The sequence below is a fragment of the Antechinus flavipes genome, chromosome 6 (genome assembly GCF_016432865.1).
Source record: "Antechinus flavipes isolate AdamAnt ecotype Samford, QLD, Australia chromosome 6, AdamAnt_v2, whole genome shotgun sequence".
NCBI classification, from domain to species: Eukaryota; Metazoa; Chordata; class Mammalia; order Dasyuromorphia; family Dasyuridae; genus Antechinus; species Antechinus flavipes.
Window position 1 is genome coordinate 245492581 of NC_067403.1, and position 72089 is coordinate 245564669.

General features: G+C 32.4%; 6 protein-coding genes across 6 annotated transcripts in view; all 6 read left to right on the forward strand.

The window, feature by feature from the left end:
* Window positions 1–8702: 8702 nt before the first annotated feature.
* On the forward strand, window positions 8703–9716 carry LOC127540528 (olfactory receptor 8J1-like). The gene has a single exon (XM_051965251.1). The coding sequence runs from the start codon at window positions 8769–8771 to the stop codon at window positions 9714–9716; it is 948 nt and encodes a 315-aa protein (XP_051821211.1). The 5' UTR covers window positions 8703–8768.
* An 11180-nt stretch (window positions 9717–20896) lies between these two features.
* Window positions 20897–21844, forward strand: LOC127540580 (olfactory receptor 8J1-like). Its single transcript, XM_051965355.1, has one exon. The coding sequence runs from the start codon at window positions 20897–20899 to the stop codon at window positions 21842–21844; it is 948 nt and encodes a 315-aa protein (XP_051821315.1).
* A 9064-nt stretch (window positions 21845–30908) lies between these two features.
* Window positions 30909–31856, forward strand: LOC127540412 (olfactory receptor 8J1-like). Its single transcript, XM_051965106.1, has one exon. It carries the CDS (start codon window positions 30909–30911, stop codon window positions 31854–31856), a length of 948 nt encoding a protein of 315 aa, XP_051821066.1.
* A 12160-nt stretch (window positions 31857–44016) lies between these two features.
* Window positions 44017–45438, forward strand: LOC127541578 (olfactory receptor 8K5-like). Its single transcript, XM_051966802.1, has 2 exons — window positions 44017–44950; window positions 45410–45438. Exons 1-2 carry the CDS (start codon window positions 44017–44019, stop codon window positions 45436–45438), a joined length of 963 nt encoding a protein of 320 aa, XP_051822762.1.
* Window positions 45439–56837: 11399 nt separating this feature from the next.
* On the forward strand, window positions 56838–57797 carry LOC127540247 (olfactory receptor 8K3-like). Its single transcript, XM_051964853.1, has one exon. The coding sequence runs from the start codon at window positions 56838–56840 to the stop codon at window positions 57795–57797; it is 960 nt and encodes a 319-aa protein (XP_051820813.1).
* Window positions 57798–71591: 13794 nt separating this feature from the next.
* LOC127540413 (olfactory receptor 8K3-like) overlaps window positions 71592–72089 on the forward strand; it is a 959-nt gene continuing 461 nt past the window's right edge. The window contains 2 exon segments of the mRNA XM_051965107.1: window positions 71592–71721; window positions 71724–72089. The exon segment at window positions 71724–72089 is cut by the window's right edge and continues 461 nt beyond it. Coding sequence (XP_051821067.1) covers window positions 71592–71721; window positions 71724–72089 — 496 coding nt within the window.

Here is a 72089-nt window from a genome sequence, read left to right on the forward strand (position 1 = left end):
CAAAATTATACAAAAAAATAAGAGCCATGCCCCAATTGATAAATGATCAAAAGATATGATCTGTAACCAAAGGGATGTAAATTTATGCATATTATCTGGCCTAATAACACCACCAAGAATGAATAAAAAGAAATTTTGGGGGTCCGGAATGAGGGGGAAATTACATGATCTATATGAACAAAAAGTATTCATGGTAGTTCTCTTCTCAGGACACCACCAAGAATGAACCAAAAGAAATTTGTGGGTGGGGAATGGAGGGAAAAGAAAATGACCTATATGAACAAAAAATATTGATGGTAGTTCTCTTCTCAGGACAAAAAAAAATACTAATTGAGAAGATGCCCATTAATTGGGGAATGGCTCAATAAAACGTGGTATGTGTTTGTGATGAAATATTGTTCTCTGAGACATGGTGAGCAGGATGCTCTCAGAAAACAATTGGCAAACCCCTCCATGAACCAAGTGAAATATACTGTATACAAAATAATAGCAATGTTCTGGGATGACCAATTGTAAATGACTTTATAGTTTTCAAGAGTACACATTCACAACTTCTCTGAAGGACTCATCATGAAAAATCCTATCCATATCTAGAGAAGGAACTGGCTATATTTGAATATTTATTGAAGCATTCTCTCTGCCTCTATTTCTGCCTCTGTCTCTCTGTTTCTCTCTCACTTTTTAACTTAATTATTCTTGAAAGTATTTATTTTTTATTAGAGTGGGAGATGTATGTTTTCTTTCACAAGTTGACTTTTATGGAAATGTTTTGCACAATTGTAGAAAAAAATTAATGTAACAGGGAAAATAATAAATAAATTATATGTTATATATAATATAATTAAATTAAATATAAATATTAAATAAACTATGCATGACATAAAATAAATCCTTGAAATTAAAAAAAATAATAATGATGAATTGGTTGATTGATTAAAAAAGGAATTTAACAGCTCCTTCTGACTAATCCTACAGCTCTACTACTACTGACTAATCCTACTATTATTTATTTCTATTATTGTTACATAAGAAATACTGAGCAGACTGATTTCAGAAAAAGCCTGGAAAGATTTACATGAACTTATGCTGAGTAAAGTGAGCAGAAATAAGAGACCATCATATATAGCAACAAGTTTATGTTATGATCAACTGGCTCTTTTCAGTAGTGAGGTGAAGAATCAAGACAATTCTGACTTGTGATGGAAAGTCCCAACTGCATTTACAGAGACAACTAGGGAGACTGAGTATGGATCAAAGCATAGCATTTTCACCTGTGCTGTTGTTTGTTCATTTGTTTTCTTTCTCATGCTTTTTTTTTTTTTTTTCCCTTTTTGATCTGATTTTTCTTGTGTAGCACGACCAATATGAAAATATATTTCGAAGAAGTAAACATTTATAACCTATATTGAATTGCTAAATCTCTTGGTGAGGGAAAGGGAAAGAAAATTTTGGAGTACAAGGTTTTTGCAAGGGAGAATGTTGAAAACTGTCTTTGCATGTATATGAAAAAAAGTAAAATGCTATTAAGAAAAAAAGAAAAGAAAGCCACTGCTCCTGAGTGAATGTCAGAACTCTCTAGGGCCCTAAGGATTCATCTAGTATGAACTCAGAAACAAATGACATCAAATGAGACATCCAAATTTTGGACCAGGTCTGAGTAGGCTTACCAAGTTGTTGTTATTGTTGTGTTTTTGTTTTTGTTTTTGTCCCCCCCCCCCCTTCCAATCTCCTTTTGTTATGTGCCCAACCACCATAGAGTGGTGTTGAAATTTTTTCCCTCTACATTTTTGTCAATCCCCATGCTGGCCTCCTCCCGCCAACTTCTGAGACCCTTTCATATATATTTGACTTACTGACAAACTGGTATAAAAGCCCCAAACCAGTACCAGGCAAGACCAGCAGTGACAGAAACAAAGGAATCCTTGAAAAAATCTTAGAGGAAAAAGAGGTACTGCTGGACTATGTCTAGCTCTTCAATTGAAGAAAACATGAATAAGTGCAGAAAATTTCAACATATGGACTGAATGTGAAAACAAAGAAGCCTGAATGGTGTCTCCACCTAAGATGCAGAGAATTTTTTATTTGCATAATATCTTCCTCCACCCAGCTACCATACCAGCATCTGATTACCATTTAGGTATAAACATTTTATCTAATCTTAAATATATTTGTTATATCAATACTCATAGTCTAAGATTCTTAATGTTTTCATGTGTCATAAAATCTTTTGGCAATTTAGTGAAGCTAATGCATTTTTTATAAACTAAAAATGTTTAACATATAAATGTAAGATGACATAGGAAATAGTATTCACAGATTAGAAATAGAAATAGTTTAAATGATTCCAAGTTAAGACCACTGGCCTAGATTTTGATTAAATTCAACCATTCACAAATTTATATATAAACTATAGTCATAATTGAGGTTAAGTTGAACTCTTTTAATCACAATTTGTAGTTTTAAAAAGGAAAGGTTCTACACAATCCTCTTGCAACTAGCCATTAATGAGATCTGTTCATCAGAATACAATATTCAATGACTGTTTGATAACTGGAATGATAAGTAGCCCCAAAGAAAGACTGGCAGTGACAAGAACAAAGAATTCACTGAAAAGATCCTAGATTAAAAGGAGATATTCCTGCCCCAAAGCTGGTTCCTGAAGAGGAGAGATTATAACTCTGTTAGGTAATTGAAAGTTATGTAGTGAGTGGGTCAATAAGACATTTGAATTAAAATACCTGTTTAAGTGATAACTGCTTCTATCTTGCCACTTGCTACTAAACAAACATCTGATGACTGTTTAGTTCAAGTTCAAGTTAACCTCCAACCTAGTGGCCAGATCTAATGAGAATATTATAAGATTTCTGAGATATAGCTCAGTCCAGGGAAACCTATCAATGGACACAATTGAAAAGACCAGAATGGTGATTACCATGCTGAAACTAAACACTGCCCCAAGCCATGATCGTGCTTTCTGTCTTTATCACCTCTGTTGCCTAATTCAATTTTAACTGTTGCTTGCATGTATGTTTGCCTGCTTAAGAGGAATAAACACATGCCTAAAACCTAACTCTTTCTTATGGACATACAACTGAATATGAAAATATTAGATAAATTATTGATTCACAAATATTAATTTACTAAATGATAGTAAAGTTCAGATAGCAAGCAGAAGGGAGCAATCAAGGAAGGAAGGGGAAGAGAGAGCAACAATAAGAGTAAATAAGAAATATTTAGCATGAGACCAATTAGAGTGGGATATAGGAAAGCTAAGACTGAGTCATTGCATCAGATTTTTCTATGTGTTAAAAATAATTCCTGGCAATAGTCCACAAGGAAAAAGTGTTGTACATATAACAACACCAATTCCCAAACTCTTTTAAAGATATTCCTTTGGGGAGCAGGATGATGTGAAAAGAGGCCTTACAGTTGAGTCCCTGGTATTCCTTTGTTTCCCTTGGGAAGATGTCATACATTTGAGATTTTTTGTTTCTGAATTACATAAGGTAGGAGACATGTATTTCATTATTAAAAGAGGTCTTCGGAGGCTTCAGGAAATGAGCAAAAACCCTAGCAAGATCCATGGGGCTAGGCCATATGAGTTCTGAGCAGAGATTTTCTCCTCAGCAGGTATATGTACTATCCCACTGTACTTGTTTCTGATTTGTTATTATTATTATTAGTAGTAGTAATAGTAGTAATAGCATTTATTATTTAGCATGTTCATTATTATTAGTTGAAAAATGTAATCAAAATCAAAATAATTTTCAATGTGCTAAAAAGGCTACTATTATGCTGCATAGACAGCCATTTAAAGTTTAGAATGTTAGTTCTGTGTACATTTTGTTTGGATAAATCCTAGAATTGAGCACAGTTGAAATTCTTCTTCATAAAATGTTATGATCTTAAAATAGAAAAAAAAAAATAGCTGTGGAGCCTTTACTATTTTTATCTGGAGCATTTTTTTCCAGTGCTGTACCAGATTTCTTTCAATGATTCTACAACTCTTATTCATACTCTGAGAGTGTTGTCTGGGATACTGGGATGTTAATCAGTTCAGGATGAATCACATGGCTAATCCAAGACAGGGACCACAACATAAACATTTTTTTAGGTCTTGAGTAGCAGTTCCCACAGCAGATTCATGCATGGAAAAAGCAGGTCTTACTTTGTTCTGTGAGAATGGTTTCCAAGTTAATTGTCTCAAATCTTAAGGGTCATTGAGGCTTGTGATAATTCAGTGGGTACAGAACCAGAGTTACTATGGCAGTAACAGGAGTAAAGTTGGTTACAAGAAACAGGAATTGTGAGCATGACAAAAAAAAAAAAAAAATATGATGAATCACTTTAGGCTTATTCATCCCTCAGCAAAGTCTGGTTAAAGGACTACATCTTGACAGAAGAGGAACTCATCCAGAGCCCAAATGATTGTTGTTATGCCAAGCTGAAGTTCCAGCCTGCTTGTTGGTCTTTCATGTAGAAACAGGGTGTCGCCAAATAATTTGTGACAATATTAAACAGGAAGATGAAAACTGAATATTGTTAAATGCAAAACAGTTGACATCACAGTAGGACTTCTTAAACTTCTACTTGTGAATACTAATCACCTGAGAAAATTTTTAATGACCCCAAGTAAATAAATATGTGAAATAGGTATCCAAATCAAACAATTTCAGATAATAAATAATAATTTGACAAGCTTCAAGTTGAGTTATGAGTTGCCATATTGGCCCACAGTTTAAGAAGGTGGGCGCTAGAGGATTGAGTATTTGGAAACAAATAACAAACAACTCATTTAACAATTCCTAGGTGAAAAGAGTCATGAAGTTTTTGCTAGTTCAATATAAATTATCTGAGTTGGAGAAATAGTTGAATTAAAGTCTTCCTTCTATTCAAGAGAATATGCTATTAATGGATGGTTTTGTAGATATTATATGAAGATTAAAGGTGTTTGAAGGTAGAATTTTATGAGCTTATTCTGAATGTTCTGATGATTAAAGATTTGAATTATCTGGGATGCGTGGGTAAAAACAGTTCGTTCCACAGATGATGACAGATAATGTTATAAAGGAATCTGTGATAATTCTCCTAATACCTACTTAACTCTTTCCTGTTACAATAATTTATTGCATTCCATAATATAATTATTTCTTATCTCAAACTACAGTAAAGTGGCCTGTTAAGACAAGAAAAAATAGACCATCTAAAATGATATACCTTCTATTTAGAGATTTGGGGTCAAGACAGAGGATGAACATTTCCACTTTTCTGAGAATAAACACAATGAATATGTAGTAAGAGTCGAAATCTTCATAAGGAAATAGAATTTTACAACTAGGAAGGTCATTGTAGTGACACTGGGGAATAATATCAGAAGTACTGAGTAAAGTTAGTTATCTACTATATCACTAGAAAGGAGGGATTAAAGACGAATTTCAGCTTTGATATGACTTGATCAGGACCTTTTCTTGGGTCTCAATATCTTCTTGGATTTCTGCTGATCTATCTCTTTGTACTTTTGATTAGCCTTTGATTAAAGTTGAACTCATTGGGACTTGGCAGAATAAATCTAATCCCTCAACACAGGACACTGGTGGGACTGTTGAGACTTTGATCTTTTTTTTTGTTTGTTTGTTTTTTTGTTTTTTTTTTTTGTTTGTTTGTTTTGTTTTTGTTTTTGTTTTTGTTTATTTTTTCAGTGAGTATATTGTGTCAGAGAGAAACTTGAAAACATATTTTTTCCAAATGTCCTTTGAATGTCAGTCTCTTTGGATTTATCAATGCAAGGTGGATACTTAAAGAAACAAACACACACCCTATGATGTATTTTATTTGATCATATTCACCATCATTTTAGTTTCAATATTGCCTAAACTTTGAACAAAATTTAAGTCACAATCATGCCTTTATAATATCTTCTGGAATCCAGGTTTAAACTGTGGACTCAAAATACTGCAGCTTATCACAAATGAGATAATTTAGCTTCTTTTTTCTATCAGTCAATAATTTACAGAAGCTCAGAAAATACTTTCTTCTTAGAATCAATTGAATGGATTCCAAGTTGTAAATTCATCTCACCTTGGACTCTACTTGAAAAACTCTCAGATTCCACAAATAAGTCATTTTAGTTTAGAAATTTAATTTTTAGCATAATTTACCTTAATTTTACCAAGATTTCCACTTCTACTTCTCTCTCTATATATTTTTTCTTAGAATTAGTGTTCCTTCTTGTACTTTGCATGGAGCTAGAATCAGTATTGCGCAAGGATATGAATTGGCTTTCAAAAGAAAGAAATATATAAATAGATTTTAAATTTAACCTGCATTATTGTTATTTTCTATATGTACAAGCATTTCTACTCATATGAAAAAAAAATGTTCTATATCATTATTGACTATAGAAATGTAAATTGAGATACCTCTGAGATACCACTATACACCTCTTAGATTAGCTAATATGGCAGTAAAAGATAATGATAAATGTTGGAGGGGAAGTAGGGAAATTGGGACACAAATAAATTACTGATGGAGTTGTGAAGTGATCCAACTATTTTGAAGAACAATTTGAAACTATGCTCAAATGGCTATCAAACTATGCATTCCCTTTGATCTAGCAGTCTCTTCACTGGGTCTGTATCCCAAATACATCAAAAAAAGAAAAAAAGAAAATGAAAAAGACCCACATGTACAAAAATGTTTGTAGCATCCCTTTTTGTAGTGGCAAGGAACTGGAAACTGAGTGATTGTCTATCAGTTGGGAAATGAATGCTGAAGACTTTATGATATGTGACCATTCTATAAGTAATTATCAACAGGCTGATTTTAGAAAGGCCTGGCAAGATTTACATAAATTGATGGTTAGTGTAGTGAATAGAACTAAGAGAACACTGTACCCAGAAAAAACAACATTATGTCATTATCAACTATGATGCCCTTAGATCTTTTCAATCATAAGATGATTATTGTCAATATGCCATATGCATCCAGAAAGAGGATTATGGGGATTGAATGTAGCTCACAGTTTAGTATTTTTATTGTTGTTTGCTTGCTTTTTTCCCCTCTCTCTCCCTCTCACTCTCTCTTCTTTTACTGTTTTGAACTGATTTTTTTTTCTTGTGTAGCATGTTAAAGGAACAAATATGTTTAGAAGAATTGCTCAGGCTTAACCTATATTTATATATAGGCTTAACCTATATTTATATATTTAACCTATACTTTAGGGAAGGAGAATTAAAAGAAAGGAAGGAGAAAAATTGGAATAAAATGTTTTGCAATTGCAAATGTTGAAAACTATATTTACATGTATTTTAAAAATAGATTTTAATTTTTTAATTGTACCCAGGCATTAAACAAACTTGGAGTTTGATCAGGACAGAGAGAGTGGCTCTTCTTATAATTAAATCTTAAAATTATGTTCAATTAATCCAGTCTAATAATTTATTTATTTTATAAGTATTCATATGACTACAATGGAATTGATATCAAGTATGAATTTATTAAAATCCTCAGATGATATTCCCCATGACAATTGTCTTAAGAAATCGCAAGACTAATATTTAATTTTTTGATTGATTTTCTCAGAAGAGAGATGTTTGTTCAAGAAAAAAATGGTTAAGAGACTTCTGTGTGTCAAGATCTTTTCTAATTGCTGGGTACATTAAAAAAATAAAATTAAAATGCTCAGTTAATGAGGAAACATGAAAACCATTGTGTATAAGCAAAATATGACAATGAATTATAGATAAATAGGGGAGATGGGGTTCTGAAATCAAGGGGAATTGGGAATGGCTTTCTAAAAAAATAACTTGAATTTAAGTAAAGTGACTAATAACTATTTTATCATTTTCTATAAACCTAGCCTATTTCTAATATATTTGAGAAATACAAAGGTAAATTAAATTTTCATCGTATGCAATTATTCATTTTCTTAACTTAATGGTCAGATACTTAGGTGTGGAAGACTCCTGACATTACTCTCATTTGTCTAGCTAGCTATGGGTAGAAAATTTGTATTCAATTTGTATTTTGAATTTAATATTTATTGTTAACATTTCCCTCCATTTTAAAATCTAGACATTCAACAACATAATAAATTTTTAAAATTTCCTTAATTTCTCTTTTTTGCTAATTCCAAGATATGAATTTTCACTAAAAAAATTTGCCAATCAGTTCTTTTGAACCGATTTCAAAACCTCAGGAAACAGATAAAATATCTTTCCAATTTTAAGACAGCCTTTTCCAAACAATTAAAAATAACAATATTTAATCCGGAAATATAACAGTTTACTTAAGTTGCACTTTCATGGAAATCATTCTTTGCATTCTAAACTATTTTCTCATTTAATTTCATAGCAGATAAAAGTGATCAAACATGTTTCAGGAAATCTCTCCCATGTGAGCACATTCATTCTCATTGGAGTCTCTAAGCATCCAGAGCTTCAACTTCCTCTCTTCTTCATCTTCAATTTCATAAGTCTATATAATTTACAAAATCATAAATCTTATACTTGCTAATTTCCAAAATGTACATTCTCACACTCAAAATTTAACAGTCAACTCTTTGAACACATCTCAATAATCTAGAAATCAGAAAAAAAAAAAATCTGTCTAAATCTTATGCAGGATTTTCAAAAGAGTTAAAAAGAAAAAAAAAAGCTTAATCTTAGGATATAGTGATTTATTACAGTGGTTGCAACTTCTGGCAAATCAGCTTTGGCCTTCTAAACTCTTTTCCTTTTTATTCCCATAGCAGATGAAATCAATCAAAAATGTTTCAAGGAAATCTCTCTCATGTGACCACATTCATTCTCATTGGAGTCTCAGAAAATCCAGAGCTTCAACTTCCCCTCTTCTTCATCTTCTTTGCAATCTATGGAGTGACCGTGACTGGAAATGTGGGAATCATCACACTCACTAGTATAGATTCTCAACTTCAAACTCCCATGTACTTTTTCCTCAGACACTTGGCAATCATCAATCTTGGCAATTCTACTGTCATTGCTCCCCAGATGCTGGTTAATTTCTTGCTGGAGAAGAAAACCATTTCCTACTATGGATGTGTAATCCAACATGCAGGCTTCTTAGTTTTCATAGTTGCTGAGGTTTTCATGTTGGCTGCTATGGCCTATGACCGCTATGTGGCTATTTGTAATCCCCTGTTATATATGGTTGTGGTATCACGGAAGGTTTGCATCCTACTTGTCATCCTCATATATATTTATGGCTTCTTAACATCAGTGACAGTTACCTCTTGTGTTTTCTCAATGTCCTACTGTTCTTCCAATGTCATTAATCATTTTTACTGTGACAATATCCCTTTGTTAGCGTTATCTTGCTCTTCTACTCATATACCAGTGACTATAGTCTATATCACTGCAGCTATCAATCTCTTCGTTTCCTTGACAATTATCCTGATATCCTACTTCCAGATCATCTTGGCCATCCTGAGGATACGTTCAGCAGAAGGAAGAAAGAAAGCCTTTTCCACTTGTGCTTCCCATATGACAGCTGTCACTATTTTCTATGGGACACTTCTTTTTATGTATGTGCAGCCCCAGTCAAACCATTCCTTAGATACTGACAAAATGGCTTCAGTGTTTTATACACTAGTAATCCCTATGTTAAATCCTTTGATATATAGTCTGAGGAACAAGGATGTGAAGGAGGCTCTGAAGAGAGTTCTTACTAACTCTTGCCAAACTTTTAAAAACCTGTAATTTGATAAACATTTGTGAAAATGAAGAGATTCACAATCTGAAGTATCATCTCTCAAATTATGATTGTTATCCATCTAAATATAATTCACCATATGGCCCTTTGTTTATGATAATCTTCTTGGTCTTTGTAATAATCAGATCACTGGTTTAAAGCATGTGATTTATTTTAAATTCTTGTTAAACATCTACAGGTCATCTGCAACAAAGCCTTTTTTTTTCCCCATCTCGCCACCATTGAGGCATATAACTCTGCTACTACTATGGGTTTGATCATTATAGAGCAGTTTTTTCAACATAGCTACAATTTTAATTTCCATGATTTTTGATATCATTGAGCATTATTAAAACATTAAAAAAATTCAAAATTTAGATAAGAAAATATTCATTGAATATAACATTGATGTTCACAAAAATCACTCTTTCCCATATTCACTTTGAGATCATTTTTGATATTTGAGACCATTCCACTTAATTTTATTGATAAGTTTTAATATATTAACACCACCAAATTGATAAAATGTATTTTTGGCACAGGGAAGGCAATAGCTCTCCAGAGCACTAATGTAATGTACTTTTTGCTCCTTCTTTTGTGATGTGAATATCAGAAAAGGAAATGTACAGGAATGGAAGGATATCACAGAAGGTATATCCAATTAAATTGCATACATAAAAAGATAAACTAAATGTAGCCACAGTGTGCAAAATGTTATGGAAAACACCTCCTCTGTATCAAAGAATGATACATCTCATAGACTCATGGAATCATGATGAGCTGTGCAGAATTAAGAATAAGAGATGCATATATCTGGAAAAAGGGAAAGGGAGAAGTGGAATCGTGCTATAAAATAAGAGGCTGGAATAAGCTTTTACACTGGAAGGGAAGAGGGAGAGAAGAGGAGGAGTGAGTAAACTTTACTATCATTGCAATTGGCTCAAATAGGAAATAACATAGATGCGCAATAGAAATATTTCTTATCATGCAGGGGAATAGGAAAAGAATGGATATTTGAGGGGGGAGGGTAATAAAGAGATCATATGGGGGGAGAGATTGTTCAGAACAGAACACTTTTGGGAGGGAAAGAGTGAAAGAGCGAATAATGGGGGGAATACAATTTGCAATAGTAATTGTTAAAAAAAAATAGAAGCAAGTTTCTATGATAATGCCTCGTTTCTCAAACATAGATGAAACTGAGTCAAAATTACATAAAAAAATAAGAGCCATGCCCTAATTGATAAATGATCAAAAGATATGATCTGTACCCAAAGGGATGTAGATTTATGCATATAATCTGGCCTAATAACACCACCAAGAATGAACCAAAAGAAATTTGGGGGTATGGAATGAGGGGTAAAGAAAATGACCTATATAAAAAAAATATTCATGGTAATTCTCTTCTCAGGACAAAAAAAAATTACAAATTGAGAAGATGCCCATCAATTGGGGAATGGCTCAGTAAAACGTGGTATGTGTTTATGATGAAATATTGTTCTCTGAGACATGGTGAGCAGGATGCTCTCAGAAAAAAGTTGGCAAAACTCTCCATGAACAAAGTGAAATATAATGTATACAAAATAATAGCAATGTTCTGGGATGACCAACTGTAAATGAATTTACAGTTTTCAAGAGTACACATTCACAGCTTTTCTGAAGGACTTATCATGAAAAATCCTACCCACATCCAGAGAAGGAACTGGCTATATTGAATATTTATTGAAGCATTCTCTCCGCCTCTGTTTCTGTCTCTGTCTCTCTGTTTCTCTCTCTCTTTTTAACTTAATTATTCTTGAAGGTATTTATTTTTTATTAGAGTTGGAGAGGTATGTTTTCTTTCACAAGTTGACTTTTATGGAAATGTTTTGCATAATTTGACATGTGGTTTCTTAATTGTGGATGGGGATAAGGTAGAGAACCTAGAACTCAAAAATCTTAAAAAAACAATTGTAGAAAAAAAATGAATGTAACAGGGGAAAAATAATAAATAAATTATATATAATAAATATAAATAAAATATAAATATTAAATAAACTATACATGACATAAAATAAATAAATAAATCCTTGAAATTAAAAAAAAAAATGACAAAGGAATTTAACAGATCCTTCTGACTAATCCTACAGGTCTACTACTACTGACTAATCCTACTACTCCTACTGCTCCTCAACCCAAAGGGTCATAAATTGTGCATACGCTTTGATATAGGAGTGTCACTACTGCGTCTGTATCCCAAAAAAGATCATAAAATCAGGAAAAAGACCAACAGGTGCAAAATTGTTTGTAGTAGCCTTTTAGTAATGGCAAAGAATTGGGAACTGAGTAGATGTCTATCAGTTGGGGAATGGGTGAATAAATTATGGTATATGAATGTAATAAAATATTATTGTTTCATAAGAAATAATGAGCAGGCTGATTTCAGAAATAGCCTGGAAAGGTTCACATGAACTGATGCTGAGTAAAGTGAGCAGAAACAAGAGGCCATCATACATAGCAACAAGATTATGTGATGATCAACTGTGATGGACCTGGCTCTTTTCAGCAGTGAGGTGAAGAATCAAGACAATTCCAACAGACTTGTGATGGAAAGTCCCAACTGCCTCCACAGAGAGAACTATGGAGACTGAGTGTGGATCAAAGCATAGCATTTTCACTTGTGCTGTTGTTTGTTCATTTGTTTTCTTTTTCATTTTTTTTTTTTACTTTTTGATCTGATTTTTCTTGTGCAGCATGACCAATATGAAAATATATTTCAAAGAAGTAAACATTTATGACCTATATTGAATTGCTAAATCTCTTGGTGAGAGAAAGGGAAAGAAAAATTTGGATCACAAGATTTTTGCAAGGGAGAAACTGTCTTTCTATGTATATGGAAAAAAGTAAAATGCTATTAAGAAAAAAGAAAAGAAAGCCACTGCTCCTGAGTGAATGTCAGAACTCTCTAGGGCCCTAAGCATTCATCTAGTATGAACTCAGAAACAAATGACATCCAAATGAGACATCCAAATTTTGGACAAGGTCTGAGTAGGCTTACCAAGTTGTTGTTATTGTTGTGTGTTTTTTTTTTTCTTTCTCCCCCCGTCCCTCTCTTTTCTTATGTGCCCAACCACCATAGAGTGGTGTTGAAATTTTTTCCCTCTACATTTTTGTCAATCCCCATGCCGGCCTCCTCCCACCAACTTCTGAGTCCCTTTCATGCCAGAACCACTTGCCATATCTCATGATTCCCCTCAGGGTGGTAGTATTTTGCTTTACTTGTCTGATTTCTTCTATTATGTCATATATATATATATATATATATTTGTTTCTTATAATTATCTTTCTGGGGGGCCCAGTATAGCCTGACTGTAGTTCAAAGGCATCATGTTCCAAATGTGGAATTGAAGCAATTCATGATTTTGATTAAACACCATGTTTTCCTCTAATCTCCCTACTATGCAGAAGCCAGACTGAACTGGAAATCAGAATCAGGAGACAAATTGGGCATTCCCTAAACTGCATATATCAGAAATGCTTTGCATATTTGCATGCTGAATCTGGAACTCACTCCCCCCAACCCATCTATGCTATATAACCAACTCAGACTACTTCATGTTGCCCCCAGCCCAGTGACTAAAGCTGAGTTGGCCATTATACACTTTCTGAAAAACAACTTAGAACAGGGATGACCTAAGAAGACCACAAATGCAATTACCCCATACCCACCCAAAAATGTGGATTCTGTTTTGACAACCTGATCAGATCACTCTGTTTATCTTTCTTAGATTGAACTGTGGAAAAGGGCTGGTTCTGTGTATATATGTTTAGAAGTATATGTATTTTGCATGTATATGTATATGTGTATTATACAACACAAATATATACATGGATATACCATATACATGCATGTAAAATATATACATGTAATGTTTATTTATGTAATATACCATATTGCATATATTCTTTTTAGAATGAACTTCATAAGAATTAAAAAAAATAAATTTTGTAATACACAAAGTCCATATGAAGATTTTATATGAAATTGTGGATTTGTATTATATACAATTTCTTTTAAAAAATATCCCATTTGGTCAATTTCTGCCAATACTGAAATATTTTTACTTATTCTCATTGTTATTCTCACTTTCATATCCTTCCTTCTCCTCACTTCTCCATTTGATATTTGCTGTAATTTATTAGTTGAGTTAGTTAGTTATGATATAAAAATTAACAAAACCCTATTTGTTCTAGTTGCCAAAACTTTTTTTTTTTATTTTAGAGGAGAAAAATATAGTAGCAATATGTTCACCTTGGGAATCTCTGTCCCCTCCAATTTATTCACCCACACTCCTAGTAAAAAGCCTCTTCATATCAACAACACAGCAACATAGTGACTGAAGCAAAGCTCATTATTATTTTATCATTCCAGTTATGGCCAACTCATAGTGATCTTTTTGCATTTGGGATTTTCTTGGAAAAGTTACTAGAGTTCATTGCCATTCCCTTCTCCAAAAATAAAGATTATATTTTCCAAAATGTAGCTTGGTAGAGATATTGATAGAAAATGTCCAGAATAATAACACAGATGAGAGGACACTCTTAGAATAAGTTGGAAAAAGGATGACAGACTTGATAAGTAGTTCTTGCCATCTTTTCTAATTTACATTTAATTTTAGATTCTTCAATATGTTGATTATTCCTTTTCAGAGATAGTATAGAGATAAAAAGATTATTTTTGAACATATTTGTTTACTGGCTTTGCTTTATTTTTCCCTAAGATTGATTATATTTTACCTTTCTTTGTATATCCAATGCTTAGTATATTCTCTAAAATGATAATATATATGTCAGATTCCAAGTTAAGACCACTGGCCTAGATTTTTATTAAATTCAACCATTTACAAATTTATATATAAACTATAATCATAATTGAGGTTAAGTCAAACTCTTTTACTCACAATTTGTATTTTTAAAAAGGAAAGGTTCTTCACAATCCTCTTGCAACTAGCAATTAATGAGATCTGTTCATCAGAATACAACATTTAATGACTGTTTGATAACTGGAATGATAAGTAGCCCCAAAGAAAGACTGGTAGTGAAAAAAACGAAGAATTCATTGAAAAGATCCTAGATTAAAAGGAGATATTCCTGCCCCAAAACTGGTTCCCGAAGAGGAGAGATTATAACTCTGTTAGGTAATTGAAAGTTATGTAGTGAGTGGGTCAATAAGACATTTGAATTAAAATGCCTGTTTAAGTGATAGCTGCTTCTACCTTGATACTTGCTACTAAACAAACATCTGATGACTGTGTAGTACAAGTTCAAGTTAACCTCCAACCTAGTGGCCAGATCTAATGAGAATATTATAAGATTTCTGAGATATAGCTCAGTCCAGGAAATCTATCAATGGACACAATTGAATAGACCATTATGTGATTACTATGCTGAAACTAAACCCCGCCCCCAACCATGATCATGCTTTCTGTCTTTATAACCTCTGCTGCCTAACTCAATTCTTACTGTTGCTTCCATGTATGTTTGCCTGCTTAAGGGGAACAAACACAGGCCTAAAACCTAACTGTTTCTTATAGACATACAACTGAATATGAAAATATTAAATAGATTATGGTAAAGTTCAGATAGCAAGCAGAAGGGAGCAATCAAGGAAGGAAGGGGAAGAGAGAGCAACAAATAAGAAATATTTAGCATGAGACCAATTAGAATGGGATGTAGGAAAAGTTAAGATTGAGTCATTGCATCAGATTTTTCTATGTGTTAAAAATAATTCCTGGCAATAGTCCACAAGGAAAAAGTGTTGTACATATAACAACACCAATTCCCAAACTCTTTTAAAGATATTCCTTTGGGGAGCAAGATGATGTGAAAAGAGGCCTTACAGTTGAGTCCCTGGTATTCCTTTGTTTCTCTTGGGAAGATGTCATACATTTGAGATTTTTTTTTTCTGAATTACATAAGGTGGGAGACATGTAATTTATTATTAAAAGAGGGCTTCAGATGCTTCAGGAAATGAGCAAATACCCTAGTAAGATCCATGGGGTTAGGCCATATGAGTTCTGAGCGGAGATTTTCTCCTCAGCAGGTATATGTACTATCCCACAGCACTTGTTTCTGATTTGTTATTATTATTATTATTATTAGTAGTAGTAGTAGCATTTATTATTTAGCATTTTCATTATTACTAGAGCTGAAAAATGTAATCAAAATCAAAATAATTTTCAATGTGCTAATCAGGCTACTATTATGTTGCATAGACAGCCATTTAAAGTTTAGAATGTTAGTTCTGTGTACATTTTGTTTGGATAAATCCTAGAATTGAGCACAGTTGAAATTCTTCTTCATAAAATAAGTTATGATCTTAAAATAGAAAAAAAAATAGCTGTGGAGCCTTTACTATTTTTATCTGGAGCATTTTTTTCCAGTGCTGTACCAGATTTCTTTCAATGATTCTGCAACTCTTATTCATACTCTGAGAGTGTTGTCTGGGATACTAGGATGTTAATCAGTTCAGAATGAATCACATGGCTAATCCATGACAGAGACCACAACATAAACATTTTTTTAGGTCTTGAGTAGCAGTTCCCACAGCAGATTCATGCATGGAAAAAGCAGATCTTACTTTGTTCTATGAGAATGATTTCCATATTAATTGTCTCAAATCTTAAGGGTCATTGAGGCTTGTGATAATTCAGTGGGTACAGAACCAGAGTTACCATGGCAGTAACAGGAGTAAAGTTGGTTACAAGAAACAGGAATTGTGAGCATGACAAAAAAAAAAAAAATGATGAATCATTTTAGGCTGATTCATCCCTCAGCAAAATCTGGTCAAAGGACTACATCTTGACAGAAGGGGAACTCATCCAGAGCCCAAATGATTGTTGTTATGCCAAGCTGAGGTTCCAGCCTGCTTGTTCGTCCTTTCATCAGAAACAGAGTGTCTCCAAACAATTTGTGACAATCTTAAACAGGAAGATGAAAACGAATATTGTTAAATGCAAAACAGTTGGCATTACAGTAGGACTTCTTAAACTTCTACTTGTGAATACTTTTTACCTGAGAAATGATTTAATGATACCAAGTAAATAAATATGTGAAATAAGTATCCAAATCAAACAATTCTTTATAATAAATAATAATTTGACAAGCCTCAAGTTGAGTTATGAGTTGTCATATTGGGCCACAGTTTAAGAAGCTGGGCGCTAGAGGATTGAGTATTTGGAAACAAATAACAAACAACTCATTTAACAATTCCTAGGTGAAAACAGTCATAAAGTTTTTGCTAGTTCAATATAAATTGTCTGAGTTGGAGAAATAGTTGAATTAAAGTCTTCCTTGTATTCAAGAGAATATGCTATTAATGGATGGTTTTGTAGATATTATATGAAGATTAAAGGTGTTTGAAGGTAGAATTTTATGAGCTTATTCCGAATGTTCTGATGATTAAAGATTTGAATTATCTGGGATGCATGGATAAAAACAGTTCATTCCACAGAAGATGACAGATAATGTTATAAACAAATTTGTGATAATTCTCCCAATACCTACTTAACTCTTTCCTGTTACAATAATTTATTGTATTCCATAATATAATTATTTCTTATCTCAAACTACAGTAAAGTGGTCTGTTAAGACAAGAAAAAATAGGCCATCTAAAATGATATACCTTCTATTTAGAGATTTGGGTTCAAGGCAGAGGATGAACATTTCCACTTTTCTGAGAATAAGCACAATGAATATGTGGTAAGAGTAGAAATCTTCACAAGGAAATAGAATTTTACAAGTAGGAAGGTCATTGTAGTGAAGCTGGGGAATAATATCAGTAGTACTAAATAAGGTTAATTATCTACTATATCTCTGGAAAGGAGAGATTAAAGATGAATTTCAGCTTTGATATGACTTGATCAGGACCTTTTCTTGGGTCGCAATATCTTCTTGGATTTCTGCTGATCTATCTCTTTGTACTTTTGATTAGATTTTTTGATTAGCCTTTGATTAAAGTTGAACTCACTGGGACTTGGCAGAATAAATCTAATCCCTCAACACAGGACACTGGTAGGACTGTTGAGCCTTTGATTTTTTTTTTTTTTTCCAGTGAGTATATTGTGTCAGAGAGAAACTTGAAAAAATATATTTTTTTTCCAAATGTTTTTTGAATGTCAGTCTCTTTGGATTCATCAATGCAAGGTGGATACTTAAAGAAACAAATACACACCCTATGATGTATTTTATTTGATCATATTCACCATCATTTTAGTTTCAATATTGCCTAAACTTTGAACAAATGTTAAGTCACAATCATGCCTTTATAATATCTTCGGGAATCCAGGTTTAAACTGTGGACTCAAAATACTGCAGCTTACCACAAATGAGATACTTTAGCTTCTTTTTTCTATCAGTCAATAATTTACAGAAGCTCAGAAAATACTTTCTTCTTAGAATCAATTGCATGGAATCCAAGTTGTAAATTCATCTCATCTTGGACTCTACTTGAAAAACTCTCAGATTCCACAAATAAGTCATTTTAGTTTAGAAATTTAATTTTTAGCATAATTTATCTTAATTTTACCAAGATTTCCATTTCTTCTACTTCTCTCTCTCTCTCTATTTTTTCTTAGAACTAGCGTTCCTTCTTATACTTTGCATGGAGCTGGAATCAGTATTGTGCAAGGATATGAATTGGCTTTCAAAAGAAGGAAATATATAAATAGAATTTTAAATTTAATTTGCATTATTGTTATTTTCTATATCTACAACCATTTCTACTCATATGAAAAAAAAATGTTTTACATCATTATTGACTATAGAAATGTAAATTGAGATACCTCTGAGATACCACTATACACCTCTTATATTAGCTAATATGGCAGTAAAAGATAATGATAAATGTTGGAGGGGAAGTAAAGAAATTGGGACACAAATACCTTACCGATGGAGCTGTGAAGTGATCCAACCATTTTGAAGAACAATTTGAATCTATGCTCAAATGACTATCAAACTATACATTCCCTTTGATCTAGCAGTCTCTTTATTGGGTATGTATCCCAAATACATAAAAAAAAAAAAAGTGAAAAAGACCCAATTGTACAAAAAATGTTTGTAGCATCCCTTTTTGTAGTGGCAAGGAAATGGAAACTGAGTAGTTGCCTATCGGTTGGGGAATGAAAGCTGAAGACTTTATGATATGTGACCATTCTATAAGTAATTATCAACAGGCTGATTTCAGAAAGGCCTGGCAAGATTTACACGAACTGATGGTTAGTGAAGTGAATAGAACCAAGAGAACACTGTGTACATAGAAAAAACATTATGTCATTATCAACTATGATACTCTTAGATCTTTTCAATCTTAAGATGATTTGTTTCAATATGCCATATGCATCCAGAAAGAGGATTATGGGGATTTAATGTAGCTCACAGTCTAGTATTTTTATCATTTTTGTTGTTGTTTGCTTGCTTTTTTCCCCCCTCTCCTGCTCTCTTGCTCTCTCTTCTTTTACTGTTTTGAGCTGATTTTTTTTTCTTGTGTAGCATGTTAAAGGAACAAATATGTTTAGAAGAATTGCTCAGGTTAACCTATATTTATATGTAGGTTTAACCTATATTTATATATTGAACCTACACTTTAGGGAAGGAGAATTAAAAGAAAGGAAGGAGAAAAATTGGAATAAAATGTTTTGCAATTGCAAATGTTGAAAAAATATTTTTACATGCATTTTAAAAATAGTTCTTAAATTTTTTAATTGTACCCCAGAATTAAACAAACTTGAAGTTTGATCAGGACAGAGGAGAATGGCTCTTCTTATAATTAAATCTTAAAATTCTGTTCAATTAATCCAGTCTAATATTTTATTTATTTTAGAAGTATTCATACAATTACAATGGAATTGATATCAAGTATGAATTTATTAAAATCCCCAAATGACTTTCCCCATGGCAATTGTCTTAACAAATTTCAAGACTAATATTTAACATTTTGATTGATTTTCTCAGAAGAGAGATATTTGTTCAGGAAAAAAAAATGGTTAAGAGACTTCTGTGGGTCAAGATCTTTTCTAATTGCTGGGTATTTAAAAAATAAAATTAAAAAACAAGAACCACACTCAGCTAATGAGGAAACATGAAAACCATTGTGTACAAGCAAAATATAGACAATGAATTATAGATAAATAGGGGAGATGGGGTGCTGAAATCAACAGGAATTGGGAATGGCTTCCTAAAAACATAACTAGAATTTAAGTAAAGTGACTCATAACTATTTTATCATTTTCTATAAACCTAGCATATTTCTAATATATTTGAGAAATACAAAGATAAATGAAATGGTCATTGTATGCAATTATTCATTTTCTTAACTTAATGATCAGATATTTAGATGTGGAAGACTCCTGACATTACTCTCATTTGTCTAGCTAGCTATGGGTAGAAAATTTGTATTCAATTTATACTTTGAATTTAATATTTATTGTTAATATTTCCCTCCATTTTAAAATCTAGACATTCAACAACATAATAAATTTTTTTTAAAAAAATTCCTTGATTTTTCTTTTTTGCTAATTCCAAGGTATGAACTTTCCTCCCTAAAAATTTTGCCAATCAGTTCTTTTGAACCCATTTCAAAACCTCAGGAATCAGATAAAATAACTCTCCAACTTTAAGACAGCCTTTTCCAAACAATTAAAAATAACAATATTTAATCCTAAAATATAGCAGTTTACTTAAGTTGCCTGTTCTAGGAAATCATTTTTTGCATTTTAAACTGTTTTCTCATTTAATTTCATAGCGGATAAAACTGATCAAACATGTTTCAGGAAATCTCTCCCATGTGAGTACATTCATTCTCATTGGAGCCTCCAAGCATCCAGAGCTTCAACTTCCTCTCTTCTTCATCTTCAATTTTGTAAGTCTGTATAATTTACAAAATCATAAATCTTATACTTGCTAATTTCCAAAATGTACATTCTCACACTCAAAATTTAACAGTCAACTCTTTAAACACATCTCAATAATCTAGAAATCAGAAAAAAAAAATCTGTCTAAATCTAATACAGGTTTTTCAAAAGAGTTAAAAAAAAAAAAAGCTTAATCCTAGGATATAGTGGTTTACTACAGTGGTTGCAACTGCTGGCAAATCAGCTTTGGCCTTCTAAACTCTTTTCCTATTTATTCCCATAGCAGATGAAATCAATCAAAAATGTTTCAAGGAAATCTCTCCCAAGTGACCACATTCATTCTCATTGGAGTCTCAGAAAATCCAGAGCTTCAACTTCCCCTCTTCTTCATCTTCTTTGCAATCTATGGAGTGACCGTGACTGGAAATGTGGGAATCATCACACTCACTAGTATAGATTCTCAACTTCAAACTCCCATGTACTTTTTCCTCAGACACTTGGCAATCATCAATCTTGGCAATTCTACTGTCATCGCTCCCCAGATGCTGGTTAATTTCTTGCTGGAGAAGAAAACCATTTCCTACTATGGATGTGTAATCCAACATGCAGGCTTCTTAGTTTTCATAGTTGCTGAGGTTTTCATGTTGGCTGCTATGGCCTATGACCGCTATGTGGCTATTTGTAATCCCCTGTTATATATGGTTGTGGTATCACGGAAGGTTTGCATCCTACTTGTCATCCTCATATATATTTATGGCTTCTCAACATCAGTGACAGTTACCTCTTGTGTTTTCTCAATGTCCTACTGTTCTTCCAATGTCATTAATCATTTTTACTGTGACAATATCCCTTTGTTAGCTTTATCTTGCTCTGCTACTCATATACCAGAGACTATAGTCTATATTTCTGCAGGTACTAATCTCTTCCTTTCCTTGACAATTGTCCTGATGTCCTACTTCCAGATCATCTTGGCCATCCTGAGGATACGTTCAGCAGAAGGAAGAAAGAAAGCCTTTTCCACTTGTGCTTCCCACATGACAGCTGTCACTATTTTCTATGGGACACTCCTTTTTATGTATGTGCAGCCCCAGTCAAACCATTCTTTAGATACTGATAAAATGGCATCAGTGTTTTATACACTAGTAATCCCTATGTTGAATCCTTTGATATACAGTCTGAGGAACAAGGATGTAAAGGAGGCTCTGAAAAGAGTTCTTACAAACTCTTGCCAAACTTTTAAAAACTTGTAATTTGACAAACATTTGTGTAAATGAAGACATTCACAATCTGAAGTATCATCTCTCAAATTATGATTGTTATCCATCTAACTATAATTCAGCATATAGCCCTTTGTTTATGATAATTTCCTTGGCCTTTATCTATAATAATCAGATCACTGGTTTAAAGCATTTTATTTTATTTTATATTCTTGTTAAACATTTACAGCATCCGCAACAAAGTCTTTATTTTTTTTTCCCATCTCACCACCATTGAGGCATATAACTCTGCTACTACTATGGGTTTGATCACTATATAGCAGTTTTTTTCAACGTGGCTACAATTTTAATTTTCATGATTTTTGTTATAATTGAACATTATTAAAACATTAAAAAATTCATTGAATATAATATTGATGTTCACAAAAATCACTCTTTCCCATATTCACTTTGAGATCATTTTTGAGATTTGAGATCATTCCACTTAATTTTATTGATGTTTTAATATATTAACACCACCAATTGATTTTTTGCCCAGGGAAGGTAATAGCTCTCCAGAAGCACTAATGTAATGCACCTTTTGCTCCTTCTTTTGTGATGTGAATATCAGAAAAGGAAATGTACAGGAATGGAGGGATATTACAGAAGGCATATCCAATTAAATTGGATATATAAAAAGATAAACTAAATGTAGCCACAATATGCAAAATATTATGGAAAACACCTCCTCTGTATAAAAGAATGATACATCTCATAGATTCATGGAATCATGATGAGCTGCGCAGAATTAGGAATAAGAGATGTACATACCTGGAAAAAGGGAAAGGGAGAAGTGGAATCGTGCTATAAGAGGCTGGAATAAGCTTTTACAGTGGAAGGGAAGAGGGAGAGAAGAGGAGGAGTGAGTAAACTTTACTTTCATTGCAATTGGCTCAAATAGGAAATAACATAGATATGCAATAGAAATATTTCTTATCATGCAGGGGAATAGGAAAAGAATGGGATATTTGAGGGGGGAAGGTGATAAAGAGATCATATGGGGGAGAGATTTTTCAGAACAGAACACTTTTGAGGAGGGAAATAGTGAAAGAGAGAATAAATGTGGAGAATACAATTTGTAATAGTAATTGTTAAAAAAAAAATAGAAGCAAGTTTCTATGATAATGCCTCATTTCTCATAGACGAAACTGAGTCAAACTTATATTAAAAAATAAGAGCCATGCCCCAATTGATAAATGATCAAAAGATATGATCTGTACCCAAAGGATTGTAGATTTATGCATATATTCTGGCCTAATAATACCACCAAGAATGAACCAAAAGAAATTTGGGGGTGTGGAATGAGGGGGAAAGAAAATGACCTATATGAACAAAAAAATATTTATGGTAGTTCTCTTCTCAGGACAAAAAAAAAAAAATTACAAATTGAGACGATGCCCATCAATTGGGGAATGGCTCAATAAAACGTGGTATGTGTTTATGATGAAATATTGTTCTCTGAGACATGGTGAGCAGAATGCTCTCAGGAAAAAAAATTAGCAAAGCTCTCCATGAACAAAGTTAAATATACTGTATACAAAATAAAAGCAATGTTCTGGGTTGACCAACTGTAAATGATTTTGCAGTTTTCAAGAGTACACATTCACAATTTCTCTGAAGGATTTATGATGAAAAATCTTATCCATACCCAGAGAAGGAACTGGCTAGATTTGAATATTTATTGAAGCATTCTCTCTACCTCTGTTTCTGTCTCTCTGTCTCTCTGTTTCTCTCTCTCTTTTTAACTTAATTATTCTTGAAAGTATTCGTTTTTTATTAGAGTGGGAGATATATGTTTTCTTTCACAAGTTGACTTTTTATGGAAATGTTTTGCATAATTTGACATGTGGCTTTTTAATTGTGGATGGGGATAAGGGAGAGAATTCAAAAATCTTAAAAACAATTGTAGGAAAAAAAAAGAATGTAACAGGGAAAAATAACAAATAAATTACATATATATAACATAATAAATATAAATAAATTATATATAAATATTAAATAAACTAGACATATAAAATAAATAAATAAATCCTTGAAATTAAATAAATAATGAATTGGTTGATTGATTGAAAAATAAATTTATCAGATCCTTCTGACTAATCCTACAACTCTACTACTACTGACTAATCCTACTACTCCTACTGCTCCTCAATTCAAAGGGTCATAAACTGTGCATACATTTTGATATAGGAGTGTCACTACTGGGTCTATATCCAAAAAAGATCATAAAATTAGGAAAAACCAACAGGTGCAAAATTGTTTGTAACAGCCTTTTAGTAGTGGCAAAGAACTGGGAACCGAGTAGATATCTATCAGTTGGGGAATGGATGAATAAATTATGGTATATAAATGTAATAAAATATTATTGTTTCATAAGAAATAATGAGCAGGATGATTTCAGAAAAAGCCTGGAAAGATTTACATGAACCTGATACTGAGTAAAGTGAGCAAAAACAAGAGACCATCATACATAGCAACAAGATTATGTGAAGATCAACTGTGATGGTCCTAGCTCTTTTCAGCAGTGAGGTGAAGAATCAAGACAATTCTAATAGACTTGTGATGGAAAGTCCCAACTGCATCCACCAAGAGAATTGCAGAGATCGAATGTGGATCAAAGCATAGCATTTTCACCTGTTGTTTTTTTTTTTTTTTTTTTTTTGATTTTTCTTGTACAGCATGACCAATATGAAAATATATTTCAAAGAAGTAAACATTTATAACCTATATTGAATTGCTAAATCTCTTGGTGAGAGGACTGAAACTAATTGAGTTGATGCACTGAAGTCAGGACTGCCCAGCACTTGAGGCTAACTACCGATTGGACAATACTCTATGGGCATATACTTGGAAAATGGTCCTTTCCACTATCTGTGCTGGCTCAATCACTGGTGTATACAGAGGACTGTAAAAGGGACTAGAGGGTAGAGTAAGACTAGCAAGAATTAGTCTTTGACGGTAGACAAGGGAGAAGGCGGTTGTGGAGATTCTGCTTTCATCCTGTTCAACCCTGCGTCTAAGACCAAGAATAAAGATTAAGGACTTTTGCTTATCCTGACTCCAGCTGATTCTGAAGTATCTGGGGTGCTAGCAAGGTTGTCACAGTAAGGGAAAGGGAAAGAAAAATTTGGAGCACAAGGTGATTTCAAGAGAGAATATTGAAAAGTGTCTTTGCATGCATCTGGAAAAAAATAAAATGCTATTAAGAAAAAAGAAAAGAAAGCCACTGCTCCTGAGTGAATGTTAGAACTCTCTAGGGCCCTAAGGATTCATCTAGTATGAACCGAGAAACAAATGACATCGAAATGAGACATCCAAATTTTGGACCAGGTCTGAGTAGGCTTACCAAGTTGTTGTTACTGTTGTATTTTTTTTTTCCCTTCCTCTCTCTCCCACCCCCTCTCATTTTGTTATGTACCCTACCACCATAGAGTGGTGTTGAAATTTTCTCCCTCTACATTTTTGTCAATTCCCATGCTGGCCTCCTCCCCCCAACTTCTGCGTCCCTTTCATGCCAGAGCCAATTGCCATATCTCATGATTCCCCTCAGGGTGGTAGTATTTTGTGTTACTTGTCTGATTTCTTCTATTATGTCCTGAATATTATTTTTTTTTGTTTGTTTCTTATAATTACCTTTCTGGGGGACCCAGTACGGCATGACTGTAGCTCAAAGGCATCATGTTCCATATGTGGAACTGAGGCAATTCATGATTTTAACTAAATACCATGTTTTCCTCTAATTTTCCCACTATGCAGAAGCCAGATTGAACTGGGAATCAGAATCAGGAGACAAATTGGGCATTCCCTAAATTGGGTACATCAGAAATGCTTTGCATATTTGCATGCTGAAGCTGGAACTCCCCAAACCAGTACCAGGCAAGACCAGCAGTGACAGAAACAAAGGAATCCTTGAAAAGATCTTAGAGGAAAAAGAGGCACTCCTAGACTATGTCTAGCTCCTCAATTGAAAAAAAAAACATGCATAAGTGCAGATAATTTCGAGATATGGACTGAATGTGAAAGCAAGAAGCCTGAATGTTGTCTCCACCTAAGTTGTAGAGCATTTTTATTTGCATATCTTCCTCCACCCAGCTACCAGACCAGCATCTGATTGCCATTTAAGTATAAACATTTTATCTAATCTTAAATATATTTGTTATATCAATACTCATAGTCAAAGATTCTTAATGTTTTCATGTGTCATAAAATCTTTTGGCAATTTAGTGAAGTTAATGCATTTTTTATAAACTAAAAATGTTTAACATATAAATGTAAAGTGACATAGGAAATAGTATTCACAGATTAGAAATAGAAATAGTTTATAGATTCTAAGTTAAGACCACTGGCCTAGATTTTGATTAAATTCAACCATTCACAAATTTATATATAATCTATAGTCATAATTGAGGTTAAGTCGTTCTTTTAAAAAGGAAAGGTTCTTCACAATCCTCTTGCAATTAGCCATTAGTGAGATCTGTTCATCAGAATACAACATTTAATGGCTGTTTTCTCAAAATATGAATGAATGCATACATTTCTCCATTATATTATAAGTTTATTAGAATTTATATAATAGGATAATAGGTATTTGTAGCATGTAATAAGGCTTATCTCCGTTATACTTATAAGGTTCTCACCTAGAATAGAATTCAGCAAATGGTAAACACTTAATAAATAGCTATAAGTAATTGATTGATAAATAAGTTATATAGCTTGAGTCAGGTAATCATGAACAATGAGATATAGCCTTGAAAGTAGGAAAATACAAAACAGATTTTTAACTCAAAAATATTAATGTGTTTAATAATGGTAAAGTTCAAGGAGAAAACTAGGAGGGGGTAATTCAGGAAGGAAAGGGAAATGAAAACAATATTGGGAATGAATGAGAAACAATGAAGATAAGAATAAGATGTAGAGAAACTAATAATGACCTATTTGGGTTAAATTTTGGAGAGTTAAAAATAATTCCTGGCAAAGTTTCAAACAGAAAAACAAGATATTTTTATGACAATAACTATAATTCCCAACCTCTTTTTATATATTCACTTGGGGAATACAATGATATGTAAAGAGGCCTTAGTAATGAGTCTCTAGTATTCCTTCGTTCCCCAGGGAAGGAGCCATATATCAGAGGGTATTTTTTATCTGAGTCATAAGAGACTGGATATATGTAGTTTATTACTAATCATAGAACTCTATATGGTTCAGGAATAATAATAAAAAAAATAACAAAATTCATGGGGTTAGGCTATAGGAACTTTGGACACAGTTTTTCTCTTCAACAGGTAGGTTCACTATTCTACTGTACTTGCTTTAATATTTTTGTTTTCTACTAGAGCAGAACAGTTTGATCCAAATCAAAGTAACCTTCAATATACTAATTAAACTACAGTTATGCTGCATAGGGAGCCACCATTTAATCTTGGATCTGGAATGTTATCCCTGTCTCCATGGTGCTTGGATGAGCCAAAGAAAGAAGATATTGAACTTCTTTTTCTAGAAAATGTTACAAGTTTAAAATATATTTTTGTAAAAAGCTATTCGATTTCTATTATTTTCATCTTGAGCTGTTTTTGTTTTTCCTCCCCATATTGTATGTGCAGAATTCCGGCAATACTTTTACAACTCTTATTCATACTTTTAGAGCATTGTCTAACATACTGAAAGGTAAAACAAATTCAAAATGGATAATGTGGCTTATCTGGGCCAGACAAGGAGAGATTAGAGAGGAATTCTCAGCTTTGTTTTAGCTCCATAATCAGTCACAGAAGAACTTCTTGACTCTGAATCCATTCTTATTATTTTGTCTCTCATATGCCATCAGGTAGGAAGGGAAATAAGCAATTAGGAATTCTTGACTACCTGGACTAATCATAGATTTTAATGTATGCTAGGGACAACTTCATCAGATAGTGAATGGAGTACCTAACCAGGAGTTAGGAAAACTTAGCTCCTTGAATTCAAATCTCACCTAATAGCTACTAGTTATTTGACCCTGGACAAGTAATTTAAACCTATTTGCCTCCATTTTCTCATCTCTACATTGAATTAGAGAAGGAAGCAGTAAATCATTCCAATATTTTTGTCAAAAAAAAAATGGGTCACTAAGAGTCAGACACAACTAAAAATTGGCACAGAAATAGTAATAACTACTGTACCCTAGGGAAACTAATAATTTACTTTGGATTAAAGAAAGCTATACTTAATAGTTATCATTAAGGGGAAGAATCTTGACTCTATTACATTTTGTCTAGGAAGTGGCCATGAGATTATTTCTTTCTATGGGTACAACTAATATGATAGAATGGGACACAATTAAATGTTTAAAACTTCTTAATCAGACTGGAATTAGCCTCAACTTGTGAAAGGTCAGAGTCAAACAGAGGATGCCAGAGGCAAAAGGGCTATGGATATCATGGATCAAACAGAAATTTAATTATAGAATGAGGAAAATGCTTACAAGAGGAATGTCCCATCCTGAGAAGGAGGGCTTATCAGGCTGGTTCAAAGCCAGGGTTTATATACATTAAAAATCACAAGCAGGCTTGACCACAACATAGTCTTTTTAGGTCTTGAGTAGCAGTTCCCATAACAGACTCAAGAGTATACAACACAAGCATTCCTGGATCCTGTTGGAATATATCAAGAGATGTGATGAATGGCTGTAGACTGATTAAATTCACTAATGAACACCTAGTGATGGCCAAAGCTTTACATTTGCCAGAGAATGAGATCCTCCAGAGGCCAAAGGATTGTTATTATGCCAAGCTCAAAACATAGCCTATTGTTTGGGCCTTAACTCAGGAAACACAGTGGCTCCAAATATTTTGCCAACATTAAGCAGGAAAGTGAAAGTTGAAAATAAATATGACACACGATATTAGAAGAATATGTATTTGGCAACAATGTACAAAACATTGAATAATTCATAAGAAAAAATAGTCGTGAGGTTTGTGCAAAGCAGATGAATATTAGTTATGAATTGGAGGAATTAGTTATCAATTGTTGAACTGATCTTCCTCCCTCAAATGTTATTTATCCTGCCTGGAGTATATATTAGCAGAAGAATGTTTTTTAAGTATGATATGGATGTTAGGGGTTCTGAGAAATGGGACTCTGAGAGTCTATTCCTAATATCCTGAAGTCCAAAGGCTTGGATTTCTTGGATACTTAGGTGAGCTAGGTAGATTTGGGCAAAGATTTAGAACATCCTGTAGATGATGACATAAAATGGTTCAAGGGAATTTGTGATAATTGTTCTCCCAATTTCTACCTAGCACCAGCTTGGTAGGGTAATTGATTCCTGTTTATCTCAGGAATATAGAAAATAGAATATAAAAAAATATATAGAAAAGTGGCCTGCTAAGAGACAAAGAAAGAGATCACATACAAAGATAAGAAAGGGGAGATAGTTACTTTCTGTTAGAGATTGGGAGAGAATGACCACTTTCACTTTTCCAAGCATAAATCACAATGAATATATGATAACAGTATTAGTCTTCCATAGAGTGATAGAATTTCTCATCTAGGAAGACCCTTGGAGTGACACTGAGGAATAATATTAGAAGCTCTGAGAAATGAAATCCTCTACTCTATCATAAATAAGGAGGAATTAGAAAGGTATTCTCAGCTTTGTTCTAATGTTATAAGAACCCTTTGTTTGTGACTCAATATTTTTTTAAATATTTCTGCTGATATATTAATTATGTATACTGCAGCTTATATGTATGGCTTATCAACAACAATCAGTCATCAGTGATTGCCATGGAGATTTTTTTGGATGATAACTAGTCTTCTAAATTGTTACTCATGAGGAAAAAAAAGGTGACACAATTTAAAATAGTTTTATAAACAAATTTGTTAGGTCATTTGGTTCTGGAAAGTTTACATCATAGAAATTAGGACAAAGGTACTCAAAGATTTTGTGTGTGTGTGTGTGTGTGTGTGTGTGTGTGTGTGTGTGTGTGTAGTTAGTTAGGCAATTTTACTGAAGTTAATTTGAAAGTGAAAGAGATTGAGATGTATAGAATAAATGTTCACATTTCATAAAATTTTGGGGAAGCCAAACCACAAGAGAACACAAAATACAAACTTATGCAGATCCAAAGCTACATCTGTTTGTGGGGTGGCTCCCTACAATGTTTTGGGTGAATACAAATTCCTTGAAATCTTCTGTAGAATTCTGAGAAAGTTATTGGGTCAACTGACATTCTGGGTAAAGATTACATAAAGCTACTTTTAAATAGTATTAAGAATAAATTTTCCAAATAGAATAATAAAGTATTTTCCCCCTCAAAATTACCTTAATGTGAGACTCTACCACTTCTTAAATTGTTCTTGTAATCTCAGATGTATCGTTGGGCAACTTAAATCAATGGATTTTGGTATCTATAGACTAAAACCCATTTCACCATTTTAATTAATTCAATATGTCACTTAGTAGTGAGTAACTCACAGAAATCATAAACAAATATGGATTTTTTTCTAGGAGAAAAAGATACTGATGATCATGTTTCAAAGTTTCTTAAAAACAAAGATTTAATAATAAAGGGGATATATTTGTTATGAAGTTGATCGCGCTCCCAAAGTGCAATTTATTAGAACTAATGTTCCATTTCATATTTTGTATGAATTTGGAATCAGTAGTGTACAAAGAAATGTTTAATAACTGATTTTCAAAAACAAAGAAATATATACAATTTTAAATTTGATCTACATTATTTATATTTTCTCAATTTTCCATTTTATAGGTCTAAGTAATCTACAAAATGACAAATCTTATATGTGCTAATTTCCCAAACTGAACTGAAAATTTAATAATAAATTCTTAGAAATAGAATTTAGAAATAGAACTTAGAAATAGCAAATTCATAGAAATCAGACCAAATATCTCTCCAAACCTAAGACAGGTTTCTCCAAAGAATTAAAAAAGAAAAAAAAAATGTTTAATTCTAGGATACAATGGTTTATTTGAGTTGCAGCTTCTAGAAAATCACCTTTGGCCTTCTAAACTCTTTTCTTCCCATTAATTTCCCATAGCAGATGAAACCAATTAAAAATGGTTCAAGGAAATATCTCCCACATAACCACATTCATTCTCATTGGAGTCTCAGAGAACCCAGAGCTTCAACTTCCCCTCTTCTTCATCTTCTTTGCAATCTACGGAGTGACAGTGACTGGAAATATGGGCATCATCACACTCACTAGTATAGATTCTCAACTTCAAACTCCCATGTACTTTTTCCTCAGACACTTGGCAATCATCAACCTTGGCAATTCTACTGTCATTGCTCCCCAGATGCTGGTCAATTTCTTGCTGGAGAAGAAAACCATTTCCTACTATGGGTGTGCAACCCAACTTGGAGGCTTCTTAGTGTTCATTATTGCTGAAACTTTCATGTTAGCTGTGATGGCCTATGATCGCTATGTGGCTATTTGTAATCCCCTATTATACATGGTTGTGATATCACGGAAGGTTTGCATCCTACTTGTTGCTCTTACATACATTTATAGTTTCTCAACATCAGTGACAGTTACCTCTTTTGTTTTCTCAATGTCCTACTGTTCTTCCAATGTCATTAATCATTTTTACTGTGACAATATCCCTTTGTTAGCTTTATCTTGCTCTGCTACTCATATACCAGAGACTATAGTCTATATTTCTGCAGGTACTAATCTCTTCCTTTCCATGACAATTGTCCTGGTGTCCTACTTCCAGATCATCTTGGCCATCCTGAGGATACGTTCAGCAGAAGGGAGGAAAAAAGCTTTCTCCACTTGTGCTTCCCACATGACAGCTGTCACTGTTTTCTATGGGACACTCCTTTTCATGTATTTGCAGCCTCGGTCAAATCATTCCTTAGATACTGATAAAGTAGCTTCAGTGTTTTATACACTAGTAATCCCTATGTTGAATCCTATGATCTATAGTCTAAGGAATAAGGATGTAAAGGAGGCTCTAAGGAGAGTCCTCAGCAACCTTTGCCAAACTTTTAAAAACATATAGTTTGGCACATATTTAAAACAAAAGATTCATAATCTGAAATTGGAGTTTTAAGAGCATGATGGAGACAGGGAATGAATGGCCAGAAATTGAAGACAACCAGGCAGTGACAGATCAATTAAATAAAAAACAAAAGACAACATAAAGATATCTCAGAATACAAATGAAAACAAAGATCTGTAAGTCCATAAGTGATAATAGTCAAGAAACTAGAAAAATAAATTTGGAAATAGGTTATGAGGAGAAAAAAAATAATTTGAGGAGAAAAATCAGAAAAAAGTCTAGATGAAGAAAATGTAATATGTAAAAAGAGGATGGTGTTTTAAGAAGTTCATATTAATCCCCTGGATATCTATCTATCTATCTATCTATCTATCTATCTATATATATATATATATAGATAGATAGATTATAGGATTGTATAATGTTATAATTGGAGGAAATGATCTAGTTTCATTTAAATCAGTGATTTGATATGAAATGTAAATTCCATTTTAACATACTTCAATTATACTATATGCAATATGATATAAAGGTAGGCAGGAGATGGAGATTTTTGGGGGAAATCACTCACCATTGTAGGGGAAATGTCAGAAGAAAAAGGGGCAACAGACTATGTCATCATTTCTCATTTTATGACATTTTTTCACTTGTCTCTGAGTTCTACAACACGACTTTTTTTTCACATAATGATTTGATAAAAGAATGAAGGATTCTGTCCATTTTAAAATCACAAATATAGCATAGTCATATTGATATATAAGGAATCAATATCTTCACATGCATCTTTATTTTTTTCTACCACTGGTGCACTCATATATAGAAATTGTATTTATATATTTATTCTTGAAATACCTAGAGAATTAAAGGAAAGATCCCAGGCTGCTATTTAGGACCTTTAAACAAATTTATTTGAGGACAAGGATGTTGCTTACACTGGATAAGTGGGCAGGAACAGATAGGATTTCATCGACATTGTGGTAGGGAAGAATCACATTAACTGCATCAAATGTACATGTGAATAATATTCTATATATGTGAATAACAGATCATTGGTAAACAAACATATGTGTATGCATGTGTGTGTGTCTGTGTTTGTGTATCTGTTTCTCTCAACTTGAAAACATAGTTCAGGTTATTTCCCAACTTGAATTCTCTTTCCACTTATGTTATTCTTCTATCTTATGTATTTTCAAATGAAGTTATTGCCAACACTGGTCAGTTGTCTATATAATTTCTGGGCATGAATGTGCTTGTGTTAGGAAAGAAGAAAGATAAATGTGAAAATAGACATTTATACAGAGGACATATATAAATATCATTAAAATGAGATGACATTTAATTGAATTTTAATTAAGTGTATCATTTAATATAACAAATTTTAAACCAGTAGAAAATTAAACATATTCTAATACATCTGTCTCTTCATTTTGGCTAAAAATTAAAAAAAAAATCCTTTAAAGAAAACATATAAAGTTGCCCCATGGTTTGTTTGTTTTTTACCATGTGTTTAAGTAAGCAAACATTTAATTTGTCTTAATTTCTTTTTTAAAAAAAAAGCTTTGTTTTTCTAATTTGCTTATAATATCACTTTTTGTATCTCAGTCTTGAACACATTTCAACTTATCCTGATATGTGGTGTTAGGTGGTGGTCAATCCTAGTTTCTGCCATACTGATTTTTAATTTTTCTAGCAATTATTATTTAACAATGAGTTCTTATCCCAGAAGTGGGAGGCTCTTTGGCTCAATCAAATACTAGATTACAATACTCATAGAATATCATGTTTTGTGAACCTAACCTATTTCGCTGATTATTTATTAGGCAGTATCAAATAGTTTTGAGGACTGCTAATTTATAATATAGTTTTAGATCTAGTATAGATAGCCACCTTCATCTGAATTTTTTCATCAATTCCCTTGAAATTCTTGACCTTTTGTTCTTCAAGATGAACTTTAGTATTATTTTTATGGCTCTGTAAAATAATTCCTTGGGAATTTGATTGGTATGACACTGAATAAGTGATTAATTTAAGTAGAATTATATTTTTTTATATGAGCTTGTCTTATCCATGAGCATTTGATATTCTTCCAGTTGATTAGATCTGACTTTATTTGTGTAGAATGTGTTTTATCATTGTTTTCATATAATTTCTGATTTTGTCTTAAGAGGTAATCTCCCAAATATTTTATATTATCTACAGTTTTATTAAATGGAATTTCTCTTTCTATTTCTTGCTGCTAGACTTTGTTGGTAACATACAGAAATACTGAAGATTTATGTGAATTTATTTTACATCCTGTAACTTTGCTACACAGTTTGAATTGTTTATAAAAAAATTTAAGTGATCTTCTAGAAATCTCTAAGTATACCATCATACCATCATGCCATCTGCAAAAAGTGATCATTTGGTTTTCTTATTACCTACTCTCCTTTAATTGTTTTTATTATATTATTGCTAAAGCTAACATTTCTGATACAATATTTAATAGTAATGGTAATAATGGACAATCTTGTTTTATCATATTGGCAATGGTTTTAGTTTATCCCCCGTTACATATGATGCATGTTGATGGTTTTAAACGGATGCTACTGATCATTTTTAAGGAAAACTCCATTTATTCCTCTATGGAGTTTTCCTACACTCTCCAATGTTTTAAATAGCAGTGGATTTTGGATTCTGTCAAATAATTTTTCTACATCTGTTAGTTTGGTTACTGATATAGTAAATTATGCTATTAGTTTTTCTAATTTTGAACCAGTCTTGCATACCTGATACAAAGCCTACTTCACCATGGTTTATTATCTTGATGATGTTACTGTAATCTCTTTTCTAATTTTGTATTTAAGATTTTTCCATCAATATTCATTAGGAAAATTGGTCTATAATTTTCTTTCTCTGTTTTGACCTCACCTGGTTTAGATATCAGCACCATATTTGTGTCATAGAAAGAATCTCGTAGGATGCCTTCTTTTCCTATTATTCCAAATAGTTTGAATACTGTTGTAATTAAATGTATTTGTAATTAAATTTTAATTGTAATTAAATGTTGTAATTAAATATTTGGCAGAATTCACTTATAAATGCATGAGACCCTGGAAAAATTTTTTTTCTTCAAGAGTTCATTAATAGCTTGTTCAATTTTTTTTTTCTAAATTTAGATTACTTAATTAATTTATTTCCTTCTCTGTTAATCTGGGAAATATTTTTTTAAGTATTCATCCATTCACTTAGATTAATAGATTTGTTGGAATAACATTGGAAAAATACCTCCTAATTATTGTTCTAATTTGCTCTTCGCTAGTGAAAAGTTCTCCCATTTTATTTTTGATATTAGCAATTTGATTTTCTTCTTTGTTTTTGGTAATCAAATTAACTAATGGTTTATCTATTTCATTGTTTTTTTTTTTCATAAAACCATTAGTTTTTTTTTTTAATAGTTCAATAGTTTTCTTACTTTCAATTTTATTAATGTTCCTTTTATTTTTAGCATTTCAAATTTGGTTTTTAATTGGGAATTTTAAATTTGTACTTTCTCTAGCTTTTTTAGTTTCATGATCAATTCATTGATCTTCTCTTTCTCTATTTTATGCAAATAAGCATCTAGATGATTCAGGCCAGTTCCAATGGTCTTGTGATGAAGAGAGCCATCTGCATCCAAAGAGAAGATTGTAGGGACTGATTGTGGATTACAACATAGTATTTTCAGTTTTTTGTTGTTTGCTTGCATTTTTTTTCTTTTTCTTTTTTTTTTAATCTTTTTTTTTTTGGTGTAGTATGATAATTGTGTAAATATGTATGGAAGAATTGCACATGTTTAACATATATTGCATTACTTGCCATCTAGGGGAGGAGGTAGGGGGAAGGGAGGGAAACATTTGGAACATAATTTGCAAGGGTGAATGTTGAAATTTTTCTATGCACATGTTTTGAAAATAAAAAGCTTTAATAAAAATAAAAATTAAAAGTAAGTATCTAGAGATATAGAACTACCCCTAAGAACTACTTTGGCTGCATCTCATAAATTTTGATATGTTGTCTCAATATTGTCATTCTCTTGGATAAAATTATTGACTATCTTTTGTCGTTTCATTCCCTCTTTCTTTAGAATTAGATTATTTAATTTCCAATTAATTTTTGGTCTATTTTCCTCTGGTCCTACATTACATGTAATTTTCATTGCATCATGAGCTGACAAAGATGTATTAACAATTTCTGCCTTTCTGCTTTTGATTTTGAGGTTTTTATGCCCTAATACATGGTCAATTTTTCTGTAGTTTTCGTGTACTGCTTAAAAATGTATATTCCTTTCTATTCCCATTCAATTTTCTTCAAATGTCAATCATGCCTAACTTTTCTAAAATTTTATTCTTTAACATCCTTTGTGCTTTGAGTTATCTAGTTGTGAGAGAGAAAGTTTCAGAAGCCTCTCTAGTATAGTTTGCTGTCTATTTTTTTCTTGCAGTTCTCTTAACTTCTCCTCTAGGAATTTGGATGCTGTACCACTTGGTGCATATATGTTTAGTACTGATATTGCTTCATTATCTATCTAACCCGTTAGCAAGATGTATTTTCCTTCCTTATTTCTTTTGATTAGATCTATTTTCACTTTTGCTTTATCTGAGGTCAGGGTTGTTACCACTGATTTTCTTCACTTCAGCTGAAATATAATAGATTTTGCTCTAGTCTTTTACCTTTACACTATCACTATACTTTAAATGTGTTTCAAAGTAAACAACATATTTTAGTATTCTGGCTTTTAATCCAGTCTGGTATCTGTTTCCATTTTATGAGACAGTTCATCCCATTCATATTCACAGTTAAATTTACTAATTCTGATTATGTATTTATGCCATATTATTTTCACCAAATTAAACTTTTCTCTTTCATTTTCTCTTTTTCCTCCTCTCAAATGTTTTGATTCTGACCACTATCTCCCTCAAACAATCCTCCTCTTTTATAGTACCACCCTTTTTCTTATCCCATTCCTTTTCTACTCCTATTCTCCCTTCTGCTAGCATCCTCCTTTTCTTTCCCTTTTCCCCTTCTACTTTCCTATAGTGTGAGAAAAGTTGCTCTAATCAAACTCTATCAAACAAAGCTGATATTACTTCTTTGAGCCAAATCCTATGAGATAAATGTTCACACAATGCTCATCCCCATCCCTTCTTTCCCTCAACTTTAATAGATTTTTTTTTTGCCTCTTTATGTGATTATAATATAATCCATTTCACCTTGCCATTCCCTTCTTCCAGCACAATCCCATTTCCATCCCTAGTTTCTTTTTTATACCATTACAACAACATCAACTTATACTTACACTCTCTAAGTATACCCCTAACAAAGAGTTCTCAAGAGTTGAACATACCATCTTCCCATATAAGGATGCAAACTTTTAACCTTAAAAAATGATTGTTTTTCCTTTTCCTTTTCCTTTTTTTTTTCTCTTAAGTTCTGTATTTGAAGATCAGATTTTTCTGCTCAGCTCTGGTCTTTTCCTCATAAATAAATGAAATCCACCTATTTTGTTGAATGTACATCGTTTTCCTTAAAACATAATGCTTAATTTTGTTGGATAATTAATTCTTGGTTATAGTCCAAGTTCCTTTACCCTTTGGAATATTATATTCCAGGCCCTTTGAACTTTTAAAGTAGAAGCTGCTAGGTAATCCTGATTGTGGTTGCTTGATATTTGAATTTTGGGGAAGAGGGTGGGGTAGTTGGCTGCTTGCAGTATTTTCTCCTTGATCTGTTATTTCTGAAATGTAGCTATGATATTTCTTGTAGTTTTCATTTTGGGGTCTTTTTCAGGAGATGATCAGTGGATTCTTTCATGACAATTTTCCTTCTAGTTCTAACACATCAATGCAGTTTTTCTTGACAATTTCTTGAAAGATGTTGTCTAGGCCCCTTTTTTTTTTTCCTCATGATTTTCAAGTAATTCTTAGATTATCTCTCGTGGATCTATATTCCAGGTCAGTTGTTTTTCTGATGAGCTGTTTTACATTTTCTTCTATTTTTTTTTTTTTTTTACATTTTTTGGATTTGTTTGATTCTTGATTTCTTATTGAGTCATTCACTTCCATTTATTCAATTCAAATATTAAGTGAATTGTTTTATTTGGTTAGCTTTTTTACCTCCTTTTATGTTTGACCATTTGAACTTTTAAATGAGTTGTTTTGGTCATTGAATTTTTTTTTCCATTTCACAAATTTTGTTTTTCAATTATTTGTTTTCTTTTTCCATTTTGCCTAATCTATTATTTAAGGACTTATATTCTTTTTTCTATTTCACCAAATCTATTTTAAGGAGTTATCTTCAGATAATTTCTGTGTCCATTTCTAAACTCTTCTATAAACCTCATTCCCTTTCCTCATTTTCCTTCTCTCTTTTAAGATTCTTTGTGAATTTTCCCATGAGACCCTTGTGAAATGGAGACCGACTCATATCATTTAAGGCTTCACCTGGAGATATTTTTGCCTTTGTTTGAAGTCTATTTTATCTCCATTAAAGCTTTCTACGGTCAGAACTGTTTCTGCTTTTTTGCTCATATTTAAAGATTGAGATTTTTTTCTTTAGCCAATGGAAAGATTGTCCCAAACTTCTTCCATAGAAAATAGTGGCTTCACACTGCCCTGGAGCCAGTTCTGCTGACTTTCTTGCATGCTAGTGAGTGTAGCCAAGTTCCATGTAATCCTGAGGTTAAGGTGCTCACTGTCTTCTGTAGTTGAATTGGAGGTCTCATAGCCAGTCTGTTATACTACTGGCTTCTGAGCCAAGGCAGAGTAGCCAACAACTGCTATATTTTGCCTAAGAGCTTTCCAGTACTTTTCCTGGTGTGTGAGGTGGTCCCTCACTCTGCCCTGGATCCCTGCATTCCCCCTATGTTGGGCCACATCCTGCCTTGCCTCCCTGCTCAATTGTGACAGAGCTTTCATGACGTTCTTCAAATCTACTTTCTGCTGAAAACTTTTTGTACTCCAAATATTAATGGGTTCTGTCACTCCAAAACCAGTTTAGAGGTTTAATCTGGTGTTGATCTGAGGATAACCAGGAAGAGCATAGACAAAAACTGTCTAGTTCCTGCCATTTTAGCTCTTTCCCCCAATTTGCCTTAATTTCAATAAAAATACAGAAGTAAATTTGATACAAAACCAGATTTAAATAGTACTTCACTTCTGTTCAGACAAATATTCCAAAATTTTGCACAAATAAATAATTCCAACATTAAAGTGAAATTTATGCATTCACATACTCTGACATCTTCTAACTTGTGTCTTATCTCAATAAATATCATTTATATTCAACAACATTCATAAATATAATATGATGTCTTATAGATCAAAGCAAGCATTTAAAGTCTTACTATATAGATTTTAATTCTCATAGGATGTGCCACAAAACAATGACTAGTCATTTTATAATTGGAGTCTGTAGCTTTATATGTTTTTTTATAATTATAGGAAAATATAACTTATTTTTCATTCTGATATTTTTGAGCTTTGGGAAGGAAAATTTATAATGAAGTTTAATATAAGCACTATAATAAATCTAAAAGTTTATTATAATTATAATATGAAATCATCCTGGGTCTTTACAATATATTGGGATGTTGGTATTTACAGGTATTGATGTTTGATAGTATTTTAACTTATCAGAGAAAAAAGGGAAATATCAGTATAATATATGGTTCAAAGACCATCTACCTATTTGACACGCGATATATGACATCTCTCTTCTTTATGTCTTTGCATTGTCTCAGCCCCATGACTGACATGCACTCATTCTTTACCTCTGCTTATCAAATTTTCTATATCCTTCAGGACACAATTCAAGCTAAACCTACCTAAAGCCTTTGCTGATGCCCTCAATACCATTAGCTTCTCTCACAAAACTCCATTGTATTTTTATGTCTTTGACAATAAGAACTTTGCATTTGGCCTATATTTATGTCCTTTGTACTTAGAACAGTGATTGGCTCAAAGTAAATCCTTAATAAATGCTTGAGATGTTTCTAACAAATTGCATATATTGTCCATGATAAAATAATGTAAGTTAAAGGTCAAAATCTATTTCTTTTTTGTCTTTGTACCCAAAATAAATGAGTGTTTTTGGTTGTTGATGATGTTTATTTATTTGTTATTGTATTTGTTGTCCTGTGTTTAGTTTAGTTTAGTTTTTTTTTTTTTTTGTTTGTTTGTTTGTTTTTTTGCTCATAGGAGATGTTTAATAATTACTTATTGATGGATTGATCATTTATAGTATTTCTGGAACTCATACTTCATTGGTAGAGATATCTACTCTACCAGTACTGACTGCATTCTCCAATTTGCTATTATAGAACTGTCTGAGTAATAAAAGGTTAGTGACTGTCTATAGTAGCCAATAGTATAAACATAGGAATTTAAACGAAAGTCTTGACACTGAGACTGACTTTCTCTTCACTCTATAAACTCAGTTCCATTCTGTTCAGCAAGTAGATTTCAGTATATAGGCTGCTGAGCTTGTAAACAGGATGTACTTAAATGAAATCATGTCTCCATAGCATTCTAAATGGATGATTCCTGGGCAAGTCACTGAACTTCCCATTGATTCAGATTATTCATTTGTAAAGCAAGAATACTAATAGCACTCATTTCCAATCTTGTGTATATCAAGCAAATGAGATTTGTATCATAATTACATATGCATCATGTTTATTTATGAGATATTTAGTAAAGTATTTTGCAAACTATAAAACTTTATTCCTATGATATGCATTCACAGCATTAGAAGAACCAAAGAATCTCACTTCCATGTTGACCATAGTGTGATGAAATTTTCAACCACAGTTATTCAAGAATAAATATTACTAAAAAAGATATCTCTCTAACTGCATTGAAAAGTTAGGCTCCATCAAGGAAATAAAAATTCATTGAAATGGTTTTTGAAGAATCAATAAGCATTTATTAGGCATTACTTATTTATGAAATAAATATGTATTTATTACTATATTCCAGGAAAATAGTGACATAAAACACACACACATACTATATATATATATATATATATATATATATATATATATAGAGAGAGAGAGAGAGAGAGGAGAGAGAGAGAGAGAGAGAGAGAGAGATACACACACACACACACACACACACACACAACAAATGCCAATTGTTCCAGAATCTCTGAGAGTTATAACAATGGAAGACACAAAATTCTACCTGCTGGAGCTTGAAATCTAGAAATGATCACATGTGTATATCAGTGCATCTTTGTGTCAACTTACAATTATTAATCAGTACGTGAAATGGCCTAAAAAGATAAGTAATTGCATTGATTACCAATACTACTGGCAACTTCTCTGATCACAGTAGGTAATTCATTAAGCTTCCTGAGGGCTTCAGGGATAAGATCTCAGGAGATTGAGAAGCTCATAAACTCTCCTACTAGTAGCTGATTAAGGAGGCATGAGCAAGGCACAGCATCTTTCCTATTTTAGGTGAGCAGATGATATTATTGTTTGTTTATTCTTCATCATGCCTTTTACTATAGACAATACTGCAGATCCTTAGCTTTGCATTCTGGCATTACAGCATTTTGTGCTTTAAAAAGTCTCACCAGCTAGACCACTTATGTCAGAGTGATAGGCAACCAGGATGTTTTTAGAACTGTTTATAGTAGATTTTGAAACACCATGAATGTACTAGATACCTAATCTGAAAGAGTTTATCACTGTTCCCACTCTTTAAAAGAATAATATCTTGGGGGAAGTTGTGTGTAAAATCTCTGTGGGGAAAATTCAGTGAGACAGTACCATTTCCAACTTCATGTTGAGGATCCAAGTGATAACTTTCTTTTGTCAGCCTTATCTTCAATCTTCATCTCACTCTTATAAATACAGTGAATAAAAAAAAAGTAAGAAAAGAAAAGAAAAGAAAAAGAAAAACTGGACTAATTGGCATCACCAAATTGTCTTTGAAATCTAGAATCATCATGATTTAGCGAATAGGACCCCATTTAATAGAATGGGAAATAGAATGAACTCTTCAAAGTCCCATCTTATTTTTTTTATGTCTGAACATGTTCTAGTAGCATTTGATTTTATATTTGTGCTACAGTAACAAAACTGATGATAACTTGCATGACTAGGAATAATGCTTTAATATCTACAAGATTCTGTCTCTATGTTATCTGCTTGGATCCTCAGTCATGCCACAGGACTTAATATAATATAATTGATATAATTGCCCTCTTTTTACAAATGAGGAAACTGAGTTTCTGAAAAGCCAAGTAATTTGATTATAGTCACATGTTTGGTAAGACTTAGAGGTGAAATAAGAACACAGGATTTCTGATGCAGGGCAAAGAATCTCTTTAACACAACATGTTGCCTCATAGAAGTGAGGTTGCCAGAGTACTGACTTTGAAGTTAGTAAGGTCATGGTATTTCCCATATCGGGTATTTGCCAGAGGTGTGATGCTGTCAGGGCAAGTTTACTGAATCCTGACTTATGCAATGCAATGATAATAGCACCTTGCAGCATAGAGTGGTTTTGAGAATCAAATGACATAAAGTATTTAAAGCACTTTTTTTAACTTTAAAATTTTTATAGTTATAAAAATATATCAATCCAATTTAAGTGCAGGCATAGAGGAGTGAAAAAGAAAGAATCTTTCTACACCATGCATATCAAACTTAGAATCAAGAAAATTGTGAGTTTAACTTTGAGTTTTGGGACAACTGTTTTAGGGCACTTTAAGTTGGAGATCCTGGAATCGACTGGATATTCAACATTATAATTGGGGATCTTTGGTAATACTAAGATTGTAAAACAGTACTAAGCTAATAATGAGATCTTATTGAATAGATACAGATATGACAATTAAGTCAATTTATTACTTGAAGCTCAGACATAAATAACTTAAACACATTTCTGAAACTTTCCACTTTTCATAGATGGGAGGCTTTATACAAGAATTATGGTTGTTTATACCAAGTCATATCAAACTTTCTGAAAGTGATCCAATTTTGTCAATTTCTTGAAGTGACCTCAACAGTCATTTCCAGGACATTTGAATGATATTTGTAAAATGTATCATCTATAAATAATTATCTTCCATCAATGAGAGGAAGAAATGGGAAGAATATCATAGCTTCACTTGCTGAGATATGTAAAAGGGAAAGGAAGGATAAAGGGCTCCCTTATTCTCAAATTCAATTATTTGTATTTTATTTTCACTTTATGACTGGTTTTTGAAAGGATTAAAAAAATCCTTCAAGTTGCCTTTACTCTAATGTCTTCTCACAGGATTCATACAATGTTCCATAACATCAAGAATCTAGAGACATTCCCTCCCACTTGATGTATACAGAGACTACTGGTTTCCCTAGATAACGTATTATCAGGTAAATAACCTGGGAAGGAAATCTCTATTTCTCATGTATATATTCAAACCAATAATTTTCTTTAGATCCTGCTCTGCTTTTTATGCAACTTTATGCAATTTTTTATGCAAGACTTAACAAAATCCAGAAAAAAAATGCAATTTTGTAGGTTTATCTGCATCTTCATTGTTGCTTTTTGATATTTAATTCTTGTTTGACAGAAAACATCTTATCTTAAATCTTAGCTGACCAATCTCACAGATAATCTCATGGAAATAAAAATATATATATATGGGAGATTGTATACTGCTAGTGGCTGGCAGCACAATAATTTTTGTAATATAGGCTATTTTTTTCAGGGTACCATTAGGAAAATAAATTGCATGAAGTTCTATTATATCACAGAAGAGAGGCAAAAGAGGAAGGAAGAAAAACAATTTAGAACTCAATCTTACAAAAATGAATATTGAAAAATATCTTTACATGTAATTAGAAAAATAAAATGCTATTGAATTAAAAATTAAAAACAAACAGAAAATGAAATATATTAAATAAATCATTATTTTACACAGGCTCAATTTTATGGTAGAGACAGTAAATGAATCTGTCAATGATATAAACACTGAGGTGAAGTTATGCAAAGCAAGGGAATATTTGCCTAATTACTTAATATCATATTTATCATGAGTATTCCCAAATATCCTGCACATAGAATTTCTCATCATTAATTCTTCTTTGCTTCACACAGCATATCTCTTTTTCTTCTTAGACTACTTTCCTTGGATGGAAGAAATGGATAAATGGAATGAAACCACATTTATTCAAGTAACTGAATTCATTCTCATGGGCATCACAGATCATCCTGACCTGCAGATCCCTCTCTTCCTTGTGTTTCTCATCATTTACCTGGTCATAGTTCTGGGAAACGTGGGCTTGATTATCTTGACTAAGATTGATTCTCACCTGAAAACTCCCATGTACTTTTTCCTCAGAAATTTGGCATTTATTGATCTTGGATACTCCACTGCCATTGGCCCAAAAATGTTAGTTAATTTTGTAGTGGAAAAAAATACCATCTCCTATACTGCATGTGCAATCCAGTTAGTTGTCTTTATAACATTAATGATAAATGAACTTTTTATGCTATCAGTAATGGCTTATGATCGTTATGTAGCAATATGCAATCCCCTACTGTATATGGTCATCATGTCAGATAAAATGTGCTGTCTTTTGGTTTCCATCCCTTATGTCTACAGCTCCTTTGAAGCACTGCTAATTACAATTAAGATTTTTAATTCATCTTTTTGGAAATCTAACATCATTAGTCATTTCTATTGTGATAGTCTCCCCCTTTTAAGTATTTTATGCAGGGATGCAAAGGATGTAGAATTAATTCTTCTGAGCCTTTCTGCTTTTAATTTGATTTTCTCTCTGCTAATTGTTCTTGTTTCATATGGATTCATTCTTTTGGCCATCATTAGGATGAATTCTGCTGAAGGCAGACGCAAAGCCTTCTCTACTTGCGGCTCCCATCTCACAGTGGTGGTTATCTTGTATGGCACGCTAATTTTCATGTACCTGCAGCCCAAATCAAATCATTCCTTTGATACAGACAAAATGGCTTCTGTCTTTTATACCCTGGTTATTCCCATGCTGAATCCTTTGATCTACAGTTTGAGAAATAAGGAGGTAAAAGGTGCTTTGAAAAGAGCCCTGGAAAATCAATGCAAATGCCTTCTTTGTGGTACCATATAGAATGAGATCTTAATTTAATATTAGAAGCAAAAGTCAAACCTTTGATATTTATTTCTGTTTTTAGGTTTGTAGAAAAAATAATAAAGTTATAGAAATGCCCTTAGTTAAATACCTTTTAGTGGAGGGAGAAAGATGTAAATCTAGCTCTCTCTAACATGCATTATCAAACTACACATTTTTCCTTATTGTCATTCACCAAAGGATTAGTATTTTGGCTTATTTTCCATGCCCTTCCTCCTCCATAATCGCCCTCACATTTTTTCATTCATCTCTACACCCTATATTCTGAACCATAGGATAAAAGCAGAGACTTAATAGGAAAAATATCATAGCATATTCATGGTAAGAATGAAAATGGAAGCCTTAATGATGTTCATTTTGGGAAGTATAAACCAAACCCTTCAAATAGGTAGAAAGAATCTTGATCTGCATCATGGAATAATGCAAATCTCAAATTAAATTGTAATCTCACAATTTAGTCCAACCTACGTCAATAGGAGAGATTTTCCCCCAGTACTCAAATGTCTCAATACAAAGAATTCAAACAAATACAGAGAACATATATGAGATAAAATATTGTGATCTGGTCACCAGTATTAGACTATGAAATAACGTATATGACTTGTTGGAGAACAAAGAGTATCTTCTCAAATCATTCATTTTTTAGTGATTCTGCTTTGGTTTTTTCTCCCCTTCACCCTTTTAGGATGTGAAAGTGTGATGCTGGGCTCAATTAGTTGCTCTTCTTAATCTGATTCCTTATTTTATTTTATTTTTTGATCAATAATATATTAATGAAATGATTACCAATTTTAGGTATATAAATTGCAAGTCAGCCCCTAAGTCATTTCCTAAGGCAAGCCACTATGTTGTGAAGCCATTCTTGTGACCCTTCTTAGCATTAAATTTTTATCCAAATTATTCTCTATTTATCTCTAGCAATGGAGGTGAAATATGAGGAAACTGAAGTTCAGAGAATCTAAGACATTTTGCCTTTTGTCACACCCTTGAGATATATCACAGGCTAGATTTCACATGCAAGGATATTTCACTCTAAGATGGGGGATATGTCTACTTTATATACCAACTCCTCAAGAATTTCTTTAGCCTTATTCCTTTACCCCAAATTGTTAGGTTGTCTCTTAAGACAGGACTACCAAAAGTAAATTATTTTTATTCATTTTAAACTCAATTTTTTCCTAGTGTTGAGGCTAGGAATGCTGGTTATATCTCTACTGTCCATAATACTAAGTTATATAAATTATAGATGTTGATTGAATTGAACTAATCTGAACTGGATTAAATTAAATTTAATCAGATGAAATATCTACGGGGAAACATATTAAGCTATAACAGGCTTCTTAACTTGGGATTGCAGGTGTTCTATGACCTCAAAGAAAAATGTAAACATATACATAAATACACAATCACATACACACATATGCATACATGCATATGTGTGTGTGTGTGTACACACACACACACACACACACACACACATATATATATATATACACATGTGTGTATCAATATATAAATGTGTCTGTGCATATATAATTTTTATTTTCACTAACTTTGGCTTCTTGGTTAATCATATGCATTTATTTTACTAATTTCCCCTTGTGAAAGGCTCCATAAGATTTAGCAGACCACCAAAGGGGACCATGACTAGACATATTCTAGGTTTATTTAAATCAAACTTAATCTTTCCATCCTTATGAGCAAGCCATTCTCTGCCATCTAGTGTCAGTCTTCCTATATAGCAAGAAGACTTTTAGAATATATAAACTCAAAGGATTAATGAGCAAGAAACACAAGGGTGTGTGCTGGAAACAAATCCCACAGATGCCTAACTTCCCATTGTGAAATTTTGTGTATATCTTTATATAACATTGAATTAAAAAAAAACACTATAAGATTTTGATTTTTATATATTTAGAGAGTATAAATCATGCTGATTAAAATGAAAAGTCTTTGTGTGCTTTAAAAAAAATACCTTCTTTAGGCCTGCATTGTTAAATATTTATGTGTTCACCTTGAGGAAAAAACCATTAAAATAAGTGAAAATGTAACTAGGTCCTGAGATGTGGATGAAGTGCCTCCAGATACCATATTGAAAATGCCATTTAAGAAGATTCTGTTGAATTACATGAATAGAATTAACAGTTTGGTAAAAAGAGGCAAAAAATACAAAAGAAAAGAAAAATCTATAACTGGACAAAACCAAGACATCACAGTAGAGGCATCAGTCCAACTGCACTTGCTCAATATTCCCTTTCAAACAACTTTAAAATAACTTTTGAAATCAAATTTGATATAGCAGAGACAAAAAAAGTCAGATTGAAATAATTTTCCAGATGAAGACAACTTAACAGGTCTGAAAGAAATAATTATGCAATGAGGGTAGGCATCAACACCAATTTTTGACCTTGTTATTGATTAGTAATTCTATTGCCCATAGCAATTCTAGATAATAGTTCCAAGAGTAGATAGCGATACTTGTGGTCTAGTTACATGTCTATGGTGGAGAAGAACACTGGTCCTCTTGGTTGTAGAAGCATAAGGGATCTAGTCACAGTCCCAAGGGCATGACAAAAGAAAATGCTTGTGTTTATAGTAAGCAGGGACACTTACTGGCCAAAGAGAAATGCACAGAACAGGAAAGCTGTGACTACCCATCTCTATGGATCATATCACTTTGGATGCACAGAGTATCTGCAGAACCATAGAACTACCTCTGAAAACAGCAATACCAAAAAGCATGAATTTTGGTACAGTGTCTTCCCATGCCAAGCCAAATTTTAAGACTAAGTTATAAGTCAAGAAACAAACTGGAAAAATGAGCAAATAATACAAAATGCAATTTAACCATAAAAAAGGTCTATGGCAGCAGGGAAAAAGAAAGAAAGAAACTCAGAAGACACTTATGGAAAACAAGTAAAGGCTAAAAAGAGAAATAACTATTAAATAAACACAAAACCAAATAAGAATTTCTGGAAAAATTAAAGAAAAAGCTTAGAAGAGATGATTTGGCATATGATATTCTGGAAGGCTAATGAGCTAGGATTCCATCCAAAAATATTTTGCCCAGCAAAATTAGTATAATCAGGGAAAAAAGAGAATATTAATGGAATCAAAGATTTTGAAGTGTGTCTAATGAAAAGACTAGAGCTAGATAGGAAAACTTGATATACAAACGCAAGACACAAGAGAAAAAATAGAAAGGGAAATATTGGAAAGCAATTTTAAGAGACTCAAGAAATTTTAACATTTCTATATGGCAAGATAATACATATAGCTTTTATGAACTTTTTTCATTATGAAGATAATTAGATGTCTATATCTACAGAGGGCATTAAGATGAATTGATTATGCTGGGATGATCTGAAAAAATAGTGAGAAAGGGATATACTGGGAGAAGTGGGAATCAACAGGTAGGATAGAGACTTTTTTCTCTCATGAAAAAAGTTATGATAAGAGATGCTTTAATAATAGAGAGGCAAATGAGAGTAGCTTGATAGTACAATGCTTGAAACTTATTTTTACTGGAGTTGCCTCAAAAAGCATGATCTATATAGAGATTCATTTGAATATAGCAAGCTATGTTAATCAATGGGGAAAGAAGAGGAAAAGGAGTCAAGAGAGATGTCCGGGAATTATTCAAGGGAAAAAAGATTAAGGGTGGCAGTGGCAGGAAGGAAAACAGGCTTTTTTTTTTTTTTTTTTTTTTTTTTTTTAGGGAGGGACAGGATAAAGAAAGAGAAAAATAAATAAAATAACAAGATGGAGGGAAATAAACAGATTGTAAGCATAAATGTGAATGGAAATGAAATGAGCTCACCCCTAGAGAAGCAGATAGTTGAATGTATTGGAAACTTAAATCTAACTATATGTTGTTTTACCGAGATATACCTGAAAACTCACACATAAAGTTAAAAGAGAGACTGGAGTAGAATCAATTATGGTTCTCCTAAAGGAAAAAAAAATAAGGACAAAGCAATGGATAAAGAAAAAGCAAAAATAGAATTAATTAAAAGGACTAATTGGTGAAACTACATTTTGCTAAAAGGTTCTATGAACAATGAAACCACACACACACACACACACACACACACACAAACACACACACACCGTCTATCTACTACCTATTTATAAAGAGAAAGTACATTTCTCTGATATATGCATTTCATAAATATGTTAGAAATAGTCAAATTTATTAAAAAAAATAAAAACAATTCCCTAATTGGTAAATGCTCAGAGGACATTAACAAGCAGTTTTCAGAAGAAAACAAATTAAAACCATTGTTAGTCATATTTTTTTTTTAAATCTAAGTTATTATTGATTAGCAGAAAGCCCATTGAAACAACTCTGAAGTAATCCTTTATTCATAGAATTGACAGATGCTAGAAGGAATGACTTGGGATATATATACACATACACTAATAAACTGTGGAAATATAAACTGCTTTGATCATTATGATGAACAATTTGGAACTGTGACCAAAGGAGTATACCCTCTGGCTCAGTCATATCACTAAAAGGTCTGTTCCCACAAAGAGATCAAAGAAAAAGAAAAAGAACTTATATATACAAAAATATTTATAGCAATTCTTTTTTGTGGTGGGAAAGAATTGGAAATCTAAGGGATGCTCATTGTCTGGGGAATATCTGAACACCATGAAGCACATGATTATAATAAAATAATAGTATCCCATAAGGAAATGATGAGGAATGGTTTCAGAGGGGAAAAATGGCAAAAACTATATAAACTGATGCAAAGTGAACTGAAAAAAAGCTGGGAGATGATTTTTTCATAACAATAATATTTTAATGATGATCAACTATGAACGATTAGGCTACTTTGATGATGAAAAATGTTATCCATCTCCAGAAAGTTAATTGATAAACTCTAAGCATAAATTGACGTAAAATATTTTCACCTTTTTTATTATTTTTCTTTATTTTTGCCTACATGGCTTTTAGGGAAATGATAGGATTATAGGATACAGGGATAAATTCTCCCATAAGGAGTAGACATCATAACATGATTTTCTGATTGGATATAGTAAGTGTGTAGTTATGATCATTTTATGAATGCAAATAATTCAGCTAAGAATTGTACCTGAGATCCTGTCTAGTCTGGGCTGTAGTAAAAGTCCACTTCAAGAAAAGGCCTACTTATGAACAAAAGCTCCACTTCAGGCTGAGAAGATCCCATCAATTGTCTACCCTGTTTGCCTAAGGGAGTAAATAGACTTTCACGTTGTATAGGGTAATTTGGCTCTTTATCAAAGACCACTTAACTATCCAGTACCTAATCAGAAATATTTTTCATGATTTCGTACCCAAACTTCATGTTTGTGATGTAACTTACTCTCTTCCCCCAGCAGGAAGAAGCTATTATCAGATAATTCCAAGACTATCTAGAAAAGAATTTTAGTAACCCCCATTGTCCATCCTCCAACATCTGGGTATCAATTTGAAAAATTGATTAGCATATCTTTAGATTGGCATGGGACCTGATCTGCAAGGTGCATTTAATATGCTTCCTGATTTCCCCTTTGAGCTCCCTCTTACTTCCTTGGTACCTCCTCCTTCTTGAGTTTGGGCCTTTGCACCTGGGAAACTCCAAAGCTATATTTCCCATTAAAGAATTTCTAATTCTTTTCATATTTTAACTTGGAGAGCAAGATGATAAGGAAGAGACTTGAGTAATGAGTCCCTAGTGTGCCTTATTTCCCTGGAGAAAGGGCCATATAATGGAGATTTTTTTTTTTCTGAATTATATGAAGTTGGACACATATTATATAATTTGTTATTTAGGAGAGGCTACTAGATGCTTCAGGAATAAGTAAGGACCTTAGCAATATTCCTGAGGTTGAGGTGCATACCTTAAGGCACAGTTTTTCTCCTTTACAGGTGAGTTGCACTATTACACTGTATTTGTTTCTGATTTATTTTGTTTTGCTTCATTTTGTTGTATCATATCATGCCAATGTTATCAAAAGATTTAATGTGATTCTCAAGCTGCCATTATATCTCATAGACAACCATCACTTGCTCTTAAGGTCTAGAATTTCTGTCTCCATCATGTTTGAATAAGCCCAATGATGGAACACTATCCCATTTTCCCCCTAAAATATAAATTATGAGCCTAAAATAGAAAAAAAAAATAGGTGTTGAATTTTTATCATTTTATCTTGAATTTTCCTGTCCTGCCATCTCTATACAAATGCCCCTTCCTACATCTACAATTGTTGTTTAAAGTCTAGAGAGTTATCTAAAAGACCAAGTTTAAAAGACTCATAATCAATGCAGGAAAAGAGGGAGTAGAGATGAATTTTCAGCTTTCTCCTTGCTTCATAATTAGTCACAGCAGGACTTGTTAACACTAAATCCATTTCTATCATAAGGTCTTTCAGATGACTTCAGACCTATAGAAAGAAATAAATAAGCACAACTCTTGACCACCTGTATTAACAAAATTCATCTTAATTGCATTTTTCCTTAGAAGTTATCACTATAGCATTGTTTTCTTTGAATAAAAGTAGTATACATATTCATACAATCCTGACTTGAGGGACAATAAAGATGTGATCTGAATACAATTTCTTATCTAGAAAAGAACAGATCATATTGTATGCAGTGTTTTAAGGTTTGAGAAATCTATCCAGCACACAATAATAGTCCTTTCAGGTCAATAATTGATTTGGCTATTGTAGCAATGTGAGCACTGCAGTAATTTCAGATATTTGGATGATTATACAAAAGAACAAGATCTGACAATTAGCAATGCATGAGTCTTTGAGCTTTCGTGGAATTACTTGCTTAATGGTATTTAAAAAACCTAAGCAAGAAAATGAGAATGTATCTGACTTCCCTAGGTTAAGGTTAGAAGTGACACAAATGCTTACTTGGAAAAGACTGTGAAGAACATATTGATTAATTGGTATCTGAAATATCAAAGACTTCTAAACATCCTATTGAATCCTCAAGTTTGATCATGTCTAGTGAAAAGGAATACACTCCTAAGGTGCACATTGTTAGACATAATGCTCTGCTTTATATTTTGCATTTTTTGCATGCATATGAATTCTGTAATGTGCTGGTTAATTTCAGTAAGAAGTTCTTTGAAAGAAAATTTTAGCACAGTGCCATTTTGAGTTTAATTTATACTATTAATATTTTTCCATTACATTTATGAATCTAAACATCTAATAAAACAACAAATCAAGCACTTAGACTTGCTGATTTCTGAGATACAAATGCTTACACTTGAAATTTCAACAGTAACTGATGCCAGTTTCAACAGCTCCCTTGATAAAATTTACCTCTAATCCTTTGGTTAGAGTTGAGATTAGGATTGGCAGAAGACATCAAATCCTTCAATATAGGTGTCCAGTAGAATTTAAATTTATTACTTTTACATTTCTCAAGCAATCAGTTGGAAAAGGTAATCTTTCCAAACTGTCCTTGAAATTCAAATTTCTATGTCTTTGTTAATGAGAGAGAGAGACTTAAAAATTCATTTTCTCTATTTTGCCTGATCAAATCAAATTCACTATGACTCCAAATTCACTATTACTGAGATATTTAAGCTAAAATTATATGTCACAATCACTCCTTTACAACATCTTCTGGAACCCAGTTTGGAATTTTGGACTTACAATACTACAATCTACTACCACCCAATTGGATTTATTTTAACTTCTTTTCTATCAGTTAATAACTTACAAAGGCTCTCCTCTCACAATCAATTGTGAATTTTAAATCAATTCTGAATTTTAAATGTGTCTCACCTCTATGCTCTACTTGAAAAATTCTGGTAATGATACACACCCAAATTCCCCAAATAGGCCATTTGAGATTTGAAATTTAATTTTTAGTTTAATTGTGTTTTTCTTCCATGTCTATATATTGTTCCCATTTCTACCTTGATGAACTAACATAACCAGAAATAATATTTCTTTGTTGACAATTCATTATGTCCTTGATGAGAGATTTTTTACATCAATTTATCCCAAGACTTTCCTTCTCTAAGTTAATGATTTTCACTTTTTTTTTTTTTTACCTAATATTAACATGGTAAAGTTTTAAGTGCTCTCCCCATCAAGAACATTTGCCAGTTTGTCAATATGCTTCATATATGTATGCCCAGAAATGAAACAAACTTGAAGTTTATTTAAGGAAATTGAGATTTGGACTCATGCTCCCATTCACTCTAAAAATTATGTTCCATTAGTTCAATCTAATGTTTTATTTTCTTTTGTATGTATTTGCACAAGTGTATAAACTTATATCAAGCATAAATTCATTTAGGATCCTAGATATTTTTATCCATGAAAATTCTTGCCTTGATGAATCCTATCAGTATCCCTATCAGTAGACATAATCAAGTCTAGATTTAAAAAAAATAATAATGCAATATAGTAGAATGATACTAAGAAGAAAATAAGGTTGTGTGAGTTTGGGGCTGGAAGAGATCTGGAAAGAGTATATAAAGGATAATGAGACCAAATGTGGAAATCAGAAAATAGTCCAGTACACTCATCTAAAACTCTGGGGAATCCTTTTGCATTCTACTAAATATGGTGTATGATAGGATTGTGTAGCATTGTAGATGGGAGAAATAGGACTAGAAACATTATAGTAAAACTTAAACTTTACAACTCTTTTTTTGTGGTAGCGAAGAACTGTGAAATGAGTACATGCTCATCAATTGGGAAATGTCCATTGATCAAATTGTGGCAAATGAAGGAAATGGAATATTATTGTTCTATGAACAATGATAAGAATTTTAGAAGGTATGGAAAGATTTACATGAACTGATGCTGAGTTAAACAAGTAGAACCAGGAATACATTGTATATAATAAATATACACAAGAAAATGTGATGATCAACTATGAAAAACTTTGTTTCAGTGATCCAAAGAAATCCCAATGTACTTTGGACAGAAAATGCCATCTGCATCCAGAAAAAGAACTAAGGGGACTGAATGTGAATCAACACATGCTAAACACTTTTTTTTTTAAAATCTCTCCCATGGTTTTTCCCATTTGCTCTGATTTTTGATTTTTCTTTCTCAATATGATTCATAAAGCAATGTATATTAAAATTAAATAAAATTTTATAAAAAAGCAAACAAAAAAAGACAAGCTTTAGAAATGTGCTTAAAACCATAAGATTTTTATTTTGTTAAATTATCTAATGATAATCTAGTTTCATTTAAACCCCCAGTGTTAGGACCTGAAATGTAAATGTCATTTTCCATACTTCAATTAGTCAATAACTATTTTATGAAGCACCAATATATGACATAACTGCCCCAAAATGATATAGAATTATAAATATTTAGATTTATTATGATTAAAATGCCATCAATTGAATTTTAATATAGGAATAGATGGAACAAAAATACGGTATATAGAAGAATCTTAGCCAATAGAAAGAATTATGTCAAAAGCATACATATTAAAATTAGAATCATGAAGATTGAAACTTTTAGAAGCTGTTGCTCTAAGTTTTTGATGCTTAAAATTCTGTCCCATTGTTAACATTTGTCAAAGTTGGTTAGAGCACTGTAAGCTGGTGATTCTGGGATCTACTTTTTTTTTAATTTAATATTTTATTTTCCTCAGTTACATGTAAAACAATATTTAACATTTTTTTTTAACATTTGGAGTTCTAGATTCTCTCTCCAACCCCCACCCCATGCATTGAGAAGGCACAAATAAATTATGCAAAACATTTTCATAAAAGTCATATTACAAAAGAAAACATAATTCTCCCCTCATCTTCACCCCCAAAAAGATGCTCAAGAAACATAAAGGAGTTAAAAAAAAAAAGATTCAGTCTACATTCAGACACAATTATTCTCTATTTGGGTATGGATGGCATTTTTCATCATAAGTCCTTTAAAGGTGTCCTGAGTCACAGTATTGCTGATAATAGCAAAATCATTCACAGCAGATCATCCGATGACATTGCTGTTACTTTGTACACAATGCATTTCACTTTGCATGAACTCATGGGGGATTTTTGAGGATTTTTTTTTTTCTGAGAGGAGCTTTCTCATTATTTTTCATAGGATAATAGTATTCCTTAATAATCACATACCATAATTTTTCAGTTATTCCCCAGCCTATGAGCATGCTCTCAATGTCCAACTCTTTATCCCAGAATAAAGAGCTACACTAAATATTTTTATACATATAGGTCCCTTTACTTTTTAAAAATCTCTTTTAGGATACATGCCTAGCAATAGAATTGCTAGGTCAAAAGGCATAAATGTAGCCCTTTGGGTATAGTTCCAAACTGCTCTATAGAATGGTTTAAATCACTTCACAATTCCATCAAAGTACCAATGTCTCATTTTCCTCACATTCCCTCCAACATTTGTCATTCTCCCCTTTTGGCCCATCAACCAATAAAATAGGTATGAGATAGTACCTCAGAATGGCCTCTTTTCACATCTCTCCAATTAATAATAATTAGAGTAGTTTTTCATAAGGCTATAAATACCTTGATTAGTTCATCTGAAAAGTTTGTATCTTTTGATCACATACCTACTGGATACTCTTAACACTGAAAATGCAGACTTTTGGATATACCAAAGAGTATGAAGCAAAACTGAGCTGATTTAACATCATCTTCAGCAGATGCAGATGTGAAAAGTAAGTGTATTTCTTATTTGAAGATCACACATAAATAACATTTCTGAAGCTTTCTATTTGTTACAGATAAAAAGACAGATATGCTGATGGTCACTAAATTATAAGTCACATTGAATTTTTTTTTTGAAAATGACCCAATTTTGTCAATTTCTTAAAGCAATTACTGCAGAATAGGATTGTTTCCATGGCATTTGAAGGAACTGGCAAAATGCATTATCTGTAAATAGTTATTTATCTTCTATTGAAGAGAGGAAGAAGAAATGAAAAGATTATAAGCCCTATTTATTGAGGTATGTAAAAAAGAAGAGAGAGATTTAAAAAAAATTCCCTTCTTCTCAATTGTATTTTTTTTCTTTTAATTCTGAGACTGGTTATTTAAAATACTATTTCATACATATGTATAAGCAACAAGAAAACTTTCAAATTACTTTCATCTTGCTGTCATCTCAGAAGATTCAGATTATGTTCTATAACATCAAGATCTGAGGTTATTTCCTTCAGAACTTGATATCTATAGAAACTTTTGGTGTTCCTGGATGAGAAGATATGAAGTGAATTACCTAAGAAGGAAATATCTCTCTTTATTCTATAATTTTTCTTATTTTTTTTTCCTTAGGCCACTCTGGTTTTTATGCAGCATATCTTAATATTAAGAATAAAAAAATACACATAAGTTTTTGTAGTTTTATTTGTATTTTCATTAGGAACTTATTTTTTTTTAAATACCAAATTATAAATTTTAATTGACCAATATCATAGGCATTTCATGTAAGTATAGAAAGAATAAATCATAAGTATGATTTAATACTAATGTTAGTTGATAGAACAATAATTTCTGTTATATATTGTAGTTCATGATAGCATCATAAAATATATTTGATACACGTACTTTTTATTTTTCATGTTACTGGAAAAATTAAATAATATAAATAAATAATAAAATTAATTAATTATTAAATATATCAATTTTTTTGCTCAGGTTCAACTACATCATATAGACAGCAAAGAAATCTATAGCTGGTACAGACACTAGGGAGAGATTATGAGAAGTAAGGAAACCTTTGCTGAATTCCTTGATGCCCCATTGAATGGAAAGAGGTAATTGTAATTATCTTACACATTGAATATCTCATCATTGGTGTATAATAGATTCAAAAACTATATTGCAGACTGTTTTCCCTGGATGGAAGAAATGGATAAGTGGAATAAAACTACATCAATTCAAGTAACTGAATTCATTCTCATGGGCATCACAGATCGTCCTGACCTGCAGATCCCGCTTTTCTTTGTTTTCCTCATCAACTATCTGGCCATAGTTTTTGGGAACCTGGGCTTGATAATATTGACCAATATTGATTCTCACCTGAAAACGCCCATGTACTTTTTCCTCAGGAATCTGGCATTTATTGATCTTGGATACTCCACAGCCATTGGGCCTAAAATGTTGGCTAATTTTGTAGTGGAAGAAAATGTCATATCTTATACTGAATGTGCAATCCAGCTAGTTATTTTTGTAACATTAATAATAAGTGAACTTTTTATATTATCAGTGATGGCCTATGACCGCTATGTAGCCATCTGTAATCCACTCCTTTATATGGTCATCATGTCAGACAGAATGTGCTACCTCTTAGTGGCCATCCCATATCTCTACAGTACCTTTGTAGCACTGCTAGTTACAATTATGATTTTTAATTCATCGTTTTGGAAATCTAACATAATTCGTCATTTCTACTGTGATAGTCTCCCTCTCTTAAATATATTATCCAGTGATACAAAAGATATAGCATTAATCATACTGAGCCTTTCTGCTTTTAATTTGGTTTTCTCCCTCTTGGTTGTTCTTGTTTCATACGGACTGATTCTTATGGCTATCCTCAGGATGAAATCTGCTGAAGGTAGACACAAAGCCTTCTCCACCTGTGGCTCCCATCTCACAGTGGTGGTTGTATTCTATGGGACACTTCTTTTCATGTACCTGCAGCCTCATTCTAGTCATTCATTTGATACAGATAAGATGGCTTCAGTCTTTTATACCCTAGTCATTCCCATGCTTAACCCTTTGATTTATAGTTTGAGAAATAAGGAGGTAAAAGGTGCCTTGAAAAGAGCATTAGAAAGTCAATGCAAATGTCTTACTTGAGGTGCCATAGACAATGAGATCCTAATTGGTTATTAGATATAAATACCAAACCTGTAATATTTACATGACAGGTGTTATCAGATTTTCTAGAAGAAGTAATTTTATCTTGTAGAGATTAAAGCATATACCCTTAGCCAAATATTTTTTAGTGGCAGGGGATAGATGGAAATCCACCTCCTTCTTATTCAAAATATCAGACCCTATGTATTATGCTTTGTTACTATTTACTGGATTTATCTTTCTCCTCTATTTTCTCGCCACATTTTTTTCCAAGTAGTTAAACTTTACTTCATGTGGTCTGAAGCAACTTCCTCACTCTAATAGAACAATGATGTTCCTTAGCTGTCTTCTTTTGTCCCATCTTGATATGTTGTATCTCAGATTGAATTGCCGTAAGGTAAATTATTTTTATTCATTTTAAACTCTGGGATTTATTAAATTATAATAATAATTTTATTATTAATATAATAATTAAATAATTATTATTTATTTCCAAATGATCAATACATGGTCCCTTGAGCTTAGGGATGATGGTGCATCACTACTGTTCATCATAGTGTATTGCATAAACTAGAACTTTAGTAGCTGCTGATTGAATTAAACTGATCTGAACTGGATAGGATTAAGTTGAATTGGGTGAAATATTCAATGGGAAAGATATTAAGCTAAAGCAGGGGCTCTTTGTGATTGTACATGGTCCATGAAGGAAAATAAAAATAGTGAACCTTTATTTTCACTAAATTTGGCCTCTTTGTTTATCATACACATTTATTTTACTCTTTATTTATTTTTCTTCTAAATGATACATGAGATTTAGCAGAGTGTCAAAGGTGAACATGACCCTTTCCCCCTAAAAATTAAGTATCTGAGTTAATACATTAGCATTAATATGTTTAAAATCTTTTCTATAGGCAATATCTTATTATTAAAGTCAATATGAATAGTTTCACATTAAACTGCTATTATTATTAATATTATCAAAATGTTATTAAAATTCATTGGAGTTTTGGAAATCATTTGGTGACTGACATTACAGTTTTAAAATCGAGCTTAGTCTTTTGGACCTTATGAACAAGGAATTCTCCTGCCATCTAATGTCAATCTTCCTATATAGCAAGAAGAATTTTAGATATTTATAACCCCAAAGATTAATGAACAAGAAATATAAAGGTGTGTGCTGGCATTAAATCTCATAGGCATGTGACTTTCCCTTGTTAAATTTTCTGTATAAGAATTTACGCACCATTGCAAATAATTTGAAAAAATCACTATAAATTAAATGTTATTTTTTATATCTAGAAAGTATAAATAATGTGGATTAAAATGAAAAGTTTTGTGCCCTTTTTTTCTTCTTCTGGATACCTGTATTTTTAAACATGTATATACTCACCTTAGAAAAACTACAAAGTAGATGAGAATGTAATAACATTCTGAGAGGTGTATTAAAATTTCATTTAATAATTTTTGTTGGATTATTTAAATAAAATTACCAATTTGGCAAAAACAAAAGGGAGAGACAGAAAAATACTAGATAAAATAGCACCTAAAACTTGGAAGACCAAGATAACAGAAGAAAAGAAACAATCCAACTGAAGTCTCTCAATATTACACTTCCTTCAATTAAAAAAAAAAAATCCTCAAAACAAATATTGTTATAACAGATACCAAAAAAAAAAAAAAAGAAAAAAAGAAAACGAAAAAGAAAGAAAAGAAAAAAAAAAATCAGATTGATATGATTTTCCAGGCAAAGGCAATTTAGGAGGTCTATAAGAGATGTCTGTGCAATGGAGGTAGGATTGGTTCAGAATTTTACAATAGCAGTTTTAGATCTTGTCACCGATTGGCAATTGTAATGCTCATAGTCTTGTGCCACAGTTCCATTTTAATGTCCTGACCCAGTTTCCCTAATTGTCCTATTCAGCTACTCTGCCTCAGGTTATAGCCAATCCCTCTTAATGTTAGGATAAAGGTCTTATATCTTAGACCTTAGGCTATAATTATTCCCTCTTAATGTTTGATAGGATAAAGGTCTTTATCCATTTTAGATATCATTAGAACATCAGGAACCTCTCTAGTACCTCCCATTGTCATCCTAGATGCCTCCCCCCATTAAGTCATCCCCATCCAGGTACCTCCTCCATTATGTCTGACATTCACAGCTGGATTCTTGGAGACAATAGTCTCATTCAGCTCTGGGACCAAACCATGGATCCATTTGGTCCCATTTAATAAATTATTAAATTGTTCTCTAATCTCTGTCTTGCTCAGTTTCTCCAGCATTACAGTAGCAATTCTGGATCATAGTTCCAGAGCAAACAGAAGATCTTGTGGTTGGTCAGAAGGGAGTAAGGGGTCTAGTCACATATCTATTGTAAAGAAGAACACTTGTCCTCACTGTTGCAGAAGAAGAAAGGATCTGGTCCTAGTTTCAAAGCCAGGAGAAAAGTGAATATTTATGACTGCATATATGTAGGGACTCTTATTGGATGAAGAGAAGATCACAAACAGGAAAGCAGAGATTATATCTCTCCATGATTCATACTAGATCCAAATGACTGAAAACATGCAGTCTCACATAACTATCTCTAAAAATAGAAAAAAAAATTGAAGTTTTGGAAAGTGTCTCCCCATGCACAGAAAAATTTAAGATTAAGTTGTAAATCAAGAGAAAAACAGGAGGGAAATTGAGCATACAACAAAAACACAACTTGACCATAAGAAGCTATTATAAAAAGACATAAATTCAGGGGAAGAAAGCAATGTGAAAACAGCTACAAGTAAAGGCTAAAGGAAAAAAAAAAAAAACTAGTGAATTAATTCAAAGCAAAAAAGAATTACAAGAAAAGTTAAAGAAAGCTTAGGAAGATGAGTTTTAATATGATATTTTGGAAGGCAAAGATTCCAATAAAAAGTAACCTACTTAGTAAAACTTACTATAATTCTGAAGTAATGAAGTAATCTCCCAATTTAGGGTCACCAAAATGATGAGATTAATCAATAAAATGAAGTGATATGGGGAGTGATACACCCAAAGTGTGTTGGAGATATGTACCATTGTCATGGATTGTCAGAAAAGAATTTGTAGGTTTCAACTTTTTACAAATCAAGAGGGAAAGAATTATTATTCTATGAATATGAACAGTAGAGCAAATCAATAAGTGTTTTTAGCAAGGAAAAGGTGTTCCCTAGTCAAATTCACAATGAAGGGAATGAGGGGAAGATGGCATTAAAATGTAGCAAGTGGGGATTATGCTATTGATTGAAAGGCTAAACCTAAAAGGGATTTAGTGCCCTAAAAAGAGTTATCAGGGGTCTACATTATGAACCAGGCTTTCAGGAGTTGACATCATAACTTGGCATTCTGATTGAATATGGTAATTATGGGGTTATAACATTTTTGTCATTACAAAGATTTCAACTAAGAATTCCACCATAGACATCCTCCTTGGATGGAGCTGTAATAAAGATCCATTTGAACAAAAGGTATAATCAAAACCAAATGTCTTCTTAATATCCTGTCTATTTTCCTTCATGCTTATCTCAAAGAGCAATTAGGCTTCCAGATTGTCCATATTAATTCAGGTGTCCTCTGTGAATACCCAGGATTTCATCAATCCCTCAGGAGAAAAAAAAAAGTAATAATTAAATCAATGACTTTTATGCCTCATAAAAAGGCTAAAACTTGATAGAAAATTTGATATAAAAACCAAGTAAAAATTAGAAAGATAAACATGAAAATAATTTAAAGATACACCATAAATTTAAAATTGTTTACATTTTTTATATAGCAAAATAATAAATGTAACCCTTAAGATTTTTTTTCATTATTAGGACACTTAGAAGTCTATATTTACAAAAGATATGAGGATAAGGCTGTTATCTTGGAGTGATCTGAAAATATTGGAGGAAGAAAGAAGGATGCACTGGGAGAAATTGGAGTCAACAGTTATTATGAGGAATTTTTCTTCCTTATAAAAGTTGTGAAAGGAAAAGCTTTAATAATAGAGGGGAAAATGAGCATACAACAAAAACACAACTTGACCATAAGAAGCTATTATAAAAAGACATAAATTCAGGGGAAGAAAGCAATGTGAAAATAGCTACAAGTAAAGGCTAAAGGAAAAAAAAAAAACTAGTAAATTAATTCACTATGCACTATATGAACAGTAGAGTAGGGTGCAGTGGCTATATAGTGGTTGAAACTCATTTTCACTAGAATTAGTTCATAGAGGCAAGATCTTATACACCCTCAACTAAGTTTAGAATTGGGAAAGAGTAGAGGAAAGGGATAAGAGAAATGTCAAGGAATATAAAAAGGAAGAAAGATTAAGGGATAGTGTAAGAATTGTTTCTTTAAGGAGGAAAAGGATAAAGAAAGAGAAGTATAAATAGAAGACCATACAGTCAGTAATCATAAATGTGAATGTAAATGGAATGGACTCATCTCTAAAAGAGAAGCAGAAAGCAGAATGGATTGAAAACTCAAATCAAAAAATATGTTGTTTATAAGAGACATACATGAAACAGAAAGTCATACTCAAAGTTAAAATAAAACATTGGTGTAGAATCTATTTTGGTTCAGCTAAAGCAAAAAAAAAAAAAGCAGGGGTAAATCAAGAGATAAAGGAAAAGGAAAAAAAAAATCATATTAGAGAAGTGAATATTGAAATGATTCTGAGATACTCCTTTATACATACCAGAAATGATAAGTTCTGAAGGGGATGAATACATACATACATACATATATATACATATGCACATGAATACATACACATATATATGTATACATAAAGACTTATATATTATAAGCAAAAGATGTTTCAGAGGGGAAAATGACAAAATGCAAAATGAAGTGAGAAAAATTGGGAGATCATATTGATCATAGCAGTAATCTTTTAATCATGAAAGACTCTGATGCTATTAACCTCCAGAATGATAATTAAAAGTTATGAGCATAAACTAAATAATGATTTTGTATCTTGATTTATTTCTCTTATTTTTTGGTTAAATTGTTAAAATGAAAATGTTTCACATCATTTCATGTGGACAATTCATATAATTTTGATTAAGTCCACAAGGCTAATGAAGGTAGTCTTTTTTTTTTTTTTAAGAGCAACTGGTTTGTTTATGATTCAGCCAAATGGATCACCCACTGGGGTCCTTGAGAACTTCCAAAGACACTGCTTATCCCATATTCTAACAGGGTTTCTTATTTTTTTTTCCATTTGTGATTCCTTTTTGCCCAAGAAATTTTTATGCCATTGTGCCACAGTTCTCTTTTAACATCCTGACCCAATTTCCCTAATTGTCATATTCAGTTATTCTGCCTCAGATTATAATCATTCCCTCTTAATGTTTGATGGAATAAAGGTCTTTATCCATTTTAGATATCATTAGAATATAGGGAGCCTGTCCAATACCACCCATTATGTCATTCTCACCCTAAGTGCCTCCCTCCATTAGGTCACCCCTATCCAGGTACCTCCTCCATTATGTCATTATTTTTGTTACCTTATAAAAGAATCTTGTATCTGACATTTGCTGCTGGATTCTTGGAGACAATAGTCTCATTCAGCCCTGGGACCAAACCATGAATCCATTTGGTCCCAGTAAATCTCTGTCATTTTATAAATTATTAAATACTCTCTAATCTCTATCTTGTTCAATTTCTCCAGCATTACAATGCAACCCCAGGTATCTAAAATAGATACACAAATTAAACATTTACTGATAAATCATAATTTCACAATCCCCTCATTTAATAAAACAACACCCCCTGAGGTTGTGACATAGTTTAAAAAGTTTTGTGCTAGTCTCTCAATATTCTTCTTTAGTCATAAGTATTAAAAGTGACATCTCAGTCACCAAGACGGCAGTCCCTCAAGTTGGGCTGTAGATCATGCCAGATTGTTACCTCATTGCCCTAAATGATAATTATACCTCCTGTACCATCAACTCCATAATAGGAATATATGGAGAAACTGAGAGTCTTGCCATAGTTTGTTCTTGGGTTTCAGGAAGAGACCTATTGTGGTGTCTTTCTTATTAACAGTCCAAGGACTATTGATTTCCTCTTTGAGGAAGACAATTATGATGAAAAAGAGAGTAGGTAGTCTTACAATCTGAATACCTGCAGAATGACTTTATTGAATTTCCCAAGTCTGTGGGCTACAGCTATATTTTGCTATGTAAAGACTAATCAAACCATTAGATAGAATCCTTTCCAATGGAATATTCCACAACAAACATAGCATCAAGGTGACTGATCAAGGAAATAATCTCAAAACTTGTCCTGTCATATACTTCTAAATGAAACTGAGGGCCACACTTTACAATTGTAATAACTAATCAATTTTTCAAGTGCTTTGGGTTAATGCTGAACTTTCATACCCCTTTATGTCAACAATCATTAGTGCAGTCAGGTGCCTAATTTAAGGGAATTAAAATCCTTTTGGGAAATCTATGTCAGGACACACAGCTAAAAGGGCCTGATATTCCCCTTTCTGTTGTTCTGCTATAGAAATTTAATAGGAAGAATTTTGGATTGCTAACTTTTGAAATTCTATTTGGTAGGCCACTTACCAGTTTTCTATGGCTAGATACTGAGAATATAAGACTGCCAAATAGGACAAAAGCCAACTAAAATATGATCTCTCTGTCTAATTCTCTTTTAAAGGTCTATGATTAAGCTCTGATATAAACTCTGCCTTTCAAAGCAGCTCTAGATCCATTAGAGACAAAAGTCTACATGTAGAATTGCAATTTCAAGAAGACAGTCTCAAGACATCCTATAAAAGATATTTTCCTACTGACAAGTCATACTGTCATTAAGGCTATTGAATAGATGAGTTGGATAGAATACTCCCATATAAAGCCTACATGAGCATTACTAATAAGATATATCTTGAGACTACAAAACTATAAGAACAGATTTTTTTTTTTAGGTTTATGTTTTTATTAAAATGCAAATAGTTGGAAGCTTTTTGTTACATAATGTTACATAATGAAATATCTACTTTTTTCATTTTTTATTAAATTTTTTTTAAACATATGCATGGATAATTTTTCAGCACTGACCCTTACAAAAACCTTGTGTTTCAAATTTCCCAAACTTCCACTCACCCTGTCCCCTAGGTATCAAGTATTACAATATATTTTAAACATGTTAAAAATATGTGTTAAATCTAATATATGTATACATATTTATTTTGCTGCAAAAGAAAATCAGATGAAAAAGAGTAATAAAACAAAATGTAAGCAAACAAACAAAAAAAAGAGTGAAAATGTTGTGATGTGATCTGCACTCAATTCCCACAGTCCTCTCAGTGGGTGTAGATGGCTCTCTTCAACACAAGTTCATTAAAACTGGTTTCAATTATCTCATTGTTGAAAAGAGTCACTTACATCAGTCTTGATCATTGTATAATCTTCTTATTACCATGCACAACGATCTCCTGGTTCTGCTCATTTCACTTAGGATCAGTTTATGTAAGTCTTTCCAAGCCTCTTTGAAATCATCCTGCTGATTGTTTTTTTTTTTTTTTGTTTTGTTTTCTTTTTTTTTAAATCGAATAACAGTATTCCATAACATTGATATACAATAGCTTATTCAATCATTCTCAAACTGATGAGCATCTCTTCAGTTTCCAGTTTCTTGCCACTACAAAAAGGGCTGCCACAAACATTTTTGCACATGTGAGTTGCTTTCCCTCCTTTATGATATCTTTGGGATATAAACTCAGTAGAAATACTGTTGGATCAAAGAATATGTGCATTTTAGTAGGTGTTTGGGCCTAGTTACAAATTGTTCTCCAGAGTGTTGGATCAGTTCACAACTTCAACAATGTATTAGTGTCCCAGTTTTCCCACATCCCCTCCAACTTTCATTATTATCTTTTGAACAAATTCTTAATTCACAAATATTAATTCACTAAATGATGGAAAATTTAAAAAAAACAAAAAACAAGATAGGAGAGGTATTTTATTAAGTAAGGGGAAATGAGAACAGCAGTGGGAATAAATAAGGAATATTCAGCATATGAACAGTTATAACAGGAACTTGAGAAAGGCCCATTGGGTCAAAGTTATACTAAGCATTAAGTACAATTTTTAACCATCTTCCATGAGAAAAAGATATTTATTCCAGTAATAACTAATTTTAAACCTCTTTTCATATATTTACTTGGAGACCAGGATGACATGGAAAGAGAATTCAGTAATGAGTCCCTAATGTACCTTTATTCCCCTGGAGAAAGGTCCATATAATAGAGATTCTGTTTTTTTTTTTTTTTTCTCTTAATTATATGAAGATGAAGACACTGTATCATTTATTATTTAGAAGAAGCTACCCAATTCTTCAGGAACAAGCAAAAACTTTAGCAAGATTACTGGGATTAGGGCAAATGAGCATAAGGCACATTTCTCCTCTACAGGTATGTTGTACTACTACAGTATATCTGTTTTTGATTTATTTGACTTTGCTTCATTTTGTTTTGCCATAGCAGACCAACATTATCAAAAGCTTCAATGTGATTCTCAAGCTGCCACTATATCTCACAGATAGCCTTCACTTTCTCTAAGGTCTAGAATGTTATTTGTCTCCATCATGTTTGAATCAGCCCAGGGCTAGAACAATGTTCAAATCTTTTTTTTTTTTTTTTTTTTTTTTTTTCCCCCGGCAACATGAGTCTAAAACAGAAAAAAAGATAGGTGTTGAACTTTGACTATTTTCATCTTGAGTTTCCCTCTTCCCTCAGCTATGTACAAATGCCCCTTCCTATATCTGAAGTTGTTGATCAAACTCCTAGCGATCTCTCCAGGATATTGAGAGGTTACCAACATCACAATGGATCACACAGCTAATCAGAGGCAGGAAAGGAGGGAGTAGAGAGAAATTCTCAGATTTGTCCTTGTTTCATAACCAATTATGGCAGGACTTCCTAACTCTAAGATCATTTCTATCTAGTGTCTCTCAGATGACTGCAGAGATATAAAGAGGAAAAAGTGGTGTTAACTTTGACTACCTGAACTAATAGAAGAGTACTGTACTTAAGGCATTTAATAATGTCCATTAGTTTTGGGAAGATGTAGATGACATTAATTCTCAATATAATTTTGCTTTAGAAGCTGTCACTATGGTATTGCTTTCTTTGAATAAAATTTCTCTGATACCTGAGTAGAGAAACAGTTAAGATGTGATCTGAATGGTATTTCTAATCCAGAAAAGAACTCACATTTCTAGATTGTTTTTAGGTTTCAAAAATCCATCAAGCATTTGGAACAGCTCTGGATCAGATTTGGATCAATAATTAGGTTTGTCCATTATAGTAGTTTGGTACTTGAGTTGGTTACACAAAAGAATGTTAAACCCAAGCAGGAAATTAAGAACTTAAATCTGATATTACTGTTTTAAAGTTGCAAGTGACATAAATACTCACTTGGAAAGAACCATGAAGGAAATAATGAACAATTGGTAGTCTGACCTTAGAAAGACCCCTAAACATCCTACTGAATCCACAAATTTGAAGATGTTTAAAGAAAAGCAACACACTCCCAAGGTACACTTTTTTAGATACAGTTCTCTGCTTTATACTTTTCATGGAATTGAAATCAATAATTTGCAAGTTAATTTGAAACATTGGCTCTTTGAAAATATTATTAATACAATATTCTTTTAAGCTTAATCTACATTATTAATGTTTTCTTCATCATATTCATGATTCTAGATAGTCAACCAAACAATAAACCAAATACCTTGGCTGGTTGATTTTCAATGAATAAATGATTACACGTGAAATTTAAATATTTAATGGTGCAGCTTGAGGCAAGTTCCAGCAGATCCCTTGGTTAGCATTGAGCTTATCGGACCTTGACAGATTACATCAAATCTCTCAAAATAAATAAATGTTAAATTCTAATCAAACAGATTTATTTATTTATTGCTATTAATAGATTTTGCAAAAGAATTATTTGAAAAATGTAACATTTCTAAATCTCGGTGGAAGAGAAGTTTCTTTGTCTTTGTCAATGAAAGAAGGAGAATTAAAAATCTGATGACATTCACCACTACTCTAACTTACCTATTTCTGAGATGTTAGAGCAAAACTTAAATAAGTCACAATTATGCTAATACAATGGTTTCCAGGACCTAGTTTTGAATTTTAGACTCAAAATGCTGCAGTCTGTACCACCCAACTGATTTATCTTAACTTCTTTTCTATCAGTCAGTAACTTACATAGGCTCTCCTCCCACAATTGTGTATATTCTAAATGCTAAAACTATCTTATCTCAAGACTCTACTTAGACAGCTTCAGTGATTCAAACTCTTATCCTACAAAAGAAGACATTTGAATTATGAAGTTTGATTTTTAGTTTTATTTTGCTTTATTTTTTTTTATCAAAATCTGTTTTGTTCTTTCATTTTCTATGTATTATTCTTATTTCTACTTTGATAGGCTTAAAAGAACCAAAACAAATTTTTCTTTTGACAATTCTTTAAATTTTTGACAAGAGAGGCTTCATATCAACTGATCTCATGTATTTCTTTCTCTAGGTTAAACATGTCTGCTTCCTTTATTTAATGTTTACTTGGTAAAGTTTTAAGTGTTCTTCCCATCAAAGACATTTCCCAATTTGTCAATGTTCATCCTTGAATACTGTGTACAGAATTGAAAAAAAAAAAAAAACTTGAGATTTGATCAAGGCAATGCTTTCAATAACTCAGTTTAATATTTAATATCAATATCAAGCATAAATCAACAAAAGTTCCCAAGTAATATTTCTCATGACAATTCTTGTTTTGACAAATAGCAAAATTGGACCTTCACATTAGGATCGTCTCCTCACAAAAGAGTGATTTGACAGTGAATTTTTCAACAATTTTTTGCTTAAGGATCTACTTCTAATCCAAATCTTTGCTAATTGCTGAGGGGGGGAGGGGGGAACGTTCTGTTTGTTTTATCTTGCTCCGTTATTCATATCCAGAAATACGAGCCTTTATCTCTTCAAGTTCCAGTCTCTTTTTTTCCATGAACATTGGACAAGTGTTCCAGTTTTATATGAACTTAGCCATCCTAAGCAGTTGGGAGACAGAAAGCCTTTTCTACCTGAGACTCCCACATAATGGCTTGACATTGTTTTCTATGAGACACTCCTTTTCATGTACTTAACAGACCTTCTCAAACTTTTCCTTAGTTATTGACAAAATATCATCAATATGCTACGCACTATTGATCTCCTGGTGAATGTTATGAGTCGGGCTCTGAAGAGTTTTCAACAAATCTTACCAATTTAAAAAACCCTATAAATTTCCAAAGAGTAAGAAAAGTGATTCACAAAACATATTGTTTTATGTGTTGCAAGCAAATTATCAGCAGTGAAAGACAACACAGAAAATTAGTTAAATATAAAGAAAAAGGAGCAAAAAAAAAAAAAGTCTCATAAGAGATAGATCTGGTACTCATTCAGTAGATACAGACAAGTTTAGAAGAAAATCAATATAGAAGCAAGTGAGGGAAAAAAATAACCTTGATGGAGACAGGGGGAAATAAGAAAAGAGTGTATAATAAAGAAAAATCAGATCAAATGTGACAACCAGAAGATGATGTACTAAGAAGTTTATGTTAACATCTTTGGAATCCTTTTATAATTGGTAATAGGATTATGCAACACTCTATGTGGATGAAATGGAAATATAATGCAATTTGCAGGAGGACTGAAGTTTCAGAAATCTATTTAAAACCACATGATTATTGATTTTTATTTTGGTAAATGATCTAATGATACTATAATTTCATTTAAACCCTCCAATGGCATAGCTGAAATGTAAATGCCATTTTAACTTACTTCACTTTGTTATTAAGTATTTATTAAGCACTGTTGTGCCATAGTATAATTATTCACATTTAGAGTTATTATCATTAAAATAGCATCAATTCAATTTAAATACAGGAATAGGTGGGTGAGAAAATATTTAGAAGAATCTTAGCTAATTGGCTGAATTTTTTCTAAAACATGCATATTAAATGAGAATCATGAAGGTTGTAATTTTTGGGGACTATTTTAAGCTTTATTACCTAAAATGCTGTTCCATTGCTAACATTTATCACAGAGTGAATGAGAATTTTATTATTGATCCTGGGATTTACTAGATGCTCTTAACTTTGAAACTGGGGGACTTTGGACATACCAAGGATCCTATGTGAAATCTTCAGGAAATATGAATGGGACAAATAAGTAGAAATATACTTACTTGTCACATTCATATTTCCTGAAGATTTCTTACTTGAGAATAATACATAAACAACCTAAGGACATTTCTGAAGCTTTCTATTGGTTACAGATGAGATGCTGGATATTATGTCTATCATTGTCCTCCTTTAAATTAAAATGAGTAACATTGAACTTAAAAAAAAAAAAAAAAAAGATACACTCACCAGGTAGGTAAGGTGGCTTGTAGTCTCAGCTACTTGGGAAGCTGAGGCTGGAGGATTGCTTGAGCCCAGGAGTTCTGAAGTGCCCTATGCTCTGCCAATTGGTGTCTGCATAAGTTTTGCATCAATATGGTAATGCCCTAAAGAGGGGTAAACTGGCTCAGGTCAGAAACGGAGTAGATCAAAACTCCCCTACCAGATCAGTAGTGTAAATAGTCACTATAATCCTGCCTCAGGGAGATTTTAATTTTTAAATCTTTTTAATTTTTAAAGATCGTAAACAACAACAAAAAGATTACTTATTAAAAAGATACAATTTTGTCAATTTCTTGAAGTAATTACCATGGAATATGGTTTTTTCTTTGACATGTGAAGGGTCCTGGCAAAATATCCAATTTGTATATAATTTTATATCTTCTAAGATGAAAGAAAGAAATGTAAAGATCATAGCTTTACTTGCTCAGTGCAGGTAAAAGGGGAAAGAGAAATAAGAAGTTCCCTTGTTCTCATACCCAGTTTTTTTTTCTATTCATTCTGGTTGTTTAAAATATTATTTTATGGATATTCATAGACAACAACAATTACAACAACAAAAAATAACTTTCAAGTTGGCTTTTCCCTACTGCTTTCTGAGAAGATTCAGACTATATTCCATAACATCAAGAATCCAAGGTTATTTCCTTCTAAACTTAGCAACTATAGGGACTTTTGCTGTTTCTAGGTGAGAAAATATCAAGTGAGTTATCTGATAATAAAATGTCTCTATTTTATAATATGTTGAAATTTACAAATTTACTTAGGGCAGGTTTTGCTTTTTATGCAATGTATCTTCATGGTAAGACTAAAACAAATTATACATCCATTTTTTGGAGGTTTATTTGTGCTTTTATTAGGAAGATGGTTATGTTGCTGTTGTTGTTATTGTTTTACACAAATCACCCAATTATAAAGTTTAGTTGACCAATACCACAGATATTTCATGCAATTATAGAAATTAAAAGGCATATGGTTGATTGGATACTAATAATGGTTAGAAAACCAATCTCTTTATGATACATTATTGAGGTTCATAGTACCATCATAAGAACAAGCTTTGTAAACATAACATGGTTTTGTGTCATTGAATATGATAATTAAATATATCAAAAATTTGCTCAGGTTCAACTTCATCATATCAACAGCAAAGGAATCTGTCTCTGGAGCAGACACTAAGGAAACATTATGTGAAGTAAGGCAATCTTTACTGAATTTCTTGATGTTACATTGAAGAGTGAAAGGAATTTGGAAATATCTTACACTCCTAATCTTTCATGAGTGGTGTATCCTATATTCAAAGAGCTTACATCAAACTATTTTCCTTGAATGGAAGAAATGGATAATTGTAATGAGACTGCATCAATTCAAGTAACTGAATTCATTCTCATGGGCATCTCGAATCATCCTGACCTACAGATCCTACTTTTTCTTGTGTTCCTCATCATCTATATATTCACAGCTTGGGGAATCTAGGTTTGATTATCTTGACCAAGATTGATTCTCGCCTGAAAACCCCCATGTACTTTTTCCTCCGGAATCTGGCATTTATTGATCTTGGATATTCCACTGCGATTGGTCCCAAAATGTTGGTTAATTTTGTAGTGGAAGAAAATATCATATCTTATACTGGATGTGCAACTCAGCTAGTTATTTTTATAACATTAATAGTAAGTGAGCTTTTTATGTTATCAGTGATGGCCTATGATCGCTATGTAGCTATCTGTAATCCCCTACTGTACATGGTCATCATGTCAGACAGAATGTGCTATCTCTTAGTGGCCATTCCATATCTCCATAGCTCCTTTGTTGCACTGTTGACAACAA

Coding starts and splice junctions, on each gene's coding strand:
- LOC127540528 (XM_051965251.1), top strand. CDS start 8,769: ATGTTTCAAGGAAATCTCTCTCATGTGACCACATTCATTCTCATTGGA.
- LOC127540580 (XM_051965355.1), top strand. CDS start 20,897: ATGTTTCAAGGAAATCTCTCCCAAGTGACCACATTCATTCTCATTGGA.
- LOC127540412 (XM_051965106.1), top strand. CDS start 30,909: ATGGTTCAAGGAAATATCTCCCACATAACCACATTCATTCTCATTGGA.
- LOC127541578 (XM_051966802.1), top strand. CDS start 44,017: ATGGATAAATGGAATGAAACCACATTTATTCAAGTAACTGAATTCATT. Junction 44,951..45,409: donor AAGAGCCCTGGAAAATCAAT/GCAAATGCCTTC, acceptor ATCTTGATCTGC/ATCATGGAATAATGCAAATC.
- LOC127540247 (XM_051964853.1), top strand. CDS start 56,838: ATGGAAGAAATGGATAAGTGGAATAAAACTACATCAATTCAAGTAACT.